The sequence below is a fragment of the Uloborus diversus genome, chromosome 10 (assembly GCF_026930045.1).
Source record: "Uloborus diversus isolate 005 chromosome 10, Udiv.v.3.1, whole genome shotgun sequence".
In the NCBI taxonomy this organism is placed as follows: domain Eukaryota; kingdom Metazoa; phylum Arthropoda; class Arachnida; order Araneae; family Uloboridae; genus Uloborus; species Uloborus diversus.
This window is the reverse complement of record NC_072740.1, coordinates 52,775,750-52,847,838: the sequence shown is the minus strand read 5'-3', so window position 1 is coordinate 52,847,838 and position 72,089 is coordinate 52,775,750.

Here is a 72,089-nt window from a genome sequence, read left to right as displayed (position 1 = left end):
GAACGACTGTGTAGGTTAAAAAGATGTTTTTTTTTTTTAAGTTTATTGATCTTTAAAGCAGGTCTATAAATGCTCATATATATATATATATATATATATATATATATATATATATATATATATATTGCAATTTAATTGTTTTCATTTACCCCTTACATGCTTCTGAGGTAAATGGAAAACTTTTTTAATTTTTTTTACCTTGTAAATTACATTTATGTGTTGTTGCATGAATTTCACGTAGAATTTAGTGTTTGTATGGTTTTTCTTTCGAAATTAATTCAGATTATGTTTGGAGAATTAAGCGTATCACATGCGACGTATGTTACAGAAATTGAGTACCGTTGGTAAAAAATATCTTAAACTTCCGAACTGATTGCGAATATTGCGATTATCTACCTGCATCAATCTGATGGGGATAATAATGGAGTGTCTCTTTTCACTCCTTAGTCTCTTAAAGAAAAACATGATTTCATTCTTTAAAAAATAGTCATCAAGTCGAATATTTCATATACAGTTACTCTTACAAGTCGTGTAAGGTTGTCAGAGAGTCTTAAAAACAGCGCACAAAATTTTATCTGCCAGTTATATCAAAAGATTCGGAAGGATCTGAAGTTGAAACATTGAAATTTTGTTTCCTTTACCACATTTGACTCTATGTGATTTCTTTTCCTTTAATTTTTTAACATACTAGAGAGCTAACTATACTTTATCAGGACGATTCTGAGAAATCAGCCCAAGCTGAGGTTTAAATCCCCATGAAGCTTCATGGGGAAACTTTTAGTGCAGTGAGCATAACAGAAAGACACTGCTGAAAACAATTAAATGATATTGTAAGTCTTGTACAAAAAAAAAGGTATTAACAAATATTTTCTTGCATAGAATCAAAAAAGGGAGTCCCAAATACAAATTTTACTCAATTTCAAACATCTCAGTGTGCAAATTTTGAGTTTAACGTCGATAGCGACGTATTAGTGGCAGCAAATGAGATTTTGCGCTAAACCTATTGTAAGACAAAACAGAAACGAATGATTGACATTCAGTAAGCGTGTTGTTTCGATGAGTCTGATGTCTTAGCGAAGTCATTTAACGTAATCATAAGCTTCTCGAGTCTTTGGAAGGCTAGAGGGGAGCCAAACACAAGCCGATGCAGCAGATGCTATTGGAGTTTCCCAAAGTGTAATTTCCAGGATATGGAAATGTTTTGCAGAGACTGGGAATGCTAGCCGAAGATCAGAACAAGGTCGCAGACGGGAAATAACGCTCAATAAACACCATTATTTAGCTTTAACGGCTCGGAGGCACGGAAGTATGACTGCCACTCCATTGTACTCCACACGTATGAATACCACTACACCCTTGCTCGGGTACTGTCACCACAATTTTGACACAAACTGTCCGAAATCTTTTTTCACACTGTAGGACTGTATGCTGGTTGACCAATGGTGTGTGTCACATTAGCTGCAAGGCACCGTCGCGCTGCAGAGAGAGGGTAACGGAGCATGTGAATTAGAGAAGAAATGAATGAAGCAACTCTTTTCTCTGACGAGTCCCGATCTACTCTTCATCCTGATAATAGTGTATTTTCATTTGGACGGAACGTGGCACTGGCATCTCCATTGATGGGCGCACCGATCTGCATATCATTCAGAATGGAACTCTGACCGGTCACCGCAGTAGGGACGAGACCCTCAAGCCTTTTGGAGTCCCTTACCCTGCAGCAATTGGAGATTACTTCATGTTAATGGACGGCAATTGCAGACAACATCGTTCTAACTTGGCGATAGATTTTCTTTTGGTGAAAGGAATCATACGAATGGAATGGTCCGCATGTTTTGCAGATATGAATTCAATAGAGCATGTTTGAGACATTCTAGGCAACGAGTTTCTAGACGCCTACTCCCTCCACAAACTCTTCAAAAACCGAAAGAGCTCTTCAGGAAGAGTAGGCAGAATATCCCAGCCCCTCATTAATAGCCTCATTGATTCCATGTTTCAGAAGTGTTTTACATTGCTGGCCGTCCGGGGTTACCATACCCCCTACTAAAAGCGATTTTCTTCTGAGGAAACTCACTTTTTTTACTTGTTTTTCTCATATGCACAAAGTTCATTTTTTTCCTTTTGTACCCAAAAGTTTTAAAAAAAAAGCATTTTCTACCAAACAGATATAATTTTTGTCTCACAGAAGTTACTACGTCTGTTGATAATTTATCAATCATCCAAAAAGTTCTCCAGGTGCAAGATCAACATAAAACCTTAATGTTCTCTAATTGTTTTGAGCAGTGTATTTTGTGGATATTTTAAGTTTTAAAGATAAGTTGAACAATTACAAAAAAGTATAAAATGCACATACTTTTATAATCACGGTTAAAAAAATCGGGAAAAGACCAATTCCCACTGTAGCAAATTAGTTAAAAGAAGAATGACACATTTTAATAAATGTGACAAATAACTTGTTTCATGTGAACCTTCATATTTGAAAACGTATTGTAATTATACTGACATATTCTTAGCAATTGAAACCTGTTAAGTGACTTACTATTTTTTATTCCATTCAAAGAATTGAAAAACTTATTCGTTAACTTATCCTTTCGCGTCTAAATTCGAATCTCAGATTTTAAGTTCTGATTGCTGACAAAAACTCTTAAAAACACTTCTTGATAAATTTTGGAAATCAAAAGGAAAAGAAATGCATAATAACAGTTTCATCATAAAATTCGCAGTATTTGTAAAAACCTAGAATGCTCATACTCAACTATTTCAAAATAATGTTTTCCTGTGAAGCGATACCCTCAGACAAATATCTGAAAAGCATAAAAAGAACTCAATTTTCAGGACACATTTCAAATATAGTTTTCAATAAATTTCTTTCTTTCACCTTCATTCGATAATGACTTTGATGTCTTTCGGCGCTTCCATTTCGATACGCTCTGTTTAGAGTAATGAAAAAAATAATAAACCGCGCCACATTTTGTGAGAAATTTTGTCAGTCTTCTTTTATCTCAAACATCTATTTGCAGTTTTTTAAATCAAAATGTATCTGTTGGGATGAAAGTTTATTATTTTGTCCTTTCGGTAAAACGTATTTTTGATTTGAAAATTTAATGTTTTGTCTTTGGCTGCAAAGGCATTCAATATTTGTCTATATCATGTTTTATTATTACAATCCCCCATTATTCATAAAGACTTCAGTATAATCAAATGTATTAAATGTATTTTTTTACATAAACATGGTGTTTCATAACTCTTTGTAAGTACTTTAGGACGTGATATACAAGCTTATGGAATGAAACACACACACACGGAGAAAAAAAAACATAGTAATTTTGGTTTATCTCCAATATTGTTCTTATGTTATTTTTCCCAAAACTGTATACAGCTACTTGTATCTCCAAAAATATCTTGCTTGTGAGGCTGCTTAAAACCATACAAAAAATTAGAATGCTTGTAATGGGTTTCATGTATAGAAAAAAAAACAACAGAAAAGTGAAGAAACTGTTGAAAAGAGCTGCAACCTCTCGTAGTAGTGAGGAATACATAGAAATACACTTGGGCACTCCTTTGAAAATTGTATCGAGTAAGTCACGCCTTCTTGGCGATACACTGAGTGAACAGTTTTCTAAAGTTTCGGTCAACTCTTTCCAACGTAATGATGAATGTGCTCCCGATTTCTAGTCTAATATTGTCTTTCAGTTCAGCCAGTATCTTTGGAAGACCACGACGATTTTAGACGATTGTCTGCCAGGAACACGAGCTCATGGTCAATTTTGAAGTGTGTGCGGAAGGTCGCTACTATCAAGCGACCAAATCCACTCTGCTCATTTGTCCAATGTATTATCAGTAATAAACGGCGGTGATAAGTTTTAAACTAGCCAAACCACCCGTTCACATGAGATCAACTGTGCCCTCTTACGGCCATCTCTCGCATCTTAGCGGCTTCTTCGAATAAGCAAATTATGGTGCCGCAACCTGTATCCTGTATAATAGTGTTTTTTTCTGTTCTGCTGCGTTTTCAGGAACTTCAAAATTTGGGTTAGGATTTAAACATTTTTTTCTCAACTTTGAGAAAAATAAGAGGTAGATCAACGTTGTCATTTTCGCCTCTATTCCCTGATTTTTCACAGATCCTGCAGTGATTCCTTTGGACGGTCAGTTGGACATAATACGAGTTGGGTCTTTTACAGATGATGTATGATGTCGTACGATACTCTTCAACCTCAATCGTCACCAGGTCGCTTCATGCATCTTACGCTAGTGGTGGCCCACCGTAATACTAAAATACTATTTATTAAAAACTTTTCCTCCAATAAATGATAAAACAATATTTTTAAAAAAACTTAGAAGAACGAATGTTGTTTTCAAAAGCGTAAAAATTCGTTTTCTAATTTTACTCCATACTGTACCAAAAAACTAAAAAAACTGAAACATTTGCCGTTAGTTTATAGGTTATATGAGTTCAATTACTGAGTCGTTGTAGTTTTTTTTTTTTTTTTTTAATTTTTCATTTTACGCCTGCCCCCAACCCTTATCTCACCGAAAAAGCGTGACGCAGGACGCAGAGCAGCTATAACACCCATTTTGAAAAACATAATAATTACATAAATCAATAAAAATGATTTCACTGTCATATACTAAGAACTCCAATCTTTAACGATGTAATGAATTTTTCAATTGAATTTGCAAAAAGGGGTTTACTTAATGATCAGTTCATCATATGCGTAAAAAGTGAAACGCAGCGAAAATTTAAAGTAAATTCTCTTAGTTTTTAAAATGTTGCTTGAAACTTGCTGATTGCACGTTCAGTTACGATTTTATTCTTTCATAGATTTTTTTAACTTTCCAATAATTAAGTTCATAACTTTAAAACCAAGTTTCTGTCGGTTGTTAGTGTTGTACAGGAAATTTAAACATGTATCCAATCTACAAAGACTCGGAGAAAATATTTTAAGTATGCAACTACTCGCATGTCACCTCTGAATGCACATTAAGACAATTATTTAGCATTTCCAAGACCTGTGAAGGAAGTTAATCAAAGGAACCAGCAAGAGATTAATCTTAGTCTCGTGGAAACAACTAGCTTTTATAACTTTATGCCTCTTAAAAAAGTGCAAAATAACTCATGAGTATTCATATTACATCTATTATATGTTAGGAAAGTCACAAAAATTATGCCATTCACAATCAATTTCAGAAGAAATACGCAACACAGTGTTGAAACCTTGCACATTATATTTAAACAAAACAATTCAACCAAAAAAAAAAAACTTGCGAAACATATTATAAAACCCATTTAGAACAAATATAAAGCTTAAAACTTTATTGCATGACCTACCTCTTTGCAAAAAGAGTCCACCTCTACTCAGATGCTGATGCTATGTTTGCATCGTAAATAATGCATCACTTGTGTAAATAACAGAATGTTTCACACGTTTATCTTAAACTTCACGTTTTAACTTCAACTAAATGTTAGATTATTCAATATATATTTTTTATGTAGTCAATTTTGAGTTCTAAAAGCCGTATTAAGGATTTCTTAAAAATAATGAAAATAAATAAAGTACGCCTGCTGTAAGAATATCTTTCCATAATTAGGCTTTTTGGCTATAAATTTAGTTTCGAAAGCGCATTCAAAGTATGAACCGTATCAGAAGCCATGAACAGTGATTTATACTTCATATATAATAGCGTAAATCCTAGGGAAGTAATTTCAAACAAACACATTAAAGCTGTTGAGGAAATTGCTTTTGTAACACTGCCTAAGTTTTTGCCAATATTGAAGTGGGGGACACACTTTAATAGAGGTGTCAAATTCTTTTTGCTGATAATGAGAAGATACGACGAAGGACAACAATATTCTCAGGAAGTTTTAAAGTCCGGCTGATAAAATATTTTCTGCTACATTTTCTCTCTGTCCCTAATATTCTTCCGGTGCAATAAATTGTCTTCTCTGAAAGTAAGAAGTTAATGACGGTTCAGGCTATTTTACGACATTTTATTTTACTTAGTATGCGCTTATTACAGTGTCATGAGCCGGATTAGGTTAAAAAGCAAATTTTTTCTTAGAGTTATGTGTATACAAAACGCTTTTTAGAATGATGTATGCAATTTTTTTAATTAGTTTTCAGAACGTGACTTATATTAAAATAAAAAAGTAAGAAAAGCAAAATGCATTTATTGCTGTAATTTTCTGCATCTAAACTTGGACTTGAATTTATCACTTACTCAAGATCAATGTACAATTATATTCACTAGTAATAATAGTAAATAATCTGACACTTAAAAAAGCATTTGTTAGATCTAAATTACATTTTATGAGTTAATCTTTTATCCTAACATGTTTATATTAACAAATGTTTGGTAATCAGTGTGGTTTCTAAACGAAAAATATAGACTCGGTTATATTATCAACTTTAAGATCGTAAATTTTTGTTTTCACCGAAGATTTTTTAAATGTTGTATATATATTTTACAGTAAATAAATCAACTCGCTATATTCACTTAATTGTGTTTCATAGATTATAGTAATGGTCCGTTCTTTTCTTTTTTTTAAACTTTATTTTAGTCCAAAAAGGTTTTGTATAATGCCTAAAATATTTCCAAAAAACTAAGAACCAAGTCGCTTTAAACTCAGTCGCAACTCAGAGTTGCAAGGTGTCTTATTTTTATCACATGATCAAGACAGAACGCATTCCACTAATTTTTTTAGCGACCTATTTTGCTTTAATACACAAATAATACTAATTTAAATATGGGGCCATTCCAGCATTACGTGTGGGGCTTTTTGACACCATTTCGTTGCAAATAACAATAAAAACTAATATGATATTTTAAAAATATTTCTTTGTAGTTTCTACTGGATTAACAGAAGATACGGAAGAGGTTTTAGGTAGCAGTTTTATTTTCGTAGGACAAATATAATTTTTTAAATAAAATTTTTAATACAGCGCTACGTATGTGACTCAGAAAATCTTAAAATTAGCCATACCTCATACTATTTTGTAATTTCCCGTGAAGTTTCATAAGGTAAATGAACAGTATTTCTTTTGAATGTGTCTAAGTATACTGAGTAAGTTCCACGAATACTTTTTTTCTAAAGTTTGTACAATAAGAACAATAAATATTTTATTAGCGTTACTTGTGTGACATTAGAGCGTTACGTGTGTGACCGCGTGCAACATTTTAGGCGGATTTCCTAATAAAATTCACAATTTGCGTCGGTTCTTTGCCAAATTGCGCAAAGAGGTTTTTAGGTGCTCAGGAACTCACATGGGGATTTTCTTCTCAAGGTTTTGACCCCCAACACTCACGTGGGTTTTCAATATTCAAGTTCAGTTTACATCGGATCTTTGCTAAATTTGACACAGACATCCATCCTTTGATGCTCAAGAATACACATAGGGGTACTTTCGCCCACCGTGAGGAGTCGACCCCCTTAGAGATTTTTTCCAGAAAATCTTTAAAACGGGATAGTGAAGCCTATCAGTAACAATAATAACGTTAAAACATACTTTTTTTTTTAATTAAAAAAAAAGCCAAAAATGTCTAAAATTAAATTTTGAGGCATAAAATAGCTCTTTTCTAAACATTGACGGGAAATCTAACGATTTTTTTTTCTTTTATTCAAGCGTGATTGTTGAAAATTCGCCACTTGACTCAACTATTATTTTCGAGGTAGACTGTGCAACGCCGTGCAACGCAACTAGTAAATACTTAAATTGAAAGGATAATTTCACAAAATAAAGAATGAAGATGAAATTAAATTTTATTTATTTTCGAATCAAATTGTAAATGTCAAGCTTATAAACTATCACGAACTTCTAACCTGTACTTATATGATTTAAAAGATTTGAAATGTTTTAAATCGTCTGTAGGATTTATTCATTTTCTTAAAAAACAAAAATTATAAAAAAATATAAATGCAATTTAAGGTGCTAAGAACATCGTACTTTTGATCTTAAAGTATGCAGATTGCGAACACTTAGTTTATATTGCTCTTTGGGTATAAAAACAACAATTCTTAATTTGATCTTTTTATTAATTTATTTATTTGTCCATTAACATTAATTTTTAACACTCATTGAATTTTGGATTCAGTGCCAGCACACAATATTTTTAGATGAGTTTTGTAAAGTACTTTTTTCCCCTTACATTCAAATGTAAAGACTCAACTCGTAATGAAAACCATTCAGGGGCGTTACGTTTGTGAAAACGTAACCTATCAAAAAGCCTCCTTAAAAGTTTTCCGAATGTTTGAAGATTAAAGTCAGGATACAGATATTATGTATCAAATTAATTTATGATATGATATTTTTCTTCTAGTCCCCCCATTTGACCTTGGAGGAAAATTTTTGTTCCTTTTGCTTTACGTGTGTGACCAACAAAAAGTTACCTGCCTATTTTGGGGGGGTTAAAAACTTATCAAAAGTATTTATTTTGAAAAAATGACCCAGAATTATAGTAAACCATAAGTGTTCATGATTTTTGATAGTAAAAAAAAAATGATGGTTAAATAAAAAAAATGGCATTTATTTCACTAACACACCAATTTCACCATTACATTTATTTCACTAACAATGCTTTTTTTTACTTCATCTAAATGTTACCAAATTAATCGTAAATCTGATATAAAAATATTTTAAACACAAAAATGATGCTGGAATTTAACAAAACAGAGATTTCTTTATCAAAAAAGAAAAAAAAAAAGGTTTGTTTTTATATTATGTGGAAAAAAAAAATGGTGCGTCAGGACCACTTTTCGTACAATTGTCCTATGGTGTCCATTACCTACCAGGAATATTTATTAACCGGATATTAAACGTTAATTCAAGTGTTTGAACCCAGAGAATCGATAGCTACCAGTTTCTCGTAAGCGTCTCTGAAGTCGTTCATATTTTATTCATTAAGTGTTTGAACGCAAATGTGGACGGATAATATTGTCGACGGTTTGGGGGGGGGAGTTATGACCGTCCCCTTGTATCTGCCCCTTAATGGAATTCTGACCCACAGGGTGGGGAACACCGATTATTTGAAGCAATGTTTTTGGCAATTAAATAAGCAGAATGTTGTGTTTCATAAGACAGAAAAAAATGTAAACCTCAGAAAAGAATTCTCCAATCCAGTAAACTTTTCGTCATAGTTTTCAGTTCAGTTTACAAAATGTTTGTAAAACGTCAGTTTTACAAATATTTTTTAAGCTTTTTTTTTTTTTTTTAATGTTGTGACTAAACGTACTCAAATATATTTTTTTACAATTAAAAATAAAAACTTTCTAATGCAGACACGAATGAGATCTTATAGTTTTCTGGCAAAAAAAAATAATAAATAAAGGTAATTTATTTTAACACAAGTTAATAATATGCAATGTGGAGAACCTTATAAGTGGAGCAAATAATCTTTAATCGGGGGGGGGGGGGCGGCATATAACCTTTTCGTCAAGTTTAATCGCCCCACCACCTCTTGTTCGAACAGCAAGCCAATTTTGCTGCAATCAACTCCCGGTAAGAGCCTTCTTTATGATATTCTCTTACTGTATAAACAGATGATTTAACAGAATATTGGAACCCTAGTTACTTTAACAAAAATTCTTAAAAGTACTAACTTAGATCAAGCGTTAAAAAGTGTCACTATTGTCTTTCACTTTGGTATTACGCTGTTTCCCCTAAAAATTCACTAAAAATGGTTGTAGTGTATGCGTAAAACTTCTTTATACACAAATACGACACGAGCAAGATCTATTCTTGAAATCGTAAATTACAGCTACTGGGGCGTACGGGGTATTATACCCCGACTTACTCTAAGCTCACGACAGATAGTCCTTACGACAGTTCATGCCACTGCAAGGTGCATGGTGCCTATTTTGCTGCTCTATAGCAATCACCACTTAGATTCGGAATATTTCCATTTTTTAAGGATGTAGTGGCCAGTATATTGCCCATTCGTATATATCGCGCTTTTTTCTTGTCTTCCGAAAAATTTAAGTAAAAAAATGTAGCTTTAATTTTTTTCGGAGCCACTAATGGAAAAACATCAGATCTCTCAAGAAAAACATTTTCTTCTAATGAACTAAAGAATATTGGTATGTTTTACATTCATCGTTTATGTTGCAACTTAATATGATTCTCAATTCACCAAAGTACACGCAACATATTTGTTTTTTTTTTTTAAATCCAAAATAACAATTGAAAAGTTAAATTATTTTTTGTTTTTTAAAAAAATGACATAATATGATAAACTAAATTTGTTGTAGACACACATATCATTTATCTGTACATGAAACAAATCATTATTTTTATGACCTTGAGTACATTGCGCTTTTTTGTTGCCACCCGACGATATTCACGAGGAGTTAGTGTAGAAATTAATTGTTTAAATATTTTTAAAGATCTTTAAGAAAAAAAAAGTTTTAAAATTGGTTTTGAGACACATTTTTTAATAATTACGAAAACAACAGTTATCATTAATTTTTCAAAGAGAAGAAAAAAAGAAAAAACGATTTAGATTCGGTAAATTTCAAAAGTTCAGGTACTAACACTATATTTGCTCCAATGGGAATGCTTAGCTGCTGTGCAGAAAAATACTCTTAATGTTTCCTTGGAGACGACGCATATAACATGTCCCTGATTTTAAGAAAATAAACTGCAGTGTGCGTTTACAAAATAAATTCAACGACCCGTCTCAAAGCGTGTAATAGAAGAAAGGGCATTGCTTTTCACCTGCTAAACACTGGGGTAAAAGATTCCTTGCATGAAGATTTTTTTGTTATGAGACCTGCATTTTGCCGGATTTTCTTTTTTCTTTTTTTTTTTGTCAATGTAAGAGTTATAATATCAGCTTTTAGTGATAAAAATGTGAAACATTATTAATGTTATTGAATTGGTAGTAGTATTGCTTGTTAAATTAAGACGCTCTAGATGCCACCTAATTTTCGTGTACGTATATAGAAACTTATTATTTTTTTTTCATAGTGCAAAAAAAGGAAAAGAGTGATATATGGTGACAAATCACACTAAAGACAGTTGTTTAGAAGAACTATTTAATTGTGAAATAAACAGAGCATTTCGGTAACTATGAAATATATGCTTTTTTCTGAAAAATTAATACATTGATAAACTATTTTAACTTGTTGTTAAATTCATGAACGTGTAGTTAAGAGAATATTGTAGTATGTAGTTATTTAGTAAAATGCATTATAAATTTGAATCTTCTTAAAAACTTTCTCTCCTTTTTTTTCTGGTGTGCACTGCTCATATTAAATATTTCTGTAAAATATACACGCATCAACTATGTTTACTTGGTATTTGCTTATTGCAATTTCAAAAGGCTTGCACTTTTCAAGTTTTCTGACTTCAGAATATTAAAATTCTATTGTCATTCTACGGTCTGTTTTCAAAGAGTTAGTTCCGCTTTGACATGTTGAGATCGTGCCTTGTTTAGTAATATCCTCTCGAGTCCCTTTCACTGTGCTGTGGTGACCCGTCAAAAATCAAAGTGTCAAGAAGCTAGCTTTAAAACATTTTCAAGAAATATATTTTCTTGGCTTTCTTACGTCAAGCCAATGCGATTCAAAAGTAGATACTACGCTGAAGATTACTTATTATATTCTGTTATGAGAGAGGTTTATCATATTTGTTCGCAGTTCAAAGTTTTAAAAAACAGTTTCCTGCTAAATGAATTGCGAAATTGCTGTAAAAATAATAATTTTATAACAGCTTTCTGCCTAAATTAGTTCATTAAATTAAGCTTACGTAATTTCAGTTTTTATTAACTTTACTCCTAGAATTACCTTCGCAACCTTTTATGTGTGTGTGTATGTATGTGTGTGTGTATGTTTTTCATACAATTTCATTTACGTCGTCACACTAAGTGAATCGATTATTTCAGAAAGGAAATAAGACACATTTTTTTAAAAAATTGAGTCAGCTGTGGTTTTACCATACTTGTATGTTGAGAAATCGACTCGTGTAACAGGGAAGTCAAGCCTTGAAGGACAAAGCACTAATTAGGGTTCGCATTTTTCGTTTAGCGCAAAAAAGGCCCAAGTCCCGCAACACTAAAAGCGAATGAAGGAATAGTAAGACGCAATGTGAATATAGGGCAAGATCATCGAAGAATTACATTTTTTGGAGTAAATAAAAACAAATAACTCCTTTGATCTAGCATTATTACGGTAATGGTAGGTTAGTCGGTTAGGGAGATTCGAAACCACGAAATGGGTAAAGATAAGGGAGAAAAGTATCAGAAGGAAATTCGCTACTTTCTCAGGGATTTTATTAACATCACTCTTGGAACTGCGAAAAACTGTACGCTTTCAGTGAGATATACGCTGTCAAAATAAGAACAACACTGCATGAGACTTTTTCTAGAAACAACACTGAAGAAATTTAACAAGATCGCTGATGACTTTCCTCTAAGAGGACGGTTGTTTGTCCTTTGCGGGGATTTTGGGACAGTAAAACGATTTTTAATCAAATATGAGAGACTAAGTGAAGATCTGAAATTACATCAAGACTCACCGTCAAATCTGTTGAAAACAATGAAATCTGTTACTCCTAAAACAGGTGCCCTTCATTTTTTAAGAGGACTTATCTCCCAAATTGAGATTTTGGAAAAAGATTCTACTGGGCGACAAATGTTTTCAATTCTCAACATTCATAAAGTTCAAATGCTTGATCAAACCCCTAAGGAACAGTTTCTGCCTAGTTATTTTATAGACGGTCTTCAAGGGCACATTTCAAAGTAACGCTTGTCGGCTTAACTACCTATGCAAATAATGAGAAAAAAGGAAACTTTCATATTGTATTAAGAAATAACAGATATCAAGATGATTATTCAGTACAATTTTTAACATAATCATACTAATATGTACATCGAACTTGGTACACGAAACTAGGCAACAGAAGGGTAGAAAAGGATTTCCATGGGGGATGTATTTGATGAATATGGTTCTATATTCATGTGGAACTTTTGCTGCTTTTCTCAGTTTGTTAGTTTTTCCTTTTTTTTTTTTTTCACACCAGACTTTTTTTTTTTTTTTCATATTTTACAAAACAAGACGAGAGAAAGAGAAAAATGCAAGATGCCTTTTCTTAAGATAATGAATTTATGAATACGAACTTCACTAATTATTTCTGACACTTCGTTACATTATTTTGTACCATAAATCAGTTTGAAACAAATCTGTTTCACTTCATTTACATTTTTATCACTCTAAAGTAGCCTTTCAATATATTTGTTGCAGAAAGGGCATAAGTCAAATAAAAAAAATAATTTGAATTTTGACATCCTGAATTCAAATTATGTTTTTCGCAATCACGAGTGTGTGTATGTAGGCGTGTGTGTTTGTGTGTGGGGGTATGTGTTTTTGTGTAGGGGTTATGTGCATGTGTGTTTGTGTCTGTGTGCTGGCATAAGTGTGTGGGTAGTTGTATGTGTGGGGGGGGGGGGGTATGTGTTTGTGTCTGTGTGCAGGCATGAATGTGTGGGTAGTTGTGTGTATGTTTTTGTGTGTGTATGTGTGTGTGTGCGTGTGTGTGTGTGCGTGTGTGTGTGCGTGTGTGTGTGTGCGTGCTTGTGTGTAGTTGTGTATGTATGCGCGTGTGTGTAGGACACGGATGCAACCTGGAGACGGCTTTCGCTATAGGAGCAGCATCGTGAGGAGCCCGTCGACGGTGATGGTGCGGAGGGTGGCGGTGGGAAAAATCAAAGGAACGTCAAAAACCGTCAAGTGAGAACAATAAGCAATCGTGATTGCACAAAAAAAATGTAGTATTTAATTTCAGTGACGAAATGAAACTTATTTTTAAGGTGAGGTAATGATCCTACTTGTGGCTAGATTACTCATAAAAATATTTGTAGAATTTAGTTCATTTATGAATGAAATAGTCAGTTTTTATTGATTCCTGAAAAATTATAATTCTGTGACTTATGCCCTTTCTGAAATAATCGATTCAAGTAGGCATGAATTCATTTATTAAACATTTTCTGCTTTACTTTTTCAAAGCATGTGTCATTACCAAAAAAAAAAAAAAAATGAATTCACCTCAAGCTGTGTTAACAAACAGAAAAAATAAATCCTGAAAGTGTCATCTACTAGTGATTTTACCAGGGCTGCGGAGTCGAAAGAAAATGGCCGACTCCGACTCCTGGATTTTGAAACGCCCGACTCCGACTCCAACTCCGACTCCGACTCCGGATTTTTTTAATTGTATTTTTCAATTCCCTCTCTCCCTTCAGGAGAAGGGGGAAACCTTTAAACAGAGATTAAAATATTAATTCCTTTTTATGAAAATTTCGCATTTTTTTGTGAACCCAAGATGCATACAACGTTAGAAATTCAATTTAAAAATCAAATTTTCTAACAGTTACGAGTTTAAAAATGAAATGACTTAAAAATTCCTTTAAAAAATTTGAAAAGGATTACCTTGCCCCCTTTAATATTTAACAAATAGATATTGATCAAATCGTTTGTTTTCAATTTTTGAAAGCTGTAATTTTAGAGGAAAAAAGCTTTTTTTTTCTAAGTCCAAGTTCTTGAGAGGGTGTGGTTTACCCCGGGTGACACCCATGTGGTAGGTGACACCTAAAGTTAATTTCAGAGTTTATAAAAGGTATAAGTACTTTAATTCTGAAAATTCTCCCCATTATATTTTAAATTATATTTCATCAATAAAATTTCAACGAAAATAGGGCACATATACGTCAGGAGCAAATTTTACACAAAATGCGGCGGTATACAGATTTATACGAATAGTTTTTACTATACCTATATTTCTTCTTCGCTAAATTTTTAATTTCAAATTTATTGGCTGCTTTAGAATTAACCTTAATGTGAAGATTTTAATATTAACTGCAATTATTTAGTATTGTAATCAAGAAATCATTTATACTTATTTTGCTCCAAATTTTTTAGTGAGAACCAAACTTATAGAAATAGTCTTAATAAAGAAAAAAAAACATTAGATTATTTCATCGGATCTTTTGTATTCGTGTTTTCGCGCAAGAACTTATTTGAATTTGTCGATCACTCTCAAAAGTTTCCACCTGAGGTACGGACCCCGACTTACTAAATTGTTACGTCCCTTTTACTATTTTATAACTGAGATCGAACAAAACACTATATTTTTATTTTTATTTGAAATTGATTACTTGAAAATGTTAGGCGATAAAACTGTTTGCTGACAGTTGCTATATATTAGTTAAGTTAAAAAGCAAGCAAACTAGGGGACGGCTACAGAAAGTTCGATAAGCACTCAAGCTAGCTGATTGCCATTGTAGCAGTTATTTTTTTTCATTAGTAACTTTTTATACATGTAATCGAACCAATTGCTAGTAGTCAGTTTTTAAAAAATGCAATGAGAGTCAGTAAAAATGAAAGACAAAAAGAAGCCCGGAGTCGGAGTCGGAGTCGACATGTTTTCTAACGACTCCGACTCCGACTCCCTTACCCCAAAACTAGTCCGACCCCGACTCTTCGACTCCGACTCCGACTCCACAGCCCTGGATTTTACCTTATTTTTTTAAACATTTTTGTAGTTAATAATTAATATAAATTTACACACTTATGTAAATCTCTGAGTATGCATTGTTTACAAATGTTTCAGCTTACAAATATACACCTGTATACTTGTAAGTGTACATGCGTTAATTAAAAGTTTTAAAATTTAGCAACGATATGTTAAAAAAATTACTAATACACAGCAGATAATAAAATATTTTTAATGCTGAAATAGAATATTTATAACAACAGCCTCGAGAGCGAGCAGAATTCAATTTAATTCATAATTTATTTATAAAACGCTTATTGCAAATTATTTAGTGAATAATTCTTCCAAATTGTTTGAGACACAGCTAAGTTACTTGAACCATACAACTCTGATATTGCAACTCTACTCACGATTTCTTCATTAAAGGCACATTTTAATTAATGCTCAGTAAAACAGTCTGGAAAAAAAGTGAAAGCATCTTGTTTTTTTCGCAATCAAGAGTGTTGTTTCGTACATTGCAAAAAGTTAAAAACATTTTTTTTTTATACAAGAATTTTTTGACGCCTAGAGACGTGATAGGTTTAGATTCAAGCAAAACTCACTGATATTTTTTGTTCAGTTTTATGTGTCGCATCTTCTTCGAATACGACACATTTTCTTTGTGTTTATAAACCACAGATGTTTTACCACAAAAGTTGATAAAGATATCCTGGTTTGATGATGCACGATATAACAACCGCGCTGTTTAGACTACCAACACTTGAATTTTTGTTTTATACAACTTAAAAACTGTTAATTTTTCTTGTCAAGCACAAAGCTTGCAACAAGAAATTAGTAACACGTTCCCCAAAAAACAAGAAGCAGCAACATATTCAAATATGCTACATCATTTGTTCAATAACAAATTATTAAATGTTAAGAGAAAATATACATATCTACATATTCATTGAATTAATCATTTATTTTCCAATGCCGAAACTTCTTGAATAATTACAGATCCGTACAGTTATTTCAAACCCATCAAAGGTAGAGATTAGTTAATGAGTTTACTCAAGCAATGCACGACATAAAATTACATTGAGAGAAACTTATAAAATTAGTCTAGCCAAGTTTTCTTAAAGTTGCCCCTCAATCCAAGACAGTAGTCGTTTAAGCCCTTGGTTCGTTACTCTAAGCACTTCTCGGAATTGATCCACTGAAGGGAATAAGAAAGTTGAACGCTTTTATATAACAACTGAATTAACACATACGGCTCTAAATGAGTTTTCTGAGAAATGTTTTCAGTGGAAGCTGAAGTAAGGAAATCGAAAAATTCCGCCTAGGGACCCTTCTCTTCCTCTCTTTATGATATCATTTTGAACAAAATTCGACTCTGAACGGTACCTATTTGCCCGAAAATACTTCATTTTATCGTATGTATTGCTTGGGTTTTGGCATCAGTTTACTTAAAATGTTTAAAGAAAAAACGTAGTAGTACTTTATATAAATCATTGCTAAATTTACTCTGTAGAGAAAGCATAAAATAAACTGCTGAAATACTTTCCGTACAATTCATTGGTGAAATTTTTGGAGAGAAAGCACAGACAAACGTATCATACAGTAATTAAGGGAAAAAAGAAGCATGCACATGTTTTTAGGGAAATAGTTGCGCCGATTAATAACAATTTTTATCGTATTTCAGTTTACAGTTTCTTACTAGAGAATTCTGGTTATTTATTATTTAAAATGAAATATATTTCATTAAACTATTTATTTTTAAAAGCTTTTAAAAAAAGTAAACATTTAAACATGGAAAAATTATTTTTTTGCTTCTTACAAACTGAGGTGTCAATTTTAAGGTTAACTTTTAGCTTCAGAATTAAGAAAGAACGCCTTTGTGTACTCTTTTTCCACAGCAATAAGAGAATTGAGTTCGGATACTTGTCTCTAATACAGTGGTGGTAAAAAAAATGGCATCACCCGCGCCGCAAAGGAGAGAAATATCATCCCGTCTACATTCAACACACAGTCAAGCATCCCGCATCCCAGATGATTTGGGGATAGATTTCTGATCAAGGATTTGGCGGGCTTCACTTAGTGCAAGGAACTGTAAACGCTCAGGTGTATACTGGCATTTTGGAGGAGAAATTTCTTTCTACTATCCGGGATCACTTTACTTCAGTTCCAAACGTCATTTTCCAGGATGATTCTGCTCTCTTTCACGAAAGATAGTGCTCAAGGAAACTGATCAACAGCAAAAAAAAAAAAATAAATTAAATCGGTTTTTTTGTGAATACTTATTTCTAGATAGTGCATAGTGTCTTAACGAAAAAAAAAACTTTCAAATACAAAAACCGCTATAAATATCGTGCACCACTCCGGAAATAAAGTAGTTTGAATTTGTTGAACATCTCATGTGAGAAATGGCGTTCAGGTTGCTATCTTCGGTCCGAAGTATCTTAGGAGAGGATTTGGGGAGGGGGGGGGGTGAGACAAAAATATGCCCGTTTTCTCAAAATTTAACTTGTGCTAAATTCAAAATTATCCGAAACTATGAAGGTCTGCCATGCTGCCCTGACTGCATTGACATGGACTATACTGACCTCGAAATCACTTGCATACAAAGCTTCATGGTTTAATACACTCTAAGATACAGTAATTGCAGAAAGGATTTCGTGATTCCCTGTCAAACATGCACACTGTCAAATTCAATAATTTACGGCAATCATAAACAAGCAGAACTATTTTCACGCTTCGCTATATCGAAACTTGTTTATTCAGGTTCGTGTTACTTTTCCGACATATTTGCGAAGCCTACAATTGCAAAAATTTAAGATCAGACACCAATTAAAACTAATACAGATTCCCAAGTCTACACATAAATCACAGCAATATTTAAACTGAAAAATAGCGTAGTTATAACCCTTTGGAAATGCTATTTTTAATTGGTTTCGAATCACTTATGTGAATGTTGTAAACAATGAATATTTTCAACCGTTTTCAACGATTCCTCTTTGTGATCTGCTTTTTATGGTAATAAGAAATGTCTTTTTTGTACTGTACATTTGCGATAATTTCATACCTTCAAGTTCAATAAACAATCAGGATTTTTTATCAACAAAAAAAAATTTGAGGGTCAATTCCCGTTTTTGTTCTCAGTTCATTCTGTAAAACTGGAAAATTGGTCAACTAATCAACATTTAATCCAATTCGAAACAAAAAAAAATCTGAATAACTAAAGTAGAATATTAGTAGCACCTACAGTAAAACAGACAAATTAACAATACAAAATAATCGCTTACTATATCGCATAGTTAAATTCAATTTTTACGCAATCAAGCCGTAATAACATTACAGTGTTTAAAACAGATTGAACTGTTTGCTAACTACTGTTTTGAAAAATGCATGCCAGCGTCAAAGTTTATTTTCTTGTAGTTTACCTCAGATTTTACTATATATGAGTATTTACTCATATTTTGTGTGACTAACAGTATATTTTTTTTCTCTCTATACAGTGAAAACTGTACATGTACAATAACTCATAAGTTTTAACTATTTCCTCCATTTGTTTTACTACAGACGATGTCATTATAAATGCATCAACAAAACTATTTTGAACCGTTATTTGCAAACTTTTTAAAGATTTGAATCTCTCCCACTTTTAGATCTAAGAATGATATTCAAAACATCAAAATATGCATAATGTGGGTTTTCTTCTTCTGTAATTTTAGATGCGCCACGCTTTTGTGTTTTTGCTCTTCCCGAGGAAACTACACAAATGGCTTTTCCCGCAGGTAGAAAATGAAAACTGCACGTTCAATGCTTCTTTAATACTTCTTAGACAACAGGGAACCATTTAACCTTTTCTATGAAAGCGTATTCAGTTAAGTCATGAATATTAATGCCCAACTGACGCACGGTTCAGAAAACTTTCTTTTAGGACCACGACCAAACATTATACTTTGCATTATGTACATGTATAAAATGTTAAATTCAACCATTTACTGAGTTTCTAAACATATTAGTTCTAGTAATAAGATAATTCTAGTTGAATACTGGAATTATGTGGTATTGCTCATCTCTTAGTCATAAATCTTTACAAGAAATCGTTTGGAGAAAATCAACAACATGCCGTGAGTTTTGTTGTTAATTTCAAATTGAAAATACTAAATTCATCAATATAGGGTCTGCATAAATGTTTCATTGTAACTCGAATATCTTCATCGTGTTTCCACAATAACTGTGATGTTCCAGATTTTGAATATTTATCATATTATTTCCAAAGTTTTATAATGTTACATTGAAAAGTTCTCTAATAACCGATAAATTATCAAAACGTAAGCTTCATACCAATGGAGAAAGTGTTTAATTTCAAAATGTAAAACTTGATTTTCAAAAAGATCAAAACCACAAAACGGCAAACGGTAATATTACATTTATTAAAACCCTTACACCAACCCTGTCAATGTGTGTTTCACCACCCCAGTCACTTTGTATAAATACTCGAAATGAAAATGACATTCAAGAACTTTGGAATTATGAATAACATTGTTTCTAGTGCCATAAACGCAGCTGAAAAAAAACATTTGCTAAGTTAGTTCCACAGCTGCGTTTTTTACCATGAAGACCTTGCAACTCTGAAATCGGTTACACATGCAAAGTTATTATATCAATAAACAATAAATATTCTGTACAATGATTACAGAACTAAAACGTTGAACTGAAATGTTCCTGGAAACATTAGACCACGTTTTTGCGATTTTGATTGCGCATTTTCTGTAAATAACATTGCGCTAAAGAAACTTCCTTCTAAGCAGAATTTTTAAATATCATTGGATTTGTAATGCATTCATCCGTGCAAATGTTTTTTTTTTATTTACTCCTCCTTCTTCAAATGTATCGCTTACAGACAATGTAAGTAAAGCTACAGTGCTGGTGAAAAAATTACATCACTCTCGCATTTTCACAACAATGGGATTATGTGAGAAGTTTTGGTCGACCGCTTAACGATGAATGTATGTAAAACTCTGCAAAACTTATGAAATAAACATTTAACAGCAGTAATCCGATAATTGCTTACGTAGATCGGGGCTGTTTCCGAGTCAAGGCAAACTGCTGACCCCATGCTCATTTTTCCATTTCAGAAGCGGCGTGTGAGTTTAGAAAAAAAAATATATTTAACCCAATGTCAATTTAAGTCTAATGGCAGGATACTTGCCATTAGACTTAAATTGCCGTTTTTTAATTGTTACTTACCAGTTTTGCCCTATGGCACGGAGCATTCACTTTTTTGGTCATATGGTTTTATAGGCATTCGCAAAAAATGAGGGTTTTTCGGGAACTCTATATAAAAACGTAGATACTTGAAGATTCAAAATTTATTAGCAACAAATGACCAAAAGGCACTTTCAATTCCGTTTTATAGCTACATTTTCAGCTTTAGTCGAAAATGTATTCAGTTTTTTTTTTTTTTTTGAACATAAAAAGGTACTATGTTAAACTAATCTCTTGGCACCACGCTGTAAAGTTCCGTGTATCATTTTCAGAAGAAAAAAAATCCTGGGTAAAGCATAAACTAAAAATAAAAACGGACTTATAATAGATCAATTAAGAGTGCTTTCTGTCCATTTGATACAAAGCAAAATTTTGAATTTTTAAGCGTGCATTTACAAAGAGAGTTCCAGAAAAACCATTTTTTCTCAAATGCTTTTAACATTTGTTAAACTCTAAAAAAAAAACTCTATTTATCAGTGCACTCAATGGCAGCAATATCAACAGTAAAAAAAAATCAAAATGTTTTCAAATGGCAACATTGAAAAACATCGGAGATTGTTTTAAAATTTATGTTTCAGAAAGATGTAGCAAAGAAAAATTAAAAACATATTTCCTTTTTTTTTTTGCTTTATTAAGACGTTCACACTTACTCTTCCACTCAAAGTCCAGTAACAGAAGGGGAGATCAGTGCTAGTTGTAACACGGGGTAAGTTGGTCGATTGGGAAATAAAATGGACCATTGGGGCAGGGAAACTCATTTTTCTTATGCAAAAATACAGTTTTCCTTTTTGTAGCTTTATCACCTGTTCAAAGACTACTTTCCTAGTCATGGTGGGAATGAAAACATTGAATTCGTAGACATTAATAATTTTTCTGATCTTTTATTTTTCTACATTTGACCAAAACTCAATATTTTCTTCAATGCCTTTTATATCACGCCCTACAACTCAAGTAACTGTCCGTATTTTGAAGTTCTGCTGAACATTATTGTAAAATTTTCGCAATGCGAATGAGATACCAATTTTCACTATCCTGGGCAAGTTGGTTTATTTTGCAACAGGGCAAACTGCAACATTATTTTCCAAAGCTGACAAAAAAAAAAAAAAATCCATAAGTGTTACAGATCGTTTTAAGATATCTGACTGTGTTCGAAGACATTTTTTGGAAAAATAACTTGGTCATTTTGTTAAATGCTATTTTAAAACTACATATGTTTAGAACCTATGGAAAAAATGTAAAAAAAAAAATATTTGTTTCAAAATTTTTAACAAAAAAAAAAAAAACTTGAAGACAAATAGCGGAAACACGTGTCTTACGCTAACGTCAATGGGCAAAATTTGGTTTAAACAAAACATAAATTCTTGTAGGAATACATTTTAATGACATTTATGTGTGTTTTTTTGTAAAACCTTGTTTTTCAAAATAGTTCTGAAAAATATCTGAACAAAGTTCTTTTAAAAACAAAATGCTTTTGTTCAAAATTATGCACGTAAAAATGTTACTTAATTTAAAATTTAGCTTAGTTTTTATAGAAAACAGCAATTAAATTACAGAAAGTTATTTCAGAAGAGTTCACATCAATACTTGAATAACTTTATAAGATGTCATTGTCACAGTAGAAACCATCTACTTTAACAATGATATCTCACTGTCTGATCAGACTATATCATTCTTCAGAAAATGCATTTAAATGCAAAATCCGGTCTGGAGTTTAGTTTACCACTCTGTAGTAATACAGCTAAAACTTCAGTTGTAACTCACGTAGAGTAAAAACTAAGACAGTTTTAACACGCTAACGAATCAGACTACGAAAGAGAATCATATAATATTTTACAAATATTTACAAATATTTCGTCGACAATGTAGGTTTTATCAGGGTTAGATTCCTTAAAGAGAAAATAAATATCATTTGAAAAAGAAAAAAAAAAAGAAAAGAGACACAAGACAATGTAGACTAGTACAGTCAAGCCCGCTTAATGGAATAGGCAATTTGCCAGGGAAAATTATTCTAATAAGCGGGATATTCCATTATCCGGGATAAAAATAACACACATCAACGGTGTAGTACATGGGAATTTTATTACATTAAGCGAGATATTCTATTATCCGATATTCCACTAAGCGGACTCGACTGTATTTCGGAAACCAAGCAATTTAAAACTTTTGTCCAAAACCGTAAGTGAGAAAAAGGTCCCGGGTTGAGATTTTGATGGGTTCTATCTTGGGGCAGGATTTTTTTTTTTTTTTGTTTTTTTTTTTTTTTTTTTTTTTTTTTTTTTTAAGGAAAATCAAAAGTATGTCTGTAACTAACATTTTTCCGAAATTTCAACATTATTTAAGTTCAAAAACGTAAGAGACTATGAAGGTAAGATATTTTCTTTCTTTCCCTCAATTAGCACGGACTCCATGCCGGTCACATTTTTTTTTCTAATACCACCCTGCAGTTTTGGTAGTACGAGATGGTTTCTCTTGCTTTAACAAGATGTTCACACTTACTCTTCCACTCAAAGACTAGTACCAGAAGTATAAATCGGTGCTAGTTGTAACACGGGGTAAGTTGTTCCATTGGGAAATAAAATGAAATACTGCACACTAAAAAAAATGTGTAACCTTTATCCGTAAAAGCTGTGGCAGCTTGGAGTCTTCCATAAAAATTTAGTAACTTTAGTGATAAAACTGGTGCATCGCTTATACGTTACAACAGTTTTATCAGTTAAGTTACTCCATTGCTATGGAGAATGCTAGCCCCCGGAGTAAGGTTACACAAAGTGCAGAATGCTGCCACCGTATTTACGGAGTAAGGTTACACTTTTTTTTACAGTGCAGGGAAACTATTATTTCTTATGCAAGAAGACAGCTTTCCGTTTTGTAGCTTTATCACCTGTTTAGAGTCTTTTCCCAGTCATGATGGGTATCAAAACATTGATTTCGTCGTCGTTAGTAATTTTGCTGATATATTTTTTTTTCTCCATTTGCCCAAAACTCAATATTTTTTCCAATACTTTTGTATCACGTTCTACAACTTAATAACTGTACGTATTCTGAAGTTCTGCTGCACGTTATTATATTATTTTCGCCACCGGAATAAGACATAAAATTTCGCCATTATGGGCAAGTTGGTTTATTTTGCAATAGGGAAAACTGCAAAATTATTTTTTTGCTTTTAACTTTTGCAGCAATTATTTTCTGGGGCACTAATCTTCTGTATAATGAATGCAACGTGATGGTATCTTAGCATGAAATATTCTATGAAATCTTGAAATTAAAACAGATTGGCGATCGGGAGACAAACTCAATTTAAGATTTCTTGTCGGCAAAAAATGATTGCTATCACGTCAAAGAATCAGATAAAAGAGTTGTTAAATGTAATGACAGGATCTTGGCTGAACACTTTCTTCCAGGAAATAAGTACATATATAGATTGGTTTCTTCGCTTAAACCACAGGATTTAATTTTTAAATTTTATCTAAGCTTCTCTTTTTAAAATTAAATGCTAATTTATACTCTATTTAAACAATTAAAAATTGAAGAAGAGAAAAACACCTACTTCTAATTCAAGCAAAAATGAACAAAAAAGTTAAGTCAGATTTGCCGCATTTGATTGTTGCAAAATAAAATAGACGTTGCATCTGCTACGCGTTATACATTCTTTTGATTTTTTCAGCTGTTTCAGACACCTCCCTTCAATTTCTTTCTGTATTTCATGCGCGTGAACTTCTTTTAGTTTAGTCGCCTCTCAGGCATGTCCAGAATTTATTTCACCTCTTGTTTCCCAATATTCCCTTCGGCAGATTCGGAGTGAATTTCAGGAAAAAATCTTATTTCTCTTAAAGTCTTTTACACAAAATGGAAACAATAATTCTATAATTTTCAAAAGTTTCATAATGTAACACATGCAATGTGATTTTGAAATTGCTTTAAACTAGTTTACCTGACAAAATAGTAAGTTGTGCTACTAATTCACTGCGATGTAAATTAGCTCTCACGTATCAAACAACTTAATGCATTATGTAGAGCTCTAAAATCGCATAACGGCTTGCATTAAGAAGTTGTGTAGCATATCATTAATATTAATACATATAAACAATGATACACGATGTTTATCAGTGTATTTGAATGATCTTGGTATATAAAGTTGTAAGGGAAAATATCTTAAACTAATATCCATCAACAAACTTATGAAACATTTTCAGATTCTGAATTTCAGCATGATGTTTCTAACGCTAAGGCAAACGATTTGTTCTGATTAAATAATTATGTAAACAATCGTTCTTATTCTTAATACTTAGATGTTTATGCGCCGTATTCCTTTTCAAAATAAGATATCCAACATTGGAAATTTCTCACAGTATCTATTTCCCTCAAAAATAGTTTTAAACGATTTTAGTTCAAAATTTTTCATTTGCTATTCATTTTAAACACCAAAAATCGTGCAACATGAAAATATTTTGTGAAAAAAATAAAATATTTAATGTTTTTTTTTCTTTCTTCTTTGTGTGAATAGTATTGTGCTGCTCATGGTACGAGTTCTGCAGGGTTGATAGTTCTGTTTCTTTTTCTCATTAAATAAAGGATTTATTTAAAGGAAGGGAATCGTCATCTTAAGATCGCGTCTTGGTGAATGTGTCATGGTTTCAGCACCTTTATTTTATTTTTATTTTTTCAAGGCACAAATGGAGACTAAAACTGCATTTTAGAAACTTCAAATTTGAGAAATTACCTGGGGAGAGTCAAAGATTTAAACCCGATTTATTATTTCGATTCGTGGGCTCACACTTTATATAACCGATTCCATTTCCTAACAGTGCGCTTTTATTTCGTTACTGACGTATTAAAGTTTAGAAACTGGATCTGTCTTAAGAGGATTCGAATTCCGAAAACCCATTCTGCAAAGGAGTTGGTAATTAAACGTTTTTGAAAAACACAAACTATTAAAGCAAAAGAAATGCATTTTAGTTTTAAAAATAAACCCTTAGGAATATTGTCATTCCCAAGAAATTGTATAGATATTAACTTATTGTTTAAATCTAAATAAAATTTGAAAAGCATGATATGACAATTACCACCCTGTCCTCTGCCTTTCTTCCGCTAAAAAAATATGATTTGAAGTTGTACTGATAATTTTTTGTCCTGCGTATTTTATTCCTATTTTTTAATGCTCATTGAACATTTATATAATTTTAAAAATGGTTTCAAGGTGTCGGGGGTTAATCTATTGCTGTTCGTTCAGAAACTTATTGCACACTAAAAATCATGTTGATGATGGTGACGATGGTATTTTGATGATAATCTTTTATACCATGTATGGTTCATAAAATTATTGCTATCAATGTTTTTTTTTCTGGAAAGAAAAAAAAAGAACTTCCGTAAGTGCTAAACGCATGACAAATAATTCACGTGTGCAAACTTGAAACATCTTAAAAGCTATCTTCTTTTCTAGAGTTACATTAATTCAAAAGTGAAACAGTTTTATTGTAGAATGCTTGAATCTATAATAAAGTTTAAATGTGTGTTTCTAAATGAGGACATAGTTTCTCTGTACGATGTTTAAAAATAATACCAGCGACAAACATTCTAGAGCAATGAGATCGCTAATTGTTGTCAAACGAGACCAAAACAAACATCATTTTGTATGAAAGAAATGATTCGTAGAAATATTCAAAAATTCAAATTTAAATTTAAATGTGAATTTATTTAAACCAAGGAGACCGATAAATAAATTTCATTTTAGAGATATTGGAAATAAGCAAAGAATATGTAGATACGAGTAGGATATAAATGAATGTGTGGATATTGTTGTCAAGAGATTAGGTTTATGCGTCCTTTACGTATTTTTATACAAAACTGGAAAAAAAAGTATAAACTATCCAATACACATTATTCTATGACCGAAGTTAGGTAATTTTCTTCTCGGCTAATTTTTTTTAAATTGGGCAATGTGAAGCAAAAAATTAGGGAAAATATGTTTTTATGTTTCGAAACAATTTTTACAAGAAGTACTTCTGCAAATTTTCAAGCAGGAAATGAAAAATGGACAGGACCTCAGAAAATGGGGAGTTTTAACTTGGGATTAGCAAAAGTAATTCTAACTATCATTAATAATTCATAAAAGGTGTTAACAATTTTGATGATTGAAATCAGATAAGAAATTGTTGCGTCACGAGAAATATTTTTTACTAGTTTCACATCAAAGCAAGCGATTAAAGTAATAAATATAAATAACTTTTGATTGATAATCATAGTAACTCTTTGGTTAAAGCGTTAAATGGCATGGACAGAATGTGAGCGGTGCAACTCATTTTCGGTTAGTAAATGTTTTGTAAGAACATCAGTAAAATAATCCAGACTGGAAATATTAATATCAAGAAAGGAGTTTTTATTTAAAAATAGGTTCATTTACTATTATTACTAGCCGCAAGCGGCTAGATGCGCAGATTTTTTTTTTCGTTCCATTCACATTTTTTCTCCGAGTTTGCGGCCTTCGGCATCTGCACGAGTAAATTTTGCGGTGATTATTTATCTATTATATTCTATATAGATAAATCTTCTATATCTACACTGGTGAGCAAAAATTAAGGACGAGACGGTTTTTTCAATATAACTTTGTACAAAAGCTTTCCAAATCAACACATTTAATACCCTAAGATCCCTAATACGTAAGGACATGTGTAATGTAAGCAACACTTACTAAAAGAGGAATCAGAGGGATAAAAAGAAGCTTTATTGAAAAAGTAGCATGGAGCGCAATACGACTGAAGGCCGAAACATCCCTGTGATGGGTGTCCAGCAAGAAACATCCGGTCTTGAGTAGGGGATATGATCTCCCCCGACTGCTAGGCAGGTTTCACAGCGTCTGCCCATGCTGAGAATGAGGGTGTCAATGAGTTGTTGAGGCATTGCTGCCCATTCGTCTTGCAGAGCCAATCGAAGCTCCCGAACCATTACTGGTGGTAGGGTACGAGCTGCCAAGCGTCTGCCTAGCAAATCCCATACATGCTCGATGGGATTGAGATCCGGAGATCGTGCCGGCCAGTCCATACGTTCAATATCCTCACTCTCTAAGAGCTTTTCGGCAGCTACTGTGCGATGACATGGTGCATTGTCGTTCATGAAAAGGAACTGCGGACCAATAGCGCCTCTAAAAAGACGCACATATGGAAGAAGAATCTCGTTACAATAACGGGTCCCGTTGACTGAACCTGCGTCGAAGATGTGAAGGTCTGTACGACTACTAAGCATGATGCCTCCCCAAACGAGAACACCGCGACCTCCATACCTGTCCCTTTCAATGATGTTCGAGAGATGATTGCGGCTTCCCCGCTCTCTCCAGATGAGTATGCAATGAGAATCGCTACTCAGACTGAATCTGCTCTCATCTGTAAAGAGTACTCGTCCCCATTCATTGTCTCTCCAATTCCGGTGTTCCCGGCACCACAGAGAACGCCTTCTCCGATGGGCAGGCGTTAGAGGTACACACCGTATAGGGCGTCGTGCAAACAGACCACCACCGTGCAGTCTTCTGGCCACGGTAAAACGCGATATCGGTCGTCCAGTCACCTGTGTCTAGCGATTTCTCCCGCTGTCTGCCGCCTGTTTCTTCTGGCCTGTAAGACAATATACCGGTCATCTGCGGGTGTGGTTCCTCGTGGACGACCACTACTGAACCCCTGGATAGCTGTTCCTGTAGTTTGAAATTGTCTCCAAAGTCGTGAAACGATGCTGTGAGCAATTTCGGACTCTGCAGCCACACTTGTCACACTGCGGCCTTCCTCCAACTTCCCAATGATTCGACCTCGGGTAAAAGCATCCAGATGTCGTCTAACAGATTGATTATTCGCCATTTCTCGCTGAGGCAGCAACTCGGTGTGATTTTAACTGCTATACGGCGTGCAATCTCTTTGCCAGAAATACTGATCTTACACCGACAACATGCTTTATACTACTCAGAAACTCCCCCATTACGTCTGCCTGCATATCTGCGCATGTGCTACATTACATCACCTTACTTAATCTCCTGATTCGTCTTTCTGTCCGCTCTGCCTCTTCGTTCAGCTGATATGCTAAATTTTCGACTTCGTCCCTAATTTTTGCACACCAGTGTATTTCTGTATGTATCTGCCTATGTCATTTTATTTAAAGTTTACCTCCGCTACTGTTTCCTAAAAAAATTACGTAAAAATCACTCCTTTTATTTATGTTATTAAAATAGCACAAACATTGCTGTATCTGTGTTTCCCTGTAGTATGTAAGTAACTAGCAAAAAATCATTGCTTTTATTGACGTGAAATGTGCTCGAATACTTTTAATTAAAATAAATTGAGCAAAATAGGGAGAAGGGGGGCGGCAAATGAAATCCCTAAATGTAAGGAAAAAAAGTAAACATATTTTTCAAAAGGAAGGAAAAAAAGGTAACTACTTCAGTTAGATCGCATGGCCATCACGTCGTGTGAGGAGGGATCAGAACTTTTTCGGCAATGCATAAAGCTTCTCTTTTCCGCATTAAAAAAGAAGAAAAAATATTCCATACTTAAGAATAAAAAATCAGAACAAATGAATGTTTTTTTTTTCTATTACATCCTTTAAGTTTATAAACGTGGTTTTTATACTTTTCAAGGGATCAGTTGTGAAAAAAGTTAAACCCAGGAAAAATGAAAAATAAAGTGCTTTCAAAAATTCATGAAAAATACAAAACTTATTCTACTTTCGAAATTGTTTTTCCATTAGGTTTTACGATTCTCCAAATTTCACATTAAATATTAAATCTTTAAAAATATAACTTATCACAAATCGAGCTCCGAGGTATGCAAGCTGCCTCTGTATACCGAATTTCATCTTTTTTTGGTCTTACTGTTTTCTCGGAACATACGCCACCCACGCACAAACAAGCAATTTTATTTTGTTATATTTAAAGATAACGCAACAACTTAAACCAGAAGCTACTTATATACATATTTTCTTTGACATAGCTTTAAGTGATTACACCACTGTCATTCTACATTTACCGTAGCTTTACTCAAAGAAAGTCAATTACAAGCAAGGACTGTCTTGATTTAAATGATGGTCTCAAAAGTAGAAAATTTAGGTTGATGGTTGAATTTGCGGCATGAAAACTAACTAAACCACTTCTTTTTCCCCTCAAAAGCATTAGAGATTATACCACCGTTTTGTTCTTTCCTAAATGCCGATACAATTTGTTTTTATTTTGCGCAACAAGTACATTGGAGGAAGAACTAAAGACAAAGGCAAATCCATGTATAACTAAAATTGCAACTTTTTGGGCTTACACCTTTATATGCTCCTATTTAAAAATCTTTAAAAAATAATAATAAAAAGAAAGAAAAATTTAAAGTTTTATTGGTCATTTGTGAATTTGATTATGATTCCAGTACATTGGTAAAGATACATCTACCTTTGTTTATAGTAAATCGGTGCACTTTTTCGTATTATTAACATGATTATTTGACTGCTTTTTATATTCACTTGATCCAGGTACAACTCCAGGTTTTGAATCAAAAGTAATGATTTTGTCAATTTTACCTTAATAAGCTGCTTGATTGATTATTTGTTTAGGAAAAGTTTTATATTTTCGTGAAATTGAGGCAGTTTAACTCAAAAAGGCGTTGTGGACATCAAATCAGTATTACTTGTGTCTAGAAAGTATTTACATTAGTAATAAAAAGACACGTTCATCTCGAAAATGCGGACTACTCGTAATGTGATGACTCTTTTGTACTCCGAGAAGCTTAGGGGGAAAAATGCGTTACACATTTGTCACAATAAATTGCAAAAAAATGGAAAGCTATTGTGCTTGTGGAGTGAAACATGATTAATTTTGACGGAACGCGTGATGAAATAACTTTTCGTGCTCAAAAATAAACGACCTATTGCTCGAGAATATTCCAGTGATATTTCCACAATTGAAGTATATTTTCAATCGTAAAGTTAAAATTAAAACGAGAAAAATAGTACTTTTCTATAACTTAAATGACAAATATCGAAGTATATTAATACAGGGTGACAACAAAATAACTTAGGCACACATACTACGCTATAACTTTAATGCTAATGAAAATATTATGACCAAGCTTCAAAATAAATATGAATACATTATTTCGTCTAATATTTTTATAAAGTTTCAAAGTGGCTACCTTTAGGATTAACACAGAGCTTTAAACGTGTCAGAAAAATTTCAGCTCTGGGTCGCAACTCACTTACTGATATTTTATATCATCCCTTGAATGAGGATTTCTTGACGGATGTCAAAGTTTTAGGAAGTTCAGCACACAATTTTTTCTCCAAGACCTTTTTGCACTTTTGAACGGCGTCAACGACCCAATATAATGACTTGGGGTGGGATATGTGCCAGTGGGAAAATATCACTTGTTTTGTTGATCAGGGGACAAAATTAGTCAAGAAACATATCGCAAACGCATTTTGAAAACTGTTGTCTAACCTTGGTCGCAAAAGTTCTTTGAGAACAAAAGATGGACTTTCCAACAGGGTTCCACACCTGCACACAGAGCTAAAGACACTCAAGATTAGTGCAAGACACATTTTCCGGACTTCATTGGAGCTCAAGAATGGCCACCGTATTCCCCAGATTTGAACTCAATGGGTTATTTTGTTTGATCCATCAGGGAGACAAGGTTGTGTGTTAAACCTCATAAAACTTTGGCATCCCAAAAGAAATCCTTATGCAAGGCACAGGATAAAATATCAGTAAGTGAGTTGCTGCCCAGAGCCGAAAACTTTGTGACACGTTTAAAGCTCTGTATTAATCCTAAAGGTAGCCACTTTAAAAATTTGTAAATGTATTAGACGAAATAATGTATTCATATTTATTTTTTTTGTAGTTTGGTCGTAATATTTTCATTAGCATTAAAGTTATGGTGTATTATGTGTGCCTAAGCTATCTCTTGTCACCCTGTAAATGACACTAAACTATTGCATTAAGGGATTTACTGAAATAAAGATTTCTGTGAACAAAGAAAACATTGTTTTATAGATATTGCTAAATGAAATCACTATTTTAACAAAATACGGACATAACTCCTTTTTTAAAGCAAAATCTCTAATATTCAATTACACACAATTTTTCCACTGCGAACTGGTTAAAGTTCCCGTAAGCCTAAATTATGCGTTGAACTAAACTTTTATGCGGAACAAAATTCGTTTTCAAAAAATTTGTTCTGCTCTAGAAAATCAAATCTAGAAGAATGTTTACACTGGTATGTGTGTAGTACATCGAATTAGAAGAATTTTCTCGTTATAGTGTACATGAATAAATGTATCAATTTAATTTAAATATCCTTTCAAGTAACAGCGGATAGGCTGAAGGTTCACTAAAACTGAATTATGGGCGATTCTCAAAGTCAAACTTTTTTGTTATTGTTTTTAAGTAAAAGCAACATGAGATTGATGTAATGACCACATTTTGCATGATTGTGAAGTGTATAACACTATACAATCATGACACTACACAATGGAAGAGGATTGATCACTAATGATTTTTTTTCTGAAGCTAATAAAAATCTACGTTTCTTACAAGAGCAAGTGAAAACAATCTCTTTCATGTCATCGATACAAAGGCCGAATAGAGTCACTTTTTCAAGTCAATTGATTTTATCCCGTATTTCAATTTTATCTTTTTGCAGTGAAACAAAGATAAACAATTCGCTCATTTCGTAGTTGAAGGTAAAAATTAGCTAAAGTTACTTTTATATTAGGATTATTCAAGTTGAATATGAAAACTAGAAGTGAAGTTATTTTTCTTACTCTGAAATGCAATATTTTAAAATTTCAGATATATTATTCCTTTTATAACATTGTTAAGGTGAATTCGGTTAAGTGCGGACCCTAATTTTCAAAGATCAGTTTCTGAAGGATGGTGCTCTATTAAAAAATCTTGTACGTTTACCAAATTTTTTAGGTTCATTTTCAGGTCCTTTCTTAAGGTCTCAACATATATTATGGCAATTAACCCACAAGTAGAAGCTTTAAGATCTCTTTTGAGGCACTTCGTCTAAGGGTCGCATTTTCCCCACGTGGCGGGGTAAGTACGACCCCTTGCCCATTTTCATCATGCATTCATATTTACACTGAATTGAGCATAAATGTTGCACTGTATTAATAAAATTTAAAGTATATTTTTCGTTAGAAACTTATATGTATAATTTTTGTATATAATTATGATTTTTAGGATTGACTTAATCTCTCTTATACATATTTTGATTTGCCCATTTTGCAGAAGACATGTTCCAAATTTAATTTCTTGATTCTCTAAATATCTAATTTATTCATATTTTCTGATTTCTTCAGCCAAGAAAGCTTTATTGTTAATTGCTTTTAAACTCATTTCTGTCTCATAATCATTGCCTTCAGCCAAACTCTCTGTATTTTTTCTACAAATTTAAAAATCGCAGTAACTGTGACAAATAAAGATAGCTAACTTTACCTAGCTTTTCAACGGTCTGCAAAAATTCATTTTGGAATGCCAAATTACCTAACTGCTGCGTTGATATTTTATCTATTTGACAACTCATTTTTTCAGTTTTTTAAGACTAACGTTGCTTTGAGGTTATCATTTAAATACGATTTCTCTTAACACATTCTTTCGAGCATAGATTCTCCCCATTTTCTAACTTGAATGCACAATTGGAATTTGGTAGAAGTTATTGAAGAAGGTAAATAAATAATGAACTGACAGTTTCATGGGTCTGGTTACAGTAATTAATTAAAACATGCCATGTATAGTAGTAGTAACTTGTTACTAAAAATTACAACTTACACTTGATGAATTCAGTTGTTCGATGTGACAACAAAATAAGCAAAATTCTAGCCTTCTCAATCGTTACATTACAGTTCTGTAGAAGACATTTAGCTAGACACTCTTCCAACATATTCAATGCATGGATGAAGTCTCTTCAGTTCAGCATTCCCAAAAATATCAGCGACGCACTTAACCGAACTCACCTTACATAATTTTGTAAAACAATTACCTAAATATATACGCAGATTGTAAATAATTTATTCAATTATTTTCTTATATTAAACACTAAAAAAGTTTTGTCTTAAGATTTATCGCACTTATTCTGCTGCAAAGTCAAAATAATAATTTGTAGAATGATAATACATAAATAAAATAAAAGGACTATAACAATTAAGATTTATTTATATTTAAGCGTTGCTTTATTTATTCGTACATTTTTCTAGACATTATATTGAAGTAAATGTTAACTAATGAGTATTTTGTCAGAAGAAATAAAAGTCAACAGAAAGCAAAATAATCTGGATCCTTCAAATACCGCACGTTAGGTCACTCGTAAGGCTAAATTGGTTTGGTGACTGGCTCTAATATAACAAAAATGTTTCAGAAGCAATGATTCATTGAATAAATAAATAAACCCATTTGGGAGAAAAAGAAATAAAAGAAAGAAGTTGCGGTATATTCTGGTCAACAATGATAAAATTACAATAAATAATATTTTCGTACTTATTTTTATGTATTACTAGTGGTACCCGCACGGCTTTGCCCGTAGTTAAAAATTAAAAGGTCATTTGGTTCGCCTGTATATTCACAAATAATGGATGATGAATTTCTCGCCAATTTGCTATGTTAATTTGCTCGGCCATGTATGGTAATTTGCTCGTCCACGTTATGGTTATTTGCTCGTCCGTGTTATGATAATTTACTCTTCCATGTTATGATAATTTCATCGGTAAAATGATCTTAAAATTGGAATAGAAAAAGAACAAAACCGAATTATTTAAAAATCGCTTCAAGGTGCACACCCCCATGCTAAAGACTAATTTTGTGCCAATTTTCATGAAAATCGGAAAAACGGTCAAGGCGCTACGTGCATCATAGATATCCAGACAGAGATCCAGATCTCCAGAAAGACTTTCAGCTTTATTAATAGTAAAGATTTAGCTAATCTTAATATGATTCGAAAGAGTCAAAACTGAAACACATAGTAAGTTGTTTAATGCTTCGAAATCAACTGCATCAAGCATGTAATTATCATTTCATCCTCATCTCTTTTATGATTTTTTTTACTTAAAATTATTGAAACTAGTCTGCAAATATTTTTTTCTGAGTTATTAATATGTTTGTAAATTTCCTTTTTGCAATTAACACTTGACTTAATTAACAATCGATTAACATTGCTCGATACACTGCATGCAACTTACGTACCGTATAGTACTTTGCACAGCATTAATCTTTCACTCGTACATTTAAAAGTATTTAATTTAATTATTGTTCTTTTTAATTTGAAATTAACAAACAAAAAATTACATACTGAAGTTCTTTAGCCGATCATGAACAAATAAAGCATATCTTATGAAAAAATATGATGTACTTATTTAAAAAAAAGCAACATTTTTACGTTTGTGTAATGTTTTTCTCTTTTGAACAAATTTATGTATAATAGAAGGAATTTAATTATGCAGAAGTATATAATAGTCATACATAAATATATTGTAAATATTACACAAACATTAAATTTTTAAATAGCTAAGTGCTTGTTACATGATTAAATTAGAAGCGACTTATTAATTCCATTACATTATGACAGTTATAAAAGCTCCAATAAATGCATTTTTTTAAAAAATAATCTTAAACAAACACATCTTTAAATTATTTAGGTAAATTAGTTGCTGGTGTCAAGTCATGCACTAAACTGATATATACTTCCATATTTTTATCTTAGCTAATAATTACAAATGTCTACTAATTAATCAATGTTACGCAAATAAAATGCTAATAAAAGTTATGCAAGAAAGTGAAAACTCAGTCATCAGACTAAAGTGTAACTTAAAAAAAAGTCATTCATTAATACGGCAGCAGTTGCAAAAACTAATCATTAAGTATACTCGATATATTTCTATTGTTTAAAAAACATTGTTCAGTTCATTCTATATTAAAACAAACACAGACACAGGAAAAAGAAAAAGAAATCACGTAACTTTGTGGTAAGACTCTTATGAAAATTAATGTGATATAACGCTGTACCTAAAAAAAATATATAAAAATAAATAATAAACCCCAAAATAATGCACGCATGATTTTTTAATTTAAAAATATGTTGCGGATAAGAGATACACAGTTCAAATTACTTATCATCATATGAACTTTACTAAATAGCCATCCTTACTAGGTGATATGTAGAAATTCTTTTCTCCCAGTTATTAAAAAAATGTTCTACATTCATCCGGGTGCCACAAAAAAAGAAAAGAGAAAAGAACACGCATAAAACATACGAAGTAGCGTATCCCCCAGATGTTTCTTTCGTATTAAGTTCTTCTTGTAATAAGAGGAAAAGTTATTGTTTTGTAAATATGGTTTGAACATTATAAACAATGTTTATGGTGTTACACAAACTACAAATTGCTTTTGAAGAAAGTTCATTTTTATAAAAGGACTAAAGCAATTATATTTCACTTATAACTTTTTCACACATATTATTTTGATTAAAAATATCTTGGACCATCAAAATTTTAATTCACAGTATTTATATAAAAATAATTTATTTATTTTTTAAAGAAATAGATTTACCTGAAAGTCTCAGTGGCGGAAAGTACTGATGAAGAAAATATTATGTACACAAGGACGCATGAAAAGAGAAAACCCATATTTATGTGAAACAACTTAATTTTTACCTCAAAATATCGTTTAAAGATAAATCTTAAAATAATTTGGAAATAAAACAAATTATTGATAAGAAGGGTTTCCTTGAGTCTTAGCCCTCTCGGGTGTCTCTAGAATGTTTTCGGGGAAGTTCTCTGCTTCGACTATCACGTGTGATCAGAGTGAGGGTTGCTTTAAACCGCCACTTTTGGTTCCTCTGAGAGAATCTGCGCATGTGTATCCGGCGAAGTCCGGTTGGAGAGCAGAGATTGCGAAACAGAGGTATATTTCTCCTATGCTCCTATTGGAGAAGTGGGAAGTTATGGTTTCATAGGAACAATCTTTGATTTAAGAAGTTTAAATATATGTTTTTTAATTGGAAGAAGAGAAAAGTATATGATATTTTACGATTTTTTAAAAGTCAGGAAGGGGAAGCGGGATGAAAATTAACGATCTTGCTTTCTCATTTTTTTAAAGATAATTATTTTTTTCTCGATTCCTCTCAAAGGACGAAATCTATTTTAAAGCGAATCACAATAAACATCGTAAGTAATAAAAGAGCAGTACAGCTTCGACACAAAATTATATCCTGTTTAAAACTAATAGTTAAAAATGCATTATTATTGTGTTAATAGCAATTACAGTCGAGCTCGCTTATTAGAATATCGGTTAAAAGAATACCCAACTAAATATAATACATTTTCAATGTATCAAACCATTGTAATGTGTTATTTTGATCCCAGTTAATGTAATATCCCGTTTATTTGAATATTTTTTCGTGGCATTCCATTAAACGAGCTCGACTGTATTTAACATTTTTACCAATTTTTAGAGACGATTTTCAATCCAGTTTTCTGAAAAGAAAGGAAGTGCACTTGATCTTCTTATAAAGTAGATTATAAAATAAATTTTAAAAAAGAATGTTTAAAAATTTATATTATCTTAAAGTGTTTAGTTAAGATTTACGTAACACTGGAAAAGTTTGCAGAGGAAGGGGTGCTGTAAACCATGCTCTCGCATATTCGTTCTCTATGAAGATACAGGTGATACGAATGCTTCTGCTTTCTCTTGCTGGATTGAAATAATCACAACTATAAAAATTCGTGAAGATGTACCGGGCATGATGGATAGCTCTTGGAGCTCGAGAGCGTACAAAACAAAAAGGTGATTGTCAAAAAATCTGGAACAAATTCCAGCATCCTTTTCTAATTTTTTTCTTGCCTGGAGCATTAGAGGATGACTTACGGTGATTCCATTATTAATTGCATTTATCTCTCAATGGCTGTCAGTACCTCAGAATTTCTCACTCCAGGTTCAAAATTAGAGTGGTCAATGGGTCTTCATCACTTCGTTTAACCCCTTCAGACCTGGCGATCGGGCATGAATTTTAAACATCTACTATAATATTTTAATAATTGATTAAATAAGTTGATTTGTTTTATACTCGTATTTCACTTTCCACATTCCGCTCATTATTATCTGTGCAATAATTTTTCGTTTTAAAATTGACAACACTAACAAATAAGGGCTCAATTTTCAAAGCATGGACTATCTTCGTATAAGTGTGAGGGTATTTTTTCTGAGTTTTTAAAAAATATTTTATGTTTTTCTTTATCATTTCAAATGCTTACATTATGCTTTATAATTGTTTAGAGAACATTTTACAGTAGTGTTTATTTGATTTTTCATCGTCTTTTATCTGAAATATTAATTTCAAAAATATTAGTCGGGAATATTGAATGTATCTTAAATCTTTGAATTTTTTACCTACAAGCTTGAAATTTTGTTTATAAGATACTCTTCACCATAGTATGTTGTGTACCAAATATAAACATTTTTGATTTGATATTTCATAATTCCTACTGAAGGGGTTAAAACAACAGCGCAGTAGGTCTGCTGAACGTAGTCGGTCTCAAACAATGAATGAATACGGCTGTAAGCACAATTTTTAGGCAGTGGCGTCTGGTAAATGAAATACAAAAGTTGTTTTCCTGGAATTTGTTCTAATATCAAACATAATTCAATTTTATTACCAGTATTACTGGATGTCGTACCGAAGCACATACCCAGTTAGAGATTAGCAATTGCCCGTTTATCTGACAGTGTCGCAGCGGCAATTTCCATAGCAAGTATTTCCCTAAACATAAAAGGTTGTGTAGAATCATCCACATTTTGACCCATACTTTCTACTGTAGCAGCTAATTTTCTATCCGTTATATTAACCCTATGAAGACAGGTAGAATTTTATTTTTGTTTAATTGATCAGCTTCTCTTCTTTAAAGAGTCATTAAGCATTTGAAATAATATCCTTTTGAATCGAGTATTATTTCAGGTAATAGTATTATAAACTTTTTTTCATCTGTTCAAGTTGCCAATTTTTCAACAAAATTTGATTGTGTTTTGCAAACTCTAATTATTATTGAATTGAACTGAAATTTCACATACATTATATTTATGAGCAGTGTAAAAAATTGCAGGGTGAGAATAAATAAGTTCGTTCAAAAATTTATTCAAGCACCCTAATATAAACAGGGTGTTTCAGCTAAACGTTTCAGAACTCCTAAAAAGAGTAGGGTGCGGGTGCGTCCTGACGACTCGAAATCGCAGATCAATGCGGGGTCGGAATTGCTTTCCCGACCCAAGAAATTTGAGATATGCCGGGAGTATTCCTGACTGTTCGGAGTTCCATGCGCCGAAGATGTAAGGTGTGCATTGTACACTGTCAAAAATGAAACGCTCAATTTTGACGATTTGGCAATCCTCGAGCACTATTTCGTTATTTTCTACGATCCTTTCGTCACCGAATCACGTGATACTTGACGAAACCAGAAATCTCAAATTTTTCACGATATAATTTCGTCCCGATTTCGTCACATTGCAGTGCATTCTGGGAGTTTTCGTTTCAGTCTTGTACTTGCTTGTTAAATTATTTTACGTCAGTTATCCTAAAGGATTCATAAAAAAGGTTAGTATTTATTAAAATTTGTATGTGCAATGTGCCTTCTTTTATGTATTGTTACATTTTTGTTTAGTGTTTTGTTTGTTGTTGTATTTAAAACACATTAAAATTGAAAACGACCTGTTCGATTTGGTTTGGAATTCTGTATAAACTAACTTTGAGTCACCTCCAGGTTAGGCTTAACTAGCGTTATTTTTTATTTGCAAATGAAAATGTGTGTTTGTTGACATTTGTTTCCGAAAACGTGCTTCCTTTATTTCGTTAGACAATTGACAAAGATGACCAAAGAATTTTTACGAATTTAAACTTACATAAAAAATTACACCATAGCAACAGCAACGCAGATAATAAATACAGCGCCTTGATAAATAGCATAGAACTTTGAAGCTTTTAATTTCAACTTTGAATATGTTACATGGTTATGTGTTTTCATTCTTCTTCATGAATTTTACTAATATAATTCTAGTGAACGAAGTGTTTTTGTTTAATAGTTCAAAATTTTTTTACTCTGCATTTTTATTTTCTTAAACAAATGTACCGCCTCCGCCCCCTCTCTAAGTATTGGTATTTTTTCCTTCTTCTACTCTACATGTAATATTTTATTCAATACAATAATAATTTATACAGTAGCTCTCTCCCAAACGTGTACGTAACACTTATCATTTTCAATGAAATATTGCTCTACCCATTAGGTAAGATTAATATTTTGGAATGGGTAAAAAATAGATCTTCTATAGTTAATTCTTAACAAAACTACATGAAATATTTTAATAGCAAAATAAAATATGATTTTGAAGAAATTAATAATCAAAGAGTATTAAGACCTTTAATCTCACAAAAGTGTTCATAAAAAATATTTTTTAATAATTGCTTAGCTACCTTTTAAACAAACCCATAAAAATCGAGGAAAAAAAAGCGCTTAATGCAATAAAAAATAAAAGCAAACAGACTATCAGCTTATGGTTCGGAAATGATACCCCCCCTCCTTTTTTTGTTAAGCTTGTTGACCGGACATATTAAAGTCGCACCCTATGTTGTTTATGTAATGTCATTCCCATCTGCAGCTGTCTCCTGTTTATGTTGTATAAATACTTCATTATTTGTTGAGTCTGTTTCTCTCTTTTTTCTTTTGAATGGTTTTACTTGCAAAATAAAACATGAAGTAAAGTAAGTATTAATTTAATACAAAGCATTTTAAGTTACAAAGAAAATATTAATTTCCATAAAGAACTATATCTTTGTGCTTTGCAGCTAAATATTTTATATATTTTTTCAATTTTTCCCAAATTTAAAATAAGTTATTGAAGGTAACCTTGATTTAAAAAAAAGGGTAAGTTAGCAGCATGTTTGAAAATAATAACAGTTATAAAGCGTTCTTTGTTGTTTATTTCCACATTTAGTACGCTAAATTCTATGTTAATTTGTGTTACCTGATTTGTGATAATTATGAATTTTTTCATTATACATAGTTTCTACAGCTGAAATAAATGCAGCATTAATTTTATTGCCATATTTGCTGCCTCAAGGAATTATCAGCAAAAAAAGGGAATTCCCTTCAGAAGCATTTCATAGATGAACTACTGGTAAGTCGAAATTTAAGTTAGAGTAATGGTTTTTGCTGTAGACAAAGTAAAATGTCTATGTAAAATTTCAATTGAAAAATTGAAAGGAAAATAAAAAGAATATGATAAAAACTAGAAAACTTTGCTCGATACTCTAGTCACTATTTTCATTACATACCTTTGAATCTCTTACTTACAATTCTGTCTTAGCGTTGGCCATGGTTGCGTTAATGCTTATGGAGCTCTCTTAGTAAATCAGTAAGGTTCTAATCAATTATGTTATATACAGGTACCTAATTTCCTTTGAAGTTCCAGACAGGTAAGTATGAAGTATGTACCAAAGTACTCCAAGCATGAAGTATGTACTGCATGCAATAATACATTTCCTGTATTAAACATAAATTTTGCCAAACAAGCATTTTACTTAGAAGCAAAATTAATAAGACAAATAATCGATTGGAAAAAGAAAAAGGTAAGCTTTTTCTCAAGATTATCTAATTTCATTCTCTATATCTAATTTTCAAACAAAGATATACAAACTTAAAGCTGTCTATTTTATTGCACTATTTCTTTAAAATTTTTGGTATTAGTTTGATAAAAATCTTTCTTTTTTATTGGAATTTTTTCATGCGATGCAATGAAGAAGTAAATCTCCAACAATTTTCTCATGAGCAAATATTGATATAACTCTGCATAAAAGTAACCTATGTCTTATTCTTCCAGAACCCAATGTCTGCTGAGGAAGTAGCACTTCTATATTCCCAGTAGGGCTGGACGATGTAGGAATTTTTACATCGTGATGCATCGCCAAACTTACATTGCGAGTAGTTGAAGCAATTTGAATTATTCTTCCCGCTATAGGCAGCAAACCCCCGATTAGGGGAGTTTTCCCTGCAAAAATCCAAGCTTTTGTCAGAATTTTCCCAAGTTTGGCACGAAAACTACCCTACGGGAATTCACAAACATCAATGGACAAATGTACCAAACTTGTAATAGATCCGACAAAAACCCACGCGGGGGATTCCCCATGCATAGCGGGACTAAAACGGGGGAATTCTCGAGCATCAAAGGAATTCTGTGCCAAATTGGGAAAAAATCTTATAAAAACTGGTTTTTGAAAAAAAAAAAAAAAAAAAGACCCCAATAGCTGGGCGAAAACTACCCAATCAGAATTCCTGAGCATCAAAGTTCTGAGTAAATTGAAAAAAAAAAAAACCCACAAAAACTTACTTTTTATGAGGAGAACCCCAATGGGGGTTGCCCCCCCCCCATAGAGGAGGGAAATCTACCCTGCTTGAATTCCCGAGCATCAAAAGACCTCTGTGTAAAATTTGGAAAAGAATCAACAAAAACGTGGTTTTTATAAGGAGCACCCCCATGGAGGTTCCCCCCCCCATAGAGTTACGATAACTACCATTTGAATTCCCGAGCATCAAACGAACTCTGGACCAAATTTAGAAGAAATCCGACAAAAACTTGGTTTTTATAAGGAGAACCCTCAGGGGCGTAGTCCCCCCCTCCCCATAGAGGAACTAAAACTACCCTGTGTGAATTCCCGAGCATCAAAGGACGTCTGTGCCAAATTTAGAAAAGATCCCACAAAAAACTTTGTTTTTATAAGAATAATCCCAATAGGGGGTTGCCCCCCTCCCTAGAAGAACGAAAATTATCCTGCTTGAATTTCCGAGCATTAATACACCTCTGTGCCAAATTTGGAGAAGATTCGGCAAAAAATAGATTTTTTGCAGGAAAACCCCCCTTATGGGGGTTTAGTTAGATACCATGGGGAGTTTATGGGGCCGGACTAACGTGCGGGTTTCCGTTCTTTTTTTTTTTTTTGCTTTTATTAAAAAAAAAAAAAAAAGCTTGGATGTAAGCAAACTTGTGGAGCACACCGAGCTATTGGTTTAGAGGTTTTTATTCTAAACCGGTGTAATGATGTAGGGTGTACTGTACATCGGTATTTTACGAAGTATCGATGCATCGTAAAGCCCTAATTAGAAGATAATCATTTCACATTGTTTTTTAACTTGCATTTGCAATAATTATTTTCACATTTTAAAGAAATTGTCTGCTTGTATTTTTACATTAATAAAAAATGTTTTTAACATCTTTTATGTGCCTCTTTTTTCAACAAATACTTGCCTTTTGCTTTAGGCGGAGGGAGGGGGGTGCAGGCCAGTCATTTCGATTTTTTTTCCAATTGTGGAAAAAGGTGTGTACTCTTCAAAAATTTTATAGAAAACCAACTAAAACCACGGCCTTTCGAACGTAAAGACATAAATGTTCAAAACTCAAAGGGGGGGGGTCAACCCCCATGAATGAAGCCCCCCAGGTAAATGACGGGCCTGTGAGTGTGACTAAACGCATCAAAGTGGGAAATTATGGTGGTAAGATTCTGAAGTAAAGATTTGACTAAATCTTATAAAATACAGTCGAATCTCGTTAAAACGAACTTTAATGGATCATTAAAATTGATTATTGTTAACAGAATTCGTCTTATCCGAAAAACAATAAACAATGGGACAGGGATTACAAAAAAGGCCGTTTTAGAAGTAATTCTTTTTAAGCGTGTTCGAATTAACGAGGTTCGTCTGTATTCTCAAAAAAAAAAAGAAAACTAATCAGCTCAAATATATATATATATATATATATATATATATATATATATATATATATATATATATATATATATATATATATATATATATATATATATATATATATATAAATAAAAATAAAAGAAATAAACTCAAAAAATTACGAAATTAACATGCTCAAATATGACGAAATTTATTTGACGAAATTAATGCTCTCAAAACTACGAAAATGATTGTCGATTTGACGAAACTAGAATGAAGAAATATTTCGTTACATTTGACGAAATTCGCATCTTCAAACCAGAGACGAAAGCAGTTTCCTCAATTTGACGAAATGTTCGCTCGGAGCATATCCCTGGAAGCGATTTCGTCAGAAACGAAGAAAATTTCGTCGAATTTGAAAGTCCATTTCTGAGAGTGTAGCCGTTGAAAAAACTTCGAGCTCTTACTAGGACACATGCAGGGGAACATGGGGCAAAGTGAAATGGTGAAATATTTACTTTGCTTTTAGATCCACCTATCTGGTTTTATTTTAACTGTATAGTACCGTTTGTTGTCTATTCCAGTCAGGGAAAAAAATACCTCCAAACATTAAAGCATTTGGTAATACAAGCAATTTTAAAAAAATGATACTCATATTGTAATATTTTGTTGTAAGTCAAAAATTATTTTTGTTACTATAAAACGATAAAGTTCTTGTAATTAACATTTTAAATATTAATTGAGACCTCCTAATATTCAATGCACCATTAATTTAGTTAATGTTAAGCTTATTTGTATTTTAAATAAATTGTACAATTAGTCAAGTACATACGGGGTAAAGCGGATGGAGCAAAGAGAAATAGTTTGTTTAATTTACTCACTCAATCATTTAATATAAATTACTTACGTTTTTATTTTTTAATTAATTCATTTACATTTCTTCATTTAGTAGTTTACTTATCTATTCATGCTCATTCACTTATTTCTTTATTCATTCATTCTTTCACTCGCTCATTTATTTTTCTGCTTATATTAATTTAATTATTCATTTATTGTTCCATTATCTTTTTATTTATACATTAAATATTTTATTTACTGATTTTTGTTCAAAAATATGTTTTATAATCGAAAAGAAAATATTTCTTTAAAAAAATATTTTATTTTTCACTTTGCTCCATGAAAAAAAGTAAAATTTTTTTTTTGTTTGCGTTTCTTTTTTTTTGAAGAGAAACTTACTGCCGAAAATAAAAAACAATGTTTCAACACAAGTTTCATTCTTAAATACAATGTTCTTTTTTATGAACTGTTATTTTTAAAACATTTTTTTGATTTGTTCATTTTGAAAAAACTCACTCATCTTAACCATTTCACTTTGCCCCACATTCCCCTACCTTTTGCTTTTTTACTTGTATAATTAAAAAGAATTTTCACTTACGAACTCTTTTTTTTGTGGTGCTTCTGTGTAAATCACCATTTTAAGAAAGCATTTCTGACCCCACATAGTTATATGATTGCGAGTCGTCAGGACACACCCTTCCCCTGTCAGGAGTTCTGAAACGTTTAACTGAAACACACTCTCTCTTTATATATATATATATATATATATATATATATATATATATATATATATATATATAGCATCAAGATCACTTTAACATTCAGACCGTTTTGCCAACCAGACCAATTTGTTTTTCCAGCTGTGTACTTGAGAAAACGTACGAGGTCTTGCGGAGTTTTTCTTCTACATTTATAGCTAGGCAGAAAAATGCACAATGGTTTCACTGTTAGAGGAAAAAAAAGGGCTAATGTTCAAAACACAATTTTTATGTGTTCAGTTCTCAAAACAAAACGTCCTTGCCTAACCCCATATTTCAAGATTCCTTACGAAAATATAGAACATTTTTACTTTTTGTAGTTTGTAGATAAATCATTCTCATGCAGTTTCACGTAAAAAGAACAGGGTGTAAAATATTCCTGTGGAATGTAATTAATCTTTCGTCAAATATTGTAAATATACATTAATTCAAATAAATCAAGTTGCAACAGATGTCACTAAATATATTTATGCAGAATATAATTGGAAACATAATTTAATTTTTATTGGATGAGGCTGATGGCAGAGCACTTAAAAAAAGAACGATCAGTACATAAATAATTAATTTGAATCATAGATAAGATTGCAAACAAAGAAAACTTGCATTTTTTTTAAAAGATAAATTCAAGACGGTCTTAGTCTTTTGTATAAGTAAAACAATATTTGTTTTCTACTCATAGACAATTTGGGGAATGTATGTTGTTACTAATAATTCTTTTGCAGACTTACTTGACTTTTTGACTACTTTACTCTACAAAATAAGCACGTTCCCTCAGTACTCTATTCCTAACGCATCACATAATGTGACAAGTCAGGACACGTGGCAGTCAGCTACTACACCATTAAGATACACACATCGCAAAATCATATATAGCATAACTCTAGAGATATCATGATATTTAAAATTTATTGGCGTTCATTCTGCAGGATAAAGTGTACATGCTTGAGTAACATATCAGATTGATGACACTTACAATTAAAAAGTACATTTAATTTGTTTTATCGTTTAATGTAGAGAAACGTGGGGCAAAGTGAAATAGTTTTGATCACTCAGCTTTTTCAAAGTGAGCAAATTGGAAACTACAGTACATAAAGAATAAACAATGTATTTTAAAATAAAACTTGCAATGAAACAGTTTTTTTTTTTATTTTTTGCAGTAAACTTGCGCATTCAAAAAAAAAAGTAGAACATGTTCAGTTTTCTTTTTTTAGGGGCAAAGTGAAAAATAAAATATTTTTAATATATATTTTATACCCAATAAAATAACTTCTATTCAATGATATAAAATATTTTTTCTCAAATGACTCAGTAAATAAAAGGTTTAATGAATAAATCAAAAGATACTGAACCAGTAAACGAATAGTTTAATAAATAAATAAATTTATTTATGAAGAAAAATAAATGAGTGAGTAAAGGAGTGAAAGAATAAGAAAATAAGCGAATGAATAAATAACTGTAAATGAAGCAATGTAAATGAATTAATTAATAAACAAATACGTAAGTGATTTAGTAAATTATTAAGTGAGTAAACAAAACAAACGATTTCGCTTTGACCCATCCACTTCGCCCCGCATGCACTTGACTAATTGTACAAAATATTCAAAATGAAAATGAGCTTAAAATTTAATAAATAAATACTTCACTGAATATTGGAAGATATCGATTAATATTTAAAACGTTAATAACAAGACCTTTATCATTTTTTAATAACAAAAATGTTTTTTTTTGACTTACAGCAAAATATTACAATGTGAGTATCCATTTGTGAAAATTGCTTGTATTATCATATTCTTTGATTTTCAGAGTAATTTAATTCTTGACTGGAATAGATTACATAGTTGAAATATTGCTAGATAGCTGGCTCTAAAAGAAGAGTAAATATTTCACCATTTCACTTTCCCTCACTATTTAACTTTGTTCCAGATTCCCGTACATTCACAGAGCCTCATAATTAGTTTTTAAAAATCTTACTGTGAAATATTACATAAAAACAACACGTTGTTCTTTTATAAATATACTCATAAACGTATTGCTTCAAAGTGCTCATCTTCCTACTTGTCTAAATGTCAGTTTCATTTTTGACGCATCATTTGTTTCAATTGAATCTCAAGTTTTGTCCAAAGTTTTCTAATAGAAAATTATTGATATGATTATTAATGAAATAGACTTAACATTCATTCTTCAACGTTCATTGGAACACAGAACACAGTACTTCGTGTACAGAGATCGTGCTTTCTGTCAGATTTTGTGATCTACTGCAACAAGTTCTGAAACTAAATACGAGACTTTTCCGAGCATGTTCCTCTGATTACGGTAACTGCAATCCCATCAATCTCTCTTACATTCCTTTAACCCTTTGAGGAGGTAAGAGGAAGAAAACGATATCGATCGACGCAAAATCTACGCAAAAGAATGCAATGAGAGTGTTTTACTACAGATTATGTTTTAACTGCTGTTATTTCTTCTTTCTCAAGTTAACCCTTTGTATACTTTTGGTATGTTCGTAAGGTCGTAAGTGCATAGAGCGTTTGTTATGTTGTTTTATTTTTAATAGGCACAAAAATATTTGTATTATAAAAGGAGATAATTTAGAAAATCAAAAACGTTTGCAATAAATAATTCTTGAAGAAAATGAAATAAATAATTGTTATGAAATAAATAAGTAAAAAAAAAAGTAATTTGAATTTTGTCATCTTGAATTTAAATTATGTTTTTTGCAATCACAAGTGTGTGTATGTAGGCGTGTGTGTTTGTGTGTGGGGGTATGTGTTTGTGTGTACGGGTTATGTGTATGTGTGTGTAGGCATGTGTGTTTGTGTCTGAGTGCTGGCATACGTGTGTGAGTCGTTGTGTGTATGAATGTGTGTGTGGGGGGGTATGTGTATGTGTGTGTAGGCATATGTATTTGTGTCTGTGTGCAGGCATGAATGTAGTTATGTGTGTGTATGTTTTTGTGTGTGTCTGTATGTATGCGTGTGTGTATGTGTTTGTATGTGTGTATGTGTGTGTATGTGTTTGTGTGTGTGTGTGTAGTTGTGTATGTATGCGCGTGTGTGTGGGATGCAACCTGGAGACGGCTTTCGCTGTAGGAGCAGCATCGTGAGGAGCCCGTCGGCGGTGATGGTGCGGAGGGTGGCGGTGGGAAAAATCAAAGGAACGTCAAAAACAGTCAAGTGAGAACAATAAGCAATCGCGATTGCTCAAAAATATGATACATTGAGCAAAGGAATGTAAATGGGCGTTTTAAATTTGCGAGTAAAACGCGTCTCAAGTTCAGATTCTTGATTGGCTTTTATCAATTTTTTTTTTCTAAATCATGCTATATAGCAGCACCCACCAGAGCTACCATATCTTGCCCCAAAACAGAGGAGAAGTTTTCCTACACTGTAAAAACGATTCAGAAACGTTTCTGGAAAATAATGGGCAGCTGATGTGCCCGATTTCTGCCGGTAAAATATCTTACAAAAAAAAAAACAGAAATGATATCCGCTAAAATTCATTACACTTCTTGAAAAAAAAAATAATGGAAGCTTCCTGAAAAGTTCAGAAATCATAATGTTTTAAGCCAGTCGTGTCTCTTACTTTAGAGTAAACATAGGTACGGATAGTATAATACCTTGGCACCTTCCTGATTTATTAAGAAAGTTCCATACGCAGTATTGCAAACATTGACGCATCAACCTTTTTACCCTCAAATTTTCTACAAAGGGTGTCAGATACCACTGACTGAAAACTTTAAATACCTGGGCGTCAGTTTTGATAGAAAACTTACATGGGAGTCCCATGTGGAGGACATCACCCCCAACGTGCAATAAAAAGACTTAATCTCCTAAAAATATTAGCGGGTTCCAAATGGGGTTGCTCAAGAGACACGCTAAATTTTACATACAAAACTTATATTCTACCCATCCTTACTTACTGCTGTGAGCCGCTGATCACAGGATCAGAGCAGTCCTTAAACAGTGTGAAACTTTTCAAAATCAGGCTCTACGACTGATTACCGGAGCAGTGAAGACAACACCCATTGACTGCATGTTACTCAGCACTGATAATAGACCTCTAAAGATGATCTTTGAAGAAAGAGCTGTTCTCCTATGGGAAAGAATACTTAGAATCCCTGGGTGTCTGTTCCTGTGGAACCAGAACTCTCTGGTCGGCGGGAGAAACTTAAAATCACAAAAAGGTTTTTCTCCAGGGAGTAGCTGATATTTCTTCTAAACTAGATTTAAAATATGAGACTGAACAATTTCCTCCCTCCATAAACCCCATTTCTGAAAAAGGTTTCTCCATTCGCCTTAATTTGATCAAGAATGTGTTCAAAGCGGAGACAAATGATGTAGTGTTAAGAGCTCTTGTTCTCGAAATAATAGAATCCTGTTACCCCAGAGAGAAATGGTTGAGAATATATACTGACGGTTCTAAAGTGAATGGATGTGTTAATACTGGTGCTGGTGTTTACTGTGAACTTTTTCCCTTCTACACCCCCATTGGCAACCATAGATCAGCTTTCGATGGCGAGATTGCTGCCATTTGCCAGGCCCTGTCACAGCTCCAGCCACATTTAGACTCATTTTCAAAAGCAGTTGTATTAACGGACTCAAAGGCTGCACTTCAAGCTATTGATACACCTAGCCACTCCCGAACTTTAACCACTGATAATTGTTTGAAGCTCCTTAACCGGCTTGCCAGAAATAATAAGACAGTTGTTCTTCAGTGGATTCCGGCCCACTGTGGAATCCAAGGTAATAAGATGGCCGATTTTTTGGCCAAAAAGGGAGCATCGGTTCTTCAGAGAACCAATCCTAAGCTTCCATTTAGTAACATCAAAAGCTTAATAAAGAAAATCTTTAAAGACACTTTTCACGAAGAACTCAAAAATCGCAACAGCAATAAACCATGGTTTGAGCAGATTCTGAATGTCCCTTATTGGCCTAGGATGAAATCTGTCGCCATGCTTCGTTTATTATCTGGCCATGATTGCCTACGAAAACATCTCTGTCGTATCAACGTGGTTCCTGACCCTTTCTGCACTTTGTGTGATCTCCACGAAGTAATGGACATGCCTCATTTGTCCAGATGTCCTGCTCTCCCTCGGACATCCATCTGGGAACGCTATTAGATTGCTCGTTTTCATTTATAGTTTTGTTGTTATCCTTGATATTCAACTGTCTTTAAATGTGCTATTGGAAATAAATAAATAAAAAAAAAGTATTGCAAACACAGCCAAAGCTAAGCCAGAATTGCAAGCAAGTATCGAGAATTTTACTCGCCTGCAATTCTTGCAAAGCTACGTAATCCATACTTTTTCGCTCCCTTTGAGAGCTTAAACAGCATGGACATGCCATAGCCGTACGGAAGTCAATACACTTTATGAATATGCTCAGTTAATCCTTAAACTCGGAGTTAAAAATATTTTTCACAACAGGGAGAAGTCTGTATTCATGCAAGTTGTAGCAATTCAGGAAACTTTTTGACTATGATACGTGATTTTTCCGGGAAGTGTATAAAAATCATTGAAATCCCGAAACGTCACACGGAAGTACTCAGTAACGTTTAGGAATTTTTTTTAGAGTGTACCATTTGTATTGGCTATCTACAAAATTTAAATTTTTGCATTTACATTACTTTTTTTCTCAGTGGCTCATATGGTAAAAAAAAGTACATGTGAGGAAGTAGGGTATATCTTATTGTGGATTGGTACAGAGCAAAGATAGGGTCAAAAAAGCATTAAAATGCATGTAGAATATAAAAGATATATATATATATATATATATATATATATATATATATATATATATATATATATATATATATATATATATATATATATATATATATGTTCTGCCTCTGATTTAGATTCAAAACAATGCAATATGGATTATAAAATATACAAAAACGATTTAAAAGTTACTTTTAAATCGTTTTTGTTGACATGGGAAAACGCAAAACGGAATGAAAATTACTAAACGACGAATTACAAGCATAGCATATACTGACACCCTGGCTGCGAAATGCCTAACCGCAAATTCATACGACAATTTGTTGGTCTTCTATGTTTTTTTTAAATGTGTCAAGGACTTTTCGGACACCCTGTATATTGTGATCTTATATATTTCACAATTTCCGATTGTGTATTCGTCTAGAAATGCAGGCTATCACTAAATTGCAGGAACAGTTGAGGTGAACTTTGAAAACATCTAGATTATTGCACATAAAGTTTTACTTTTTGTGTGTGCATGTACCGACAATTCTTTCTTGAAGAAACAAAGGTAAAAAGACCCTTGTCAAAAAAATGTCCCTTCCATTTGTCAAATATTCTATCGCAATTTGTCTTTTTCTGCACCGCCAAGGATAAACGTAAGCTGAAGACTTTTGGAAGTAATCTGTTGAAAAAATTATTCTGATGCTTTGCATTTTAATTTATTTGAACAAACTAATATTTTACATTGAAATATATACAAGGGAATAAATTTAGTTCTTTATTCAATTTTAAAATCCGCTTTTAAACCATATTCAAATTTTAGACATCATATGGGAGGTGTCAGTAACTTCGAATGTTGCATGCTTATCTTATGCCATTACACGAGTATTCTTATGAAATATTGAACACACGCGTGCACCGAAGACGTCAACTACAAAATAATTCATTGTAAAATTAACCTTTTAACAGGCTCAGTTTAACAACGCAGTATTTTAGACGAACATCGCTGTAAAGAAGTGGAATATAATTCTGAAAAGAAGATGGTCGATTTTTGAACGCTATTGAATTTTGTGCAAATAGAATCCTTGATTGATTAAAGTGAAAAACAATGTAAATCAAGCACAAATATTGGAGAAGATTGCTGTATCTTCTCCAATATTTGTGCTTGATTTACGTTGTTTTTCACTTTAATCATATTGTAGCACAAAGCTTATATGATAATTTTTCATATTTTCATATAGAATCCTTGACTGTTCGTTCTTTAGTTAGTAGTCAGTCTAGAGTTTTTAACTCTATTCTTTAATTTATTTATTTTACTTACTCGTTTATTTATTTACTATATTTGTTTTACGTATTTATTTATTTTATTTTTTGACGATTTTTTAATCTAGTTTAGTATGAAAATCATTATGCAAAATATGATTTTTGACTTTTTTTGCTAGTAATAATTAAATATGAAATTAAAAAGGACTATAATTGTCCCTTTAATCTCACTTTGCACAAATACCATACCTGCTCTTGTTTAATGAGCATGAGGATAAACCAAACGATATGTGCCTTGATTTCATTTTAGCAGCAAAAATAATTTTATCTGCTATCAGATATTAACGCGCAAACTACAATTAAAATTCAAACATAAATTAACAACTATGAAAAATAGTATTGCTTAATACGACTCACAGATTGCTCAAAAACAAAATTTATAGGAGCTGTAATATCAATCTTGTACTTACTCAACCTTTTAGAACTCGCGCGGGGTCACGTGTCACTCCAGTCACCTTAAACTCCATATATTCGAGTGTGCAACACAACTACTCAACTGATGTAAACCAAATCTTCAGTAACTTATTTTCAAAGTATTTTCTTTTAAGAGCATCAGCCAGTAGTTTGTGTTCTTCTTTTTTTGAGTTTTTGACCCGAGAAATTTTATATGTGCCGGGAGTATTCCAGACTGTTCAGAGTTCCACGAACTGAAGATGTGAGACGTGCATTGTAGTCTGTGGAGGAAACTTCGAACACTTACTTTGAGCAATGTACATTTTGCTTATTTACATGAAAAATAAAAAAGATTTTTCACTTACGATCTCTGACTTTATGGTGCTTCTGTGTACATCACCGCTTCAGGAAAGCATTTCCGACCTCACATTGCTATATGATTTCGAAAGGTCACGATAAACCTTACCCTTCTTAGAGGTTCTGAATATATATATATATATATATAGTATAAAGTCTCTTATGTCTCTTATATTGTGTTTTAATGTATATAACACTATCCATTTTAAAAATTGACAATGAACTTTTGCTAAAATTTAATATGTATAAATTGCTTTAAGCAAAAACCAATAGATTATGTCATACAGATACCCTGCGTGACCTTTTGTGCGCAAGTTCTATCATATTAAAATATTTCTTTAAGTTATACAAGTTCATATTAGTTTATTTTAAATTAGTTGCACTAACATATTTTCCACTCCACTGCTATGGAATTTTCATTAGAAAGACATAGTTTATAAGTTTATATTTTGAGCGAAATTTAAATGTTTTATTTTTAGTATATAGGGTAACCACGTGTATCTTTAACAACAATTGCAAGTTCACCTGGGAGCAAAAAGTTCATGAATAGTGCAATTCAGATCCATAACTTTGATGCATCGTTACTATCAAAGCGTGGAAAATGTTAAGAGATAATTAGTCTTCATTCAGTTGTTTGCAATACCCAAACAACTGAATAAACGTCTCGTTTAAAGACCACCAAGCATTCATATTGTCTCCTAATTTGCACTAATTATTCTCTTGATAAAAGCAGTTTCGTGCAAAACTACATGCTTCAATTCCCAGAACTTGTTCATATGTTTGTGTTTCGTAGCAGAATATTTCACTTTCTAAGAATTTGAAGCCCCTGAATAATGGCGAAAATTATTCAAATATTTCTTAAATAAATGCATACGGAATACGGTTTTTTTATTAATTTATCGTCTGCTGTGCTTTGAATTTCATTTTGCTTTTTATTATCGTCTGCAGTGTATGAAATTCTTCTTAATATATTTTTCTATTTATTGTCTGCGCGTTTTATTTCTTTTTGTAATGACAACAGTTAAAGAAATGTTACAGAACAGTTTAGATTATGATGGAGTTGTGAATATTATCTTTTTCTCGACCTTCGTTGGCGGAAAATATTATTCATAATATATGTAATCAAATTTCTTCTTTTATTTAAAGTACGATTTGGATTTATTTATTGAACTTTAGTTTCATTTATTTATGGAATTTCCTGAAGTGAACAACAAGAACACATACTCATATAGTACATAGTTTGCAGAGTTTTTTTGATGCATGCGTGATAGACGAAATAGTGAAAGAAAATATATATATATATATATATATATATATATATATATATATATATATATATATATATATATATATATATATATATATATATATATATATATATATATATATATATATATATATATATATATATACATACTAGTTTTACAAGGAACTGTGATGCAAAAATTTAAAATATTGCCTTTAATAACAACAAGATGAAAAATAATAAGAAAATTAAAATTGATATGAAACGGAAATTAATGTATTATTTTTCGCATATTTTTTTCAAACTATGCAATTCTCGTTTAGAATTTAAAAGCTCTTCCACAGGGGAGCATCATATGGATCTGGAATCCCAAGAGTTCAGTTTTACAATAGCCAAATGTTACTTAATATTAGCTAAGCAACAGAATAACTTTATTTTAGTCCGCAAACATATATCGTAAAGTGGGGCTACTTGAGCCTCTAGGGGGTACTTGAACCCATGAGAAAAAAGTGTTAAAAACCCGTCCTGGTCCTATAAAACTCAATGTATAGACTTAAAAAACTTTCTCCATGACATGTAGCAGTACTAGGTAGAGGCTGGAGCATGAAACAAAGTTTCTGTTATTCCCGCCTTTTTCTGATTGAGGTTATGATTGCAAGATGTCTAAACAGTTGTTTTTTGTGTCTGCAAACTTTCACATGTAAGTTCATTGAAACATCTGAAATCATTAAGGCAAAGATAGTTTTATCTGTGCATTCTATTTCTTAATAAAATGACAGTGTTTTAAGGTTATAGTTATGTAATTAACACAGTAACTAATATAAGTTAGTAAAATTGCACTGGTTGCCTTAAAATGGGGCTGCTTGAACCGAGGCCTTCGAGATAGGAAGGCCATCCAACTAGCAAATGACGTCATCGTTCGTCGATCCACAATGATATTGGGAAGTGAGCACTTCGATTAGTATTTTGGTTTAATTAAACTATTTGGTTTATTTATTATTGTCTTCTACTATTTTAGTAGTATTAAAATTTCTACTTTTTCATTTGAAAACATAAAAAGGAACCAATAATCATGCATTAAAAAATACACTGAGCTTAATTCATAGTATTTCACATAAAAACATTTATAAGTCTTACAACGTATTCAAATAACTAAACACGATTTTATTTTACAATCTTGTAAAAACAAAGTGATAAATAAACATAGTTTTATTTTTCATTTGAATTTTTTTTTTAACACTAATCGCATTTTAACTACTTGTATATTGTATTGAAACATTAACTCTTAAGAAGTATTCAAATAAATAAATGAACTTTCATTTTACAATTGCATCAAAACAAAAAAAAAATTTACCATTGTATTTGAATAAGAATAAAATGAAATTTTAAAATATAAATAAACATTTTTACTAAAGTAAACGAGAAACATAACTGCAATATGTTTCAAAGACATAACATCAAATTAAAATACATAATACCAGATTATTAATGTTAACTTAGCTTAGCAAATTTATGCTTTTAAAAAGGCATGAATGTTTGGGTGCCATCCCCCAAAGTAAACGGTGCCCTACCTCCTTCAATTATGAAAACTTCAAGAAAAATACCCCATAAACATCTCTCCCATCTCCCTTAAAATTTCAAGGGCGCAGTTATTTATAACTATAGCCGTTGAAAAGCTATCATTATTATGAGACTATGATTCCTACCCCTCCCCCCTTCGGTGGGCACTCTCGAAAAGTTACACAGGAATTCAACTTGAAAAACGTTAATTAAAGAATGATTTATACAACATCATGAATACTGTACTATATATGTTGTACATCAAAAAAAAAAAAAATGTATTCAATATCAAAGCAGCCTTTTTTTTACTTCCTTTTACAAAAAAGGAAGTATTGTATTCGCGAAAAAATTTTCACTCAAAAATCGCCCTTAATTTCCATTTTGCTCACCCCCAAATGAATGTTGAGTTTTTTTTCCGATTCGACCACATGCGGAAAAGTGCCTAAGAATGTATAGACACGCGAAATATCCATTTTGACCATCACCGAGGTAATTACAACGACTTTTCTCGTGACGTCTGTATGTATGTGCGTATGTGTGTATGTGCGTATGTGCGTATGTGCGTATGTATCTCGCATAACTCAAAAATGGTATGTCCTAGAAAGTTGAAATTTGGTACATAGACTCGTAGTGGGGTCTAGTTGTGCACCTCCCCTTTTGGTTGCTTTCGGATGTTCCTAAGGGGGTCTTTTGCACCTTTTTGGGGGGAAATCATTGTTAATTTCGATGTAAACTCAAGTGGCGTTATAATTTGTCGGACACTTGGCGATATATCGCCAGTCTTTTGGTCGCCAAGTTTTGTCGCCAACTTGGCGACAAATTTGGCGGAGTTTTTTTTTTTTTTTTTGGTTTCAATTTGGCCATTGTTGGTGATATTTAGAGAATAAATATTGAATCACATTAAAATAGCGAATAATGGGGAAATGACATTAAATTGGAGTAAAAGGAAGTCATGTGATGCACACATCAGCTCGTTTTATTTGGAATTTGGCTACTTTTCCATTTTCAGCTTTTTCTGCTGCTAATGATTCTTGTGTAGGAGGGGGGGGGGCTTTAATAGTTCATCATTTTAGGCTTTTAAAAATTATTTTAAAGAGCATTAATTGATGACAAAGTAACCTTTTTCAAAAAACTTCTCATAGTATGACCATTTTATCAACTTTCTTCAATACTTAAAACTTCATATATGTTAAATTTAGATCAACATTTTGCTGAGTAGGCTCTTTTAGGAATTCAGTGTGACATTTTTGTGACAGGGGGAAGAGAGAGGATAACAAGAAGTGTGACATCATGCGTTGTTTATAACAATATGCTCATGTTGAACAGCGTTACATGTAACAAGGAGGGGGGGGGGATTTGTTCAAAATTTTGCAACATCCTTTATGGACAGCCCCTTAATTCAATTTATGTTACAGTTTCAGAGTTCCTGAAAGCTTCTTAACAGAAAACCCCAAGGAGTTCAAAAATTATATAGTTCAAGACATTTTGCCTTTTTTAAGCATAACAAACAAGCATAGAGCATTTGGAAAAAACACGTTGTATCCACTGCTAAAAAGTAATCTTTCGCAAGCCCAGAAATCATGAATACCGTTAACTCAACCACAATTTGTACATAAATATCATAAAACTTAAGGACAACAGTGCCAAAAAAAAAAAAAACATATTTTTTTTAATTTGCGCACAGAACCAGCTTGTTTGAATAACATTGCAGGGGCGTAGTTGGGGGGAAATGTTTGAGTATCGAACCCACCACCTCCGGCGTTCAAAGCTAATCTTCTTACCTCAGAACTACGGAAGCCCATCAAGGAATGTTTTTTGATCAAAATAACACATGCTAGCGTATGAAACAATTTAATCGAAACCGAAAATATAAGATTAGTTCAGTTAAAAGCCTGTTTCAATAAACTTGTTTACATATTAACTGAATATCAACACCAAGTTACGTTGCTTCTGATAGCAACAAGTATATTCGCGGAAAAATTTGACACATGTATATTGTCAGATTGGAAAATCCATTTCGAATAAATGCGTGTACAAGGTTGAAAAAATAAAGAAATAAAAAGTTGCAAGTTAACCGTTTCAAATATTAAAGCAGTATGCTGAAATTACAAATTACAAAGATATCAGAAAGGAAACTGACAATTGTTTGTGTACTGGAGGAAAAGTTAAGTAACCTTAACTGCATGAAGCATAAAATGTTAATTTATTTATCTGAGAAAAGTACTTACCTCCGAACTTTAAAATTTATTCCATGAGGCGCCCGATTTTTTTCTTCTCATGCAGGTTGTTATACGGTAGCGCAAATCGCTGACTCTCTTTCACTCAGCAGACACTCAGACACTTGCAAGACTTATTATATATATATATATATATATAAATATTTTAATTGCCTCTACATTCCGGTACGTTTAAAGGATGAGATAAATCCAACAGTATTGTGTTCAAGAATGTGCATCCGAAGTTACATATTTCCTATTTCATCTATTTCAACCAGAGAAAGCAGCACTACTGTGTGCCTGCAAACTGCACTGCTTTCAAAGTTTCGCGCCAAGTTCAAAGATCGACGACTGGTGGCGTAACGAAGCGGGGGGGAGAGGAGTTGTCTGGCCTGTTATCACGTGGGTCTCGCTTGAACTCAGCATTCAAGCAGCCCTAGACCACATTTTATCACTACATTATGTTAAGTAAGGTTTGTAATCTTTTAAATAAAGTGGTTAGTTATTATTTATACCTGTTTATTTGCCAATCTGGGGATACAAGTTGTCTGAAAGTGAAAGAGAACACCTTGAAGTAGGAAATGATGCGGATTATTAAGAGGAAAAATTACAATTGTGTCCAGATTAAATTAATTCCGTAGAAATGTTTTTAGAGAGTGGCATCAGTCCATTTTGACTTAAGTATATCAACTCTAAAATGGAAATTAAAACAAGCCTGGGCATTCTGTAGTATATTTAGTAGCGAGGAAGAGCAGGTATTAAATAATATCAGAGAAAATAATTCCTCATAAGCCATTAAATTGAGGAGTTTTCGTTCTTTCTCATGTTTAAATAATGAGCATTTTTCAATTGGTTTTATTTGTAGTTAAATAATATTTCTATTTGAGAAATTATGTTTGCCTAAAAATATGTTTTTATGTATACGATGATTTTATAGTAATTTATATAAATAATTTGCAAATTATATAAATAGTTTGCTCAGTTGAATGTACGTTTTTAGTTTTCTTTCAAGTTTAATAGCCTTTCTTCACACCACCGTCTGTTTTACAGGATTTGCTGAGTGGGACCAAGTAGCCCCAGCGTGGCACTACTTGATCCCAGTATTTACAAATAGAAAAAAATATAAAGAGTTGAAATTGTTGTTTAAAAAGACTTAAGTTGGTAGTAAAATGTCTGAAAAGTAGTAAAAACAAGGTTATAAGTTCACATTATGGGTTTAACCAAAAATTCAGTTAAAGCTCTCAAAAATATAAAATTTCGGGTTCAAGTACCCCCACTTTACGGTAAGTGCATTTTTGGATTTTTCAAAATTTCACCTTTTGATACAAAATAAATAATCAAATTTAGGGCTCCTTAGCCGCCCGATAATTAATATTATCTATTAGCAAAGTATCTTAAGAGCAGAATATTCCTACAAAAAACAAGTTTACATACGCAAACATTAAAAGCACTGCCAATGACCTTATCTTTGGCAATATTGCTTGAACTTGCGATCAACTACATTTAACATCAAAACACTAAATCTGACATCAAAAAATATATTTCACTAATAATTGAAATAAAAATTAAATTTAACTTCCATAGTTAGCATTGAGCGATGTGAACTCGAAGTTGGTGTTACAGATGTAGGCTTTTTCTTTGGGACAAAAGTTTTGTAATAAGTTATGGAGTAACTTTGCTGCTGTGTGTTATTATTGAGGAGAAGTATTTACTTTTTTAAAAAACTATAATTTAGAATGCAAGTAACCAGATTAGACAGGGCAACAGTTATTTTGGCACCCTGGTATTTCAAACTGATTTCGTATGAATCAGTATGCCAAATTCAACTATGACGTTAGTTTTTGCCTATTAGCTCAAATTCTAAAATGTAAAGTTTTCGTGAAAAATAAGTGACACAAGTTTAAGTTCACTCAAAGATAGATGAAACATAAAACACATTGATTTTTTATCATTATTATACTATACAAATATTAAGAGCCTGATTAAGAGCCAGTTTTTATAAGAATCAGGCAGGTCATATACATGCCATTTTTGATTTCGCTGAAAATTTTACAGTGGATTCTTCGAATGATTTTAAGAGACACATATTTTTTTCTTTTCTTCCAAAAAAAAAAAAAAAAAATTCGTGACCCACAAAAATTCTGAAAGTCGGTCCCGACTTAGGGTTTTTCTCAAATTGACATTTTTTAACATTCAATTATCTCTGCGCATTGAGCATCAGCAAAAGAAATCTTTCTGATTTCAACAAAATATTTAGTGCTTCAAATGAAATATATTTAAAATTTATGGTAGACCTTTAGGGGGGGCAGGCAGGGGTGGCTAAACTGTGCCGAAGAAAGTGAAAATGTGGCATGTTTGAGGCCTCCTGGTTGCATGCACTGAGGCTCCACCATGGTTTTTGGACGTAATTTGTGTGATAATATATATAAATTATTCAATACCCTCATTAGTTGCATGGATCACCCTCTGCGCTGCCAAAAAAATGTTTTTTTTTTGTACCGAAAAATGCTAAAAAGTGCAGTTTTTATAAGCATTTATCTCAGTGCACTGAGGGTCAGTGTAGAACTGGACACCTGCATTTCAAATTATACTCTGTATTTTCACAAACAAGTGACAGAACTATGGACAATGGTTCTGCAGGCTCGTAAAATGCACTCCTAAGATGAGGAAATTGCATACGAAATAACGACGCATCCAGTTAGTTGTACTCAAGTAATATGCTTTGTCTCTCATTTTTTTTTATTGTCCCACTAGTCAGTTGGGATTCTGTACCCCTGTTTTATAATGTCATAATATTGCTTTTATTATAAGTAATAAAATACGTTTGTAATTATTTTATTATAAGTAATGTTTGCTATCATGTTAGTTTAGTGCAGAGAAAATAATATTTGTCACTATAATGTACAGCCTAAAATGGTAGAAAATAAGTAATTATCCAACGAAAAAAGCTATTTTAATTAAAATATTTAAAAATATGTCTAAATCACCTTTAAAAGAGTGTTACAAATAACTTACGTTTTTACCGCAATAACAACCTTTTTTTTTTAACTTTGCTCCCAGTTACAATATTATAAAGTATGCGGGTAAGCATAATCAGTCAACTTGCAAGTCTATAACTCTTTTATGGTAAGTTTTTGATTACACTAGTTTTTTAAATAGTATCTGGAAGTCCCCGGGGGAAAGTTTAAACCCGAATATGTTGATTGAACTAAAAACTGAATAGTTCATTTTACTTTTTTGAAATATGTATTGTGTTCTTGAAAATAATTTGCTATAGTTCTGTCACTTGTTTGTGAAAATATACATACTCTAGTTCAAAATGCAGTTATCCAGTTTTACATTGATCCGGGATACAATGTTTTCCCAAGCTTTAGTGCTACAAAATCACCAGATATCAATAAGAGATGACCGTCTTTCTGAAACTGGGTGATTTGATTTTCTTTGTTTTAGTCTACGTCATCCTCAAAATATGTTTCAGATTCTGAATGCTCGCTATATGATACATTATGTTCATCACTATTTAAGACATTATGTTATAAATAGTTGCATTTTTAATATAAATAACAGATAAAAACTTAGTATGGTTGAAAAAGTATGAATATTAGTACGACTATTTTAGCCATAATGCACATTACACAATACGTCCATCTGTACCTATATCGATTTACTGTGTTTCTAATGCTTTTTATAAAGCTTTTTTTTTATAAAAAGCATTAGAAACATATTATTTTAGGTGTCACTACTGTAATTTTGTATTAAAGTTTAAAACAAATCGTGCAAAAAGCCATTCGAATTAGAAAAGTCTTTTCTTAAATAACTCCATAACATACTAATTTCGAATGATTATATTTCCGAAAGTAATAGAAGTGACACCGATTTTTTCAGTTCATATGTTAGACAAACATGTTGGTTATCAAACTTAATTAGTTTCAGGTCTCTGCTATGAGGGCGAGAGTAGTAGTTAGATTTTAAACATTTTCATTTTTGTGAAATTTATCGCATAAAAGTTCCAATATCTTCTGGCACCCTTATAGTGACACCAATTTTATTACATATTTTTGATGTATGCAAGTGTAGCTAGGAATTTATGTAAAAACGTTGGTGTCATCATAAAGGCGCTTTGAGAAAATTGGCATTGAATGTAGTAAAAAAAATCCATTTTCGATCATTTTTAAACGGAGTTTGTCGCCGTCGCCCTCGTAGTGACACCGATTAAGACCATATAATAGTATAGAATTTAATAATCCTTGTCATTATAGGGGCGCTTAAAGCAACAAAAAACTTTAAAATCTACAAATTTGAAAAACACACAAAAATGTGCCACGCCCCCTATAAAAATTTAATTTCCCGAAAACGGTAAGCCAAACAAAGCTCATATTTTGCACAAACATTACAAAGGAACAACATATGTGAAAATAAGAAAAATTAAAAATGTCAGCAATCACAAATGCCGTAAACTGCCTGCTTCTTACAGACAGTGGCTCTTAACGAGCAAGTCAACTCTGCTGTCATCCAGAGCCTCCGAGTTTTAGGAGCCCTAAAATGACAAAAATGTTTTTTGTCTATTATTTAAAATGGGGAAATAAAGTTAATGCTTCCCTTATTGTTTCATTTTTCTTCTGTGTACTTGAGGTGATGACTGACGGGCACTCCAAATAATGTTTTGAACGACTGGTTAAGCACCTTCATACGCGAAGTCTAATCTTCTTGTTTCTCCGGGAATGTTGGCGTTTATAGGATTTGACTATAAGAGCCCCGAAAAAATGTCCCCCCCCCCAGTATTTTAATAGTGCCCTACAAACATTGAATATAAAGATACAACTTGTCACACGTAGCACGAATGCAATGCAGCACATATGCAAGCCAAGAACTAACTAATTGACATTAACTCGTCCAAGCATTTTTCCCGAACTTGGCACAAATTTACCCCATACAGTGAGGTATCTTGAAAGGTAACTGCAGTACAAAATAAAAATAATTCGGATACGCCGGAGTCAATCGCTTTTTCAGAAGCGTATACTTGCTTACGAAATGCTTAAAATGGAGTTAAAACTGCACATTTTAGGTATAACAGCAGAATTGGTCCAAATTGTAGATTTGATAGATGTAAAAAAAAAAAAAAAAACTAATTTCATATTCCGATTCAGTGCCGCAAACATAGCTAAAATCATTTTTAGAACACTTTACACCTTCGAAATCGATTTTATGCTTCTCTGTGTTTTTTGCAATTTAAACCAGGATCATGGATTCATACTGTTCAATTGTTGAATTTCTAATCTAGATTTTATCTTTATGTCTTTTGTCTTTCTCAAAACAAAACTGACAGCTTCGTTTTCTTAAAATGCAAATACACAAATACATCATATCATTTAGCATGGGATATTATTCTTAAAATGATTTTTCAAAGTACTGATGAAAGATGCATTTGCATAGGTTTTGACCTAACATAATTTATTTGCTGCATCCATAGTGATTAGTTTCTTTGACGTTAAGAGTTGGATATAACTCAAAGATCAAGTTCCCAAAAAATACATGACATATTTTCTACGTTATCTGTGACCTTTATTTTCAAAATAAATAGAAATGTGACCATGTAGATGCCTATTTGTAATATCTGGCTTTGAGTTCAGTCACCTTTTGGATCGACTGAATTGTCTGCCACAACTACAGCTTCAAGAGGCATTTACGTGACAATAATATCAACTCTTCTTTCCGGTGGATAACTTTCTTTTTCTGGGAAACATTTTCTTTATCACGTATAAGCACTCGAAGGCAGCACATTGGTGGCATAATGTTAAGCTGTTTTCCACTCCGCTGGCACAACATAAGAATGATTTTCTAGTGGAAAAACAAATCTGAGAGTAGTACAGCATATGTTTTTTTTTTCTTTATCTATGTTCAGAAACTTGACCACGAAGTGATGTTGTTTAATTATTATGTTTTCACTGATTGGCAATAAAACTAGCAATACATTTAAAAAAATATAATAATATAAATATGCCTTTTGCAATGTCGTATCTTTCTAGTAGGTTCTTTCTAAAAAATACTACTATACTACAAATGGCAGTTTGCAACTATTAATTTCACGAGGTGATTTTAGTGCTAGCACTCGATTTGTAATAAATTATCTTTTTCGTAGAAAATTTACTATACGAATTTAGGAAAGGTTTTTTTTTCTGAACCTATAATTATTGCTCTGGTGCTATTCTTACTGCTGAAAATTTGTAAATAAAATGTGAGTTACTACTAAGAAACACCATGTTTTTTTTCCCCCAACTCCCCAAACGTCATCCCTTTCAACAACGATTTGAGTTGCCTATTCATGTCACAAGTTTGTGTGATTATTTTACAACCAGAAAGTAAAATGCGATTCATTTCTTTTTGCTATAAAATTAGGATTATAATATAAATATAATTATTAAAAACTTACAAAAGTTCGCTTTAGTGAATTATTAAAAATATTTTAATTTTAAAACTGAGGATGAAAATGACTCATAATATTTTACTTCAGTACAGAATATATTTACCAATAGGATTAATGGACGTTAACACTTTGCAACAAAAATTAAATTTATGGTTTGCATCCTGGTTTTAAGTAACCAATTCTTACTTATTTTGGTTAGATAAAATATTATGCCAATGAAATTTTTTTATGAGCTCTTGTTTTCAAGATACAGGACAGCCCACTGGACTAGACACACATCATTCCGCCAATCTATTTAAAGACACTTTGAAAAAGGAAAGTTCATGTGTAATAAATAAAGTACAATGATTCATGATTAATTAAATGATGTTTATTTTTTCAAAAAGCAGCGGTTGATTTTAGCGTTTTCCTATAAAACATTCCTTTTTGATTGCCTCATGTACGTCAAAGAGGAACATGTCTTGTAATTGTCCAGTATTGGTCGGCAAGCATTAAATCATCACAATGACCCTGAATCTGCTTTCTAGCTGCAGAATTATTTTAGTAAAAAACATTTCACCGTGTATATTGCTCACAGTTCCAGAGTTTTAATGGTAAACTCCCGACAGAAGGGGTGGAAATTGAGTTTAAGAGACATATTCCTTTCAAGATCACGAAATTTTTGCTGAATTCATTCATCAACTGTTGGTATAGTTCTGGTCTTTTCTGTTTTTTAATCATTATCATAACATAAACATTTAAAGGCTTCATATTTTCCTTAAAATTTCACTATTAATGCTGCTTATTGCTTTCGCAAAGTTCTTTATTCTTTCCATTACAGTGGATAGGGATAATTTTATCTACAAAAGTTTTGTTTTTTACTTTTTTCGCTCAAAAATTTAGATTTAATGAAGACCATTTGTGTTTTATGTAGTGATATTGTCTACACAAACCGGGTTCAAAATTAAGCAGAATATCAGTCCCATGCGCGTGGTGTTTAAATTTGCCGGGAAAAAAGAATGTTAGAGAGATTTTATTTCCCAAGTTGGTTCTGTAGCTTGAATGAAAATCTAATGTCAACACTTTAGGCTAATTTTTGTGTTTTGCGAACAAATTACGTCACAAACAACTATTTTTGAACCCGGAACCTTTTTGATGTTTGCTCTTTGTAATTTACATAGCTCATCTATATAATTAAATTCAATGCTCATGTATCTGTGTGTATATGTGTGTTTATCTGTGTGTCTGTAACCCTATATCTTCCGGACTATCAATGTTTCCCAGATCGATGCCATTAATGTTGAAAAAGATATCCGGAGGAAGTCCTTTCGCCCTATCTCATCCCTTTAATCTTCAACGTACCAAAGATATGAATCGAAACCTATACCATCAAAATCCCCAAATGTCATACTGGTAGCGTCACATTTGGCAACATTTATCCGGTTTGGATACCAAATTTGGCAAGAAATTGCCAGCACTGTCGCCAAATTTGGCGAAAAACCGCAAAGCGAGAGGCTTCAAGGGACTGAGCCCCATTGAAAAAAGATAAAATGAAAGGAGCGACTTTCTTACGTGAACCAAAGACCCCAAGTCACGTGAAAGATTTTAAAGCAAAGCATTGGAATAAATCAGTTTTATTTTGCCAGTTTCTCGCAAAACGTGTCAACCATTCGTCGTTGTTGAGTCACGTGACTTGGAGTCGTAACCTCAGCTTTTCCTAAGTCTATGATTGAACTTGCTCCGTCCTTTTATATTCCTGCTCTAAGCTGAGCCCCCACTGTCCACCGCAACAGAAAGGATTTATGCTCAGCCGTGGCAGACCGCCGACTCGCGAATGGTTGATCGAACTTTGATCGAAAGGTTTTTGGTCGAACCTTGGCCGGCGTTGAGGCAGACGCCGATTTTATGATCATGCGTAAAGTGAAATAACTATTTAGGGCTATTCTACGAAAAAAAATTAACCCTTTGTCCCGCACGTGACGGTTCATAAATTTTATTAAAAATTAATAATTTTAAAGGGTAATGACGAAACTTGCTTAAGAAATCACACATAAGTCTGTAATTTGTTAAACAGAAAGAATTTGTCCATCAATGGTTTAAAGTGTTATTTTTATTGAAATATATGAGGCGTCACGTGCGGGACAAAATGACCGTTTTCCGGAAAATGGCTCCCTAGTAGTTTAAATAAGAGTATGTATTAATATTAATGATGCTGATTACTTTATAGTCATGTACACAGATGGTTTTGACAATAGTTTAACCAAATTATATAAATTATTGTCCCTCTGTAAATTTCAAATTACAGTCAGCAAAAAATTACCTCCCATTAAAAAAATGTTTGATTTTATACTGTTTCTACCCAGATAAAAGTATCAGGAGGAGTTTCTGCATAATAAGAAATTATTACTTTAATTTTTTCATGATGCTTAATTTTCTCTTTCCAAAAAGAAAAGTTATTAGATAAATTTCAGATCCTTCTTCTTGTCTGCAATACTGTTGTATTATTTTTCCAGATGCTGAGTAAGAAATTGATTACAAGAATGCAGCAGCTTGAAAACATGGTCGCAGCAGGGATTGAATGATACCAAGACGTAAAAGGAAAGCGAAGTAAGTCAAAATGATTTCAAATAATTTTATTAAGCTAAAATATAATTTATGTGTTTTCTTCATGTGTTAAATTTGTATTCTTTTAAATATGATTACGATGGTCAAAATGTTTGTCTTTTGCGTCTCCAGATGTACTCAAGAAAGTGTGATTAAAATTGTTTACTAAATATTAACTTTTTTCTCAGTTAAATGTAGTGACCTCAAATAGATAATCTGTAATTGAAAATTATTGCAATATGAACTCGAGTTTATTTTCAGGACTAGTAGAATCGTTTTGACACTGTCGATACAAACAGCATATTTTGTCACAGTAATGTTTTTTAGGAGCACAGAAATTATGATTATGGTGAAAGCATTATGAAAAATTATTTCTGTATTTTGATGATGATAAGTTTTTGAATGAATTTGATAGTTAATTTGCTATTGTTACAACTGATTTCATCACGATCCTTCAATATGAAAAATTATTAAATGTTTTTATTTAATTAACCAAACTAATTGCAAGGTTAGATCCATAAACAAGGAAGACTCTAGCAAGAGGAAGAAGAGATTCAATTCAAAATAAAGTATCCTTTTTTAAGCGATAAATCTTATAAGGGAAACAATGCGAAGCATGAAATGCTTGCACTATTTCAAGTGTTGCAAAGTTTGATCAGACTTAAAAGATTAGATCTTCAATGGATTAAAAAAAAGACTTTATGCAAACTAGCCAGAAAGCTTCAGTTTCTTCCAGTAAGTTTCTTTCAATAAGAAGACAGTTTTAAGATCTTTGATCCGTGACTATTGTTGCGGAGATTCAGCGACTGCTTTAGTGAATTCCAAAGAGTTTGAAGTCCAACAGCATTCTGCAAAGTCGTATTTAAGAAGGCGAAAAGAGAATTTATTCACAAAAAAGCAATATGATTAATTAATTTTTCGTTTGGGTATGGATCGCTATATCATGATAGAGTTTTAACTGCTTAGAACTAAGCACAAACGCTTTTTACCTTACTACTGGCCATCAAACATCCAGATAAAATAAGAATTTACACATTGATGATTCATAATTAGTAAAGTAATACCTAATATCTTATTTACCGCATATTATTGCGTAGTGAAAATTCAGTGTTAATAAAATGCTTTTAAATGTATGTTTAAAAGATTGTGACAAAGGCATTGAGGAAGAAAATAATGAATTGTTTAATGAAATACAGTCATGCTCGTGATATTATTAGAACAAGTGTTTGCAATTAGCTCTTAGTTTCACTACCTATAACCATTTAAAAGGAACAAGAGAAAACCTTCGTTAGTTAGTTTTTTCAAGTAAACGGAAGAATGCTGGAACATTGGTTGCTGAAGCATACTTTTCGTACATTCTACCACCTTATAAACCGTCAAATAAAAAATAAAATACCGTCAGTCAAACATTCAAATCTTAAAATTAGAATTTTTTTTTGTCTTTTTCCTTCCACTGTAGCCTTCTTATTTGTCTCGCTAACTGTTCTCTTTTAACTTACTAAATGATATTCAATATCTGAAAATTATAAAATTGTTACTCTCTCACTTTTTTGTCAAATATATGCCCTTCTTTCGTAGCAACTTGTTTCAATAATAATTTACAAGACATATAATTGTAAAGCAAACAAAATTACTTCAAAAAAGATGAAGCCCTGTGTAAGAATATTGTGTTAATCTGTGCCTCAAAATATGCTTTCTCATTTGTATTGAAATAATTATCATCGCTGTTATATATATTTTTAAAAAAATATAAGGGAGTTAGAAAAAGGTGTTTACATTTCAACTAAGGTAGGTAAGACCTTGCAGACCAACAAGTTCATCCCTAATCTGGCACGTCTCCTGTTGTTCAAAGGGAGATTCGACACTTCGTGCAGGAGTTAGACCGTGTCTGGCATACAACCATAATTAAAAAATTTTAAAATATATATTTCAAGTGAAAAATACTGAGTAAAAGAAAAAAAAGACTTATCAATTTGGTTTAACTTTTTAATTAACTTTGATAATATTATAAAATAAGTGATTTTCTTATTTTGTTACTTTAAACAGAGATTTACCAAACTTAATAATTGGTGGTGAAATAAAAATATTAATCAAATATAAAGTAATTGCAAGTAAACGTTTTAAACATTTCCTTAACGTTTAGTTCAAACTTTAAGATTTTGTTCTTCGCTAAATGGTTAAAATAGTTTTTAATCTACTTTGGTTTGATTTTATTGTAACGATATCAAGTGTAAGTTATAGAGTTTAATATGAGACTAATAACTGAGCATAAGCAGTTTTGGAAACCTTTGAAATTAGTAAAGTTAAATATCGCATGAAAAACATAAAAAATGGCGTATTGTCTTAAAGAAATACAAGAGAAAAAATAACGTTAGAATCAATGTGTCGAAAAAAAATACATTTTATAAATGCAAAGGAACTCGAAGACAATCCAATAAAAATTCTTTAAAATGGATTGCGATTCAGTTCCACTTCAAAGAAAAGACATAGGAAAATGTTACAAAAATGATAAGTAGATCGAAAGTTTAGCAGAGTTTCAATTTTTATGCATCTGAATAAAGTTTCAACGGTTTTTAGTTATTCTATTAATAAAATAAGCAGAAAATATTTGTCACTATAAACAATTCAGCAGTAAAGGGGATGGATATCTTATGAATGCGTTTTTGTTTCTTTTGTTGTACTTAATTATTGACGTTGTGTGATTGGTTTTGCGTATTCATAGCTAATGAAGACAAATCAATCACGTCTTAGTCCGCTTGGCAGTATAGAAGAATCTCCGTCTTTGCAGATAATTCTGCTATGTTCTTATGGTGTAATCCTGCGCACTAAAAACAAGATAATTAAACGTTACCACTATTGTAACATTTCATACATATAATAGCAATAATATTTTAATGTTGGATTTTTTATGCTTTCATAATTAAATTAATGTTATACGCACAGTAAACATTTTCAAAAATCGTTTATGGCATCCGTTTAAACCACAATTTGGTTCACAGCAATTTGGATTTTAAGTGATTCACAACACGAAAATTGTTGAGAAAATGATAAAATTAATGGCAAATTGAATGTAAGGTGGTATAAATGTTTTTTTGTGGATATGCAATACTTGTGCCAATAAAACGACAAAAATCTGTCTTTTAAAACGAAATTAGAACGACAAATAAAATGGCATTTCTTTGCTCAGAGTACACAAACATGTCATATCTTCATTCTACAGTCGAAAACAAAATAAATTGACCAATAAATGTATCATGACCCTCATTTCTAGGTGGTACAGTTGCAAAACCTTTAAGCACTGAGTTATTTTGGTCTTTGAGCTTTATTTATTTCGAGTCGTACAACAAACAAAAGTAACTTTTTTCCAAAACCTGGATTTTCAGTAAGCCGTTGGAGGCAAAATTTCAGACTTTTCTTAGTAGTATGGGTATTCATTTTTTCAGAACCCAGCTGTTCCGGGCCTTTAAAATTCGTGTTTTTCGCCACACCCTGATCATACATGCTATGCATTTCTTCCTTTTCGTGATTCACAACCACTTCATTGATTATACAAATTACAACTGAAGACGACTGATGTATTCAGTGGTTTTAGTGCTCGAAAAGAGCCACTACCACTTTATTGCTTAAATCCTGAATGGTAAAGTAGTTTCTACTTGTTCAGTTATTTTATGTCCCAGCCTAAACTTGTATACCATTAAAATAGGGAGGTTTTCCAATTGAAAGCGAAATTTGTGTCATTAATTTTCAACCTAACCAATATGACATTAATGTTTAATCATGAAATGTATGCTTCTTTGACAATCTATATTTTTAAGCAGTATATAACTATTTAATGAATATTCTAATGAACTCTTAATGAAACAAAACATCTTAGTCATTTGAAAGGTTTTTTATTTAATTTACACGTAGGATGTACTTTTTCCAATGTTTCTACCCGAAGAGTAATTTTTCAATATGTAGTCGTAATTTTTACGATGTGTCCAGAGATTGAGTAATAATAATTTATGTTAATTAGATTTTATCCAAATTACATGAAATACATTCATTTTTAGTTCCTAAACTATGAAAAGTCAATTAAATAACGCCATTCAATAATTTTTACTAGAACATAAATGAATTATATTCTTTTATTTAATCTATCATGTTTTTACACACTGATTACTGCATATAAGCAGCAAAATTTAATTTCTTGTCTTTTAATTTAGAGCAATAATTGTTCGTCAAAACATATTTCTATTCGCAAAAATGCCCGCATTAAAAATTTATATTTTGTTAATCATTGACATTTGCTCAAATTTTTTTTACTCTTTCTCAGTAACATCATTACTGAGAAATATATATTTTAAAAATGGTTTTATGGGAGGAACATGTGGAAAATTAGATTATATGAACAATTATCGAAAAATTAACATATTTTAAGAAATATAACATAATGTTGACCTATTGTCATAACATAATAAAGAAGTAACATATTTAAGATGTGAAGTAACATATGCTAAAACAATGTTTTGAAGTTTGCTATTTTTGTTCTGCGTTTGATTTATTTTACTGTTCTAAAAATGATTTCTTCCTTACACAGTCACCATGCCTGTTGTGGTATTTGTTATCCTACTTTTTAACACCCTAAGCAGTATATTTCGTATGCTTATTCATTCACTTACACCATTAATAACGCGTTTACATACTAAGTTATTCATTTCCCTTTTTTTTTGTTTTTTGTTTTTGTATAGTATTTCAATTATTTATTTATTTATTATTAAATTCATACACTTGTACTCTTCTTCATTTATTAGTGCATTCACTCATTCCATATCTCTAATATACATAATCTTTTTTATTATTATTCATTTACTGTTTCTTCATTTATTCTTTTATTCAATCGCTTTTTTTCCCCATTTATTTGATGAAACATATTTTAAATAATCAAATAAAAAATATTTTGTTCAGAAACACTTTTTTTTTTACTTTGACCCTTGCAGAAAATAAGAAAAATAAAGAAGTAAAAAAAAAAACTCTCCCCTTTTTTTAAGGTACAAATTTACTGAACAAAACAAAAATAATATTTGAGTGAAAGTCATTATGAAATTTATCGCTTTTTTCCGCATGTACTATTACTTTCAAAACAGATTTCAAATTGTTCATTTTGAAAAGCTCAAGTTATCTAGAGCACATCACACGAGGTGTGCTTTAAACTCCCAACTATCCGCGGAATCGAGTGATGCAGTAAC